The sequence below is a fragment of the Centroberyx affinis genome, unplaced genomic scaffold, assembly GCF_046629955.1.
Source record: "Centroberyx affinis isolate AG114_WGS23_722 - 3 ecotype Tasmania unplaced genomic scaffold, CSIRO-AGI_Caff_v1 ptg000269l_1, whole genome shotgun sequence".
Lineage (NCBI taxonomy): Eukaryota > Metazoa > Chordata > Actinopteri > Beryciformes > Berycidae > Centroberyx > Centroberyx affinis.
The window spans coordinates 193,775-265,863 of NW_027278949.1; the positions used below are offsets into that span (position 1 = coordinate 193,775).

General features: G+C 40.7%; 2 protein-coding genes across 2 annotated transcripts; one reads left to right on the forward strand and one right to left on the reverse strand.

The window, feature by feature from the left end:
* The first annotated feature begins 351 nt into the window (after positions 1 to 351).
* LOC139667655 (endonuclease domain-containing 1 protein-like) lies at positions 352 to 2,974 on the forward strand. The gene is made up of 2 exons (XM_071547143.1): positions 352 to 651; positions 2,420 to 2,974. The coding sequence occupies exons 1-2, from the start codon at positions 352 to 354 to the stop codon at positions 2,924 to 2,926; spliced, it is 807 nt and encodes a 268-aa protein (XP_071403244.1). The 3' UTR covers positions 2,927 to 2,974.
* Positions 2,975 to 5,268: 2,294 nt separating this feature from the next.
* Positions 5,269 to 37,593, reverse strand: LOC139667666 (calsequestrin-1-like). Its single transcript, XM_071547154.1, has 11 exons — positions 37,202 to 37,593; positions 12,989 to 13,082; positions 10,618 to 10,718; positions 9,291 to 9,402; positions 9,050 to 9,123; positions 8,449 to 8,579; positions 8,309 to 8,354; positions 7,572 to 7,626; positions 7,244 to 7,344; positions 6,722 to 6,796; positions 5,269 to 6,148 (listed from the first exon to the last, which is right to left on the reverse strand). The coding sequence occupies exons 1-11, from the start codon at positions 37,436 to 37,438 to the stop codon at positions 5,870 to 5,872; spliced, it is 1,305 nt and encodes a 434-aa protein (XP_071403255.1). The 5' UTR covers positions 37,439 to 37,593; the 3' UTR covers positions 5,269 to 5,869.
* Between the last annotated feature and the right edge of the window lie 34,496 nt (positions 37,594 to 72,089).

Here is a 72,089-nt window from a genome sequence, read left to right on the forward strand (position 1 = left end):
AAGCAGATTCTGACAGTATTTATAAAAAAAAACTAGTCCTGCCACTTAATTGTTGTTAAGGGAATCGGTTTATTTATGTTTATTAAACCTTTCAGTCTGAACAAGTGTAACACTGAAGTCCAGCTGGAGGAAACTTATGCCGATGGAATGAAGAAAATAATACATTTACCAATAATTGTAAATAGGCGAGAAAAAAGTGGGAGACAATTTTCCAAGTTTTAGATTCTATTCATGTGAGCAGATATGCAAATATACAGCAGATGATACAGCACTGTGTGTCTGCACTGGATAGATATATAAACCTTAGTCAGTTCACTTACCACCACGGCTCTCTGTCCAAGCTCAGACAATATGCTCTGCATAGTTTTTCTGCTACTGTTTCCTCTGCTCTCCAAAGGAGAAGTGAGCTCGTTTACTAACCCTAACTGTCAACAGTTCTTTCTGAATGGTAACCATACAACAATCCTCACTGACTTAACAAACAACAACCGCTACCAGCAGATATGTCAGTGTCTCCTGGACCAGAACCTCCGGCCACAGTACTTCTACGCTACACTCTACGACACAGTGAACAGGATCCCAGTGTACTCTGCTTATGTGTTTCAGCATCCTTGCGTGGTCAGAAGAGACAGATGGTACATCGAGCCACAGGTATTGTTGCCTTAACTTTAGGTGTTTAATTATTTTCAGTTAAGTTAAACTATGTGTATTGATTCCAAAAGTTTTGCTCTAGAGACATGGTTAAATGTCATTAATCAATGCTGCTTTCAAACTTCAGAAGCAGGTCACTGTTTCAGCTCATTCTGCTGGGAATATCTACAAGTGAATAGTGAATTTCTTTCTTTTGGTCCACCAAAAGAATGATGTCTTTGGTTGAAAAATCTGGTGGATATCACAGTAAAAATGAAAACAATCAAGGTGTGTCTTCCATGGACATATTATTCTCATTCAGAAACGCCGCTACTGCGTTATAGCAGGGAAACTGCGAGTTTCCCTGCTATGACGACTTCTGTTGCGTAGAACCCGGAAGTGTGAAAAGGGTCTATAAGGAGCTCCACACTTAACTGTTGTCAGTGTACTCTTGAGCAAGGCACTGGAACCCAATTTTTTCCAGTCAAACTTCTCATTTTCTAACAGTAAAAAAACTGCGGTGTAGTAATGGGCATTTCCCAGATGTGAGGGTATTTATGTTAGTAACCCCCTCTGACTTCTCCACTTAGTCATCTTGCCTATACTCTAAAGTGCATTCTGTATGGTTTCTCTGTTACTGTCACAGCAGGACTTTGAAGTCTCACCTGTAGCGTATTCCTTAATTAGAGCAGGGAGGTTGGTGACGGGCAGCTCTTCCCTTTAAAAGCCTTACATCTTGTGTGTTTATGAGCTTCATTTTGTTGGGTGGGTGCACAACGTCGCTCTGTCCCACAGTGCTTTTTGTCTCTGCTGGCTGCCAAGAGGTTGACAGGAGAAGAGTCTTCGTCCCTGTGTTCTGTGTTTGTCTGTTTTGTCTGTGCGTCTTGTGTGATTGCTGGTGTGCTGTACAGGCTGGTGAGCCTGAGCTGTGGAGAGGCTGCAGGGGGCAGATTGGCAACAGCGAGGCTGTGCAGGGCTGAACTTTGACCTACCCACCGACTGTCCTGCTGTTACCCTGTGACATTACCAATACAGGTGTACTGTCTGGAAAGTTTCCTTCAAAGAGGTATACATGCATGAGAGTAAAAAGCAGAAGAAAACAAGAAAGATCGTAAATTAACTAAATGTCTTCATAGCAGTCGTTGAAGCATGGCTACCTGTGTTTTAAGGAACTGTGAGCACGGCTGGAACACGTCTTTAACAGTGTTGGGTGGTAACGCGTTACTCAGTAATGCGTTACAGTAATGTGATTACTTTTTTCGGTAACAAGTTGTGTAAGGGATTACAATTTCAAATTCAGTAATTACATTACAGTTTGGCTACTAATTCCAGTAACGCTCTGTTACTGCGTTACTTAAGCCTGAACCCCTGTCAACCTTTTCTGTTCTCTCTTTTGAAAATTTTGAAGGTTTTTTTTCTCCCCAGATCCCTGTTTGTTTTTTTCCTCACGTGTATCCTGAGGACATGCGGGAACCGGTTTACATTGGCTACTACCTAAAAAGGCAAAACATCGTTTCAATAAAACGTTTTTTTTGTTTTTTTTGGGGGGGGGGGGGGAGTTATGTAACGAGTAATGTAACTAATTACTTTTCCTGTAGAGTAATAACTAATGTAATGTGATTGCTTTTTAAAGAAGTTATAAGTAAAGAGTAATATATTAAATTTTCCAAGTAACTTGCCCAACACTGGTCTTTAACCAATCAGATTGGTTTGCTGAAACTACCCCACTGTATAATAAGGTTTAAAAACACACTATATCTGATATCATTGTTTCTTGTAATGTTCACAGCTGGATGGTGGAACCATCCCTTGCATTAATCAATCGACAAGTGTCCCCCTTGGCCAACGAGGTCAGCACCAGGCTCTGAACAGAGACTACGACGGCTCCGGCTATGACAAGGGTCACCTCTACCCGGTGTCCCATACCAACTCTCAACTTGCCATGTTTGCCACCTCCACCCTGACCAACGCTGCCCCTCAGGACAGCAGCTTCAACCGTAACAAGTGGATGAGGCATGAGGGCAATCTGACTAGGATCCTGCAGAATTGCAACCGGGCCTATGTAGTCACTGGTGTGATTCCTGGAAATCAACAGATTGGAGGACGTGTTAGGGTGGCTCAGTTTTATTGGAATGCTTACTGTTGCCTTAATCCTAATGGGAACCGCTCTAACGGTTTCATTGGGCCTGATCAAAATGGAAGAGTGGAGAATCTGCAGTCTGTCAGAGCTCTAGAGACTAGATTGCGGGGTCACTATAATGTTCCAACATTCACTGTGTTCCCTGGGAGATGCTGATGCAGAAATTCTCAATAAGATGAAATACAGTAAAGAAATTCAATGTTACTGATGTATGGTTGTGACTTGAATTATCTGAGTGGGAAGAACCTCTGCTGTCTTTCATTTTAAAATAAAGCAAGAAGGTTCTGGGTTCAATTCCCAACCCTTTCTGTGTGAAGTTTGTTCTCCCTGTGTTCATGTGGATTTCCCATGGGTGCGCTGATTTTCTCTCACATTCCAAAGACATTGCAAGTCAGGTGGATCGGAGACTCTAAATCTCCCATAGGTATGAATGTGAGTGATTGTCTATCTGTGTTCGCCCTGTGATAGGTGGTCTAATAAATAGTGATCATTTATTTTATTTATTTATTTTTTTTAGAAATTATGCTATATATATACTCCCTACAAAGCTTATGATATTTCTGGTTCAAATTCATTACTTAAAATGCTAACAAATTCAAATGACAGAGGGGGTTATTCATGGCAGGGTTGGCGTGATGTCATGAGGTAAGAACGTCACAGAAGAGCATTTCCTGGTTCATAACAGGGAAGGGTTCTGGGACGTCTTGGTGACTCAGTGGTCTAAGGCCCAAACCACATAACAGCAACATCCTGGGTTCAAATCTGGTTCAAGACCTTTGTCTCATTTCATTCCTCTCTCTTTCCTGTCTGTCTCCACTTTCAACTGTACCAAAAGCAAGAAATGCCCCAAAAAGAGAAAAATATTTTATTTTATTTTTTTTATTCTGTTTGATAGTATCTCCATTAAACAAGCCACAGATAGCTTCCACAATTTTGCTTTCAAAATAAAAGCACATGTATGAGTTCTTTCTAGGAAAAAAAAAAAATCACTGAAAGCTGGCAAAAGCATATCAAAGTATTCTGGCTTTAACCAGAAGTGGAGCTGTTACATAGGTCTATATAAAATATGATATATAATGAAATGCTGTTGTTTACTGACAAATTATACCAGGGGCAGCCATTATGAACTTGACCACTTTAAGGTTAAATAAAATTGAATATCTGTAGTTTAGCTTGGAGTACAGGTTAACCCATTTTTGAGCTGAATGCCTTTCCCAGCTAATGTAACAGCAGAGGTAACTAATTGAGACTTTTTGTTAATTCCATAACCAACTGATGCTGTTGTGTCTGCGTCTTATGGTGGTAATTGCATCACCTAGTCGTGAAAGTTAATTACAATAAGAACAAACCCAATGAGTCAGCAAAAGCTGAACGACACTTTGTATGATAGGAATAATTTCCATGTTCTTGATTTATTAATTTACCTACCGTAGATAAAGATGCAGGTTATGATAGTTTTAATCTCCCAATTAAAAACTGGGCAGTTGACCCAGTATTGTTATATCATTAGTGTTTCAGAGTTAGATTCTGTGTTAATTGAACTAGTTTCAGTCACAGTTTTCTAATCCTTATTGATGAACATATGTAATTTTTTGGAGTTATACAAAGTAAGTCATACAAAGTGAAAATAAAGAATATATTGAAGAGGAATCTGTAGCATACAGTGGATGTTATTTTCCAAAATGTCCTGTGCACCCCAACATAGATCCTGGCTGTGTGTGTCTGCTTGACACAGCTGCTGACTGTGTTCCTGGAGGCAGTATGAGGCCAGCTGTTCACTAATTGATAGGTAAATTGAATTGATATGTAATAAATGACTTTCATTGGGCAAAACCTTGTGGTTTCAGGATAGCTGACATTGTCAGCAGTCACAAATGTAATGTGAAGTTACACATCAATGCAGAATTTTTACAGTAATTGATTTATGTTTTGATATCGAGTAAGAGTTGCTCTAATCGCACGCTGCGTTCACACTGCGAACAACATAAGCAACAAGTCACTTGAAATTCATTGACTTCCTCTAGAGCTTGTTGACCTGGAAAATATGTGGGAAAAAGATGGCCATGGCTGAACTTTTCACATCAGCAGCAAATCAGATGCTTCCTTGTTTCCCTACGGATGTGATTTTAGTGATACATTTTTTTTTTCCTGAACAATGAAAATTAACACTACTTACTTTACCCAGGTGATGTTAATTTATTAAAATTGACATGAGAGTTAATGGTGTCATTGATTAACCAGTCCATTGTATTAGAATTATCGAATTAACAATATTACAATTCATGGTATAATTTGCTGAAATTTGAGTAGTATAAACCTGCAGGCTGCCAACTGACAGCATTTTCTATTAAATTACTGTACTGTGCACACACACACACACACACACACACACACACACACACACACACACACACATACACACAAAGAGTGATGTTTCATATAGAAATGACAACAAACAACATCATTTGTTTTAAAATAGTTTTCTCTTATTATTCTTTAATATCAGAGCAGAAACAATCAAATTATTTTGTGATTTTTGTGTGGACTCCAGGATCTTAATCGCTTTCCAAGATTTTCATAATCTTAAGACTATCCAGTGAGGTTAAGTTTGTTCTCCTTAAAAAATAGTACAATAAATCGTTTGTTTCTTCTCTTAATCCAGTAGAAAACATGTCGCTGAAACAGAATTACAGTAAATTGGAGGAAAGGAGAGAGGGGTGATCCCTGTTCTGTGATGCTAGATAGACAATGTGAGGGAAGTTTCACTCAGTTAGCCTCCTTACTCACATTCCCCCCAGAGGTGAGACAAACATTTGAACACTGTGACAAAGGACATACAGCACACGTACATTTTGAACCACAACTCCTTTTTACAGAGACACAAATCCTCTTCTGCTTCTTTGAAAATCTCCTATCCTGACTGAAATTAAAAGCTTCCCATCGGGCCATGTTACTTGTCCCTCAAAGGCTTTGAGGAAACCATACAGGAAGCAAACAGGAACTGACACAAAGTGTGTTTGCTGCAAGATGTTAGAAAAAATTGGTGCTTTTTGCCATTACTGGCTAAAGCAAAGTGAACCGAAAGATGGTGATGAACATTTATTCATCATCGTCATCGTCATCGTCATCGTCATCGTCGTCGTCGTCGTCATCGTCGTCATCATCATCATCATCATCGCCATCATCATCATCGTCGTCATCTTCGTCATCGTCATCATCATCCTCGTCATCGTCATCATCGTCATCATCATCGTCTTCTTCATCATCATCATCATCTGGGTCGATCTTTCCAGACAGCACGTCGTCAATCCACTGCTCCAGCTCATCAGCTGTGGGCATGTCATCCTGGTCGTCCATTTCCATCCACACGCTGTCGGCCTGCAGGGGGAGACACAGACACACTCATAGAAATCTTCAATATGAAGACATAACGATTTCCAAGAATGCAGGCATTTGGACAATTCATAGCTTGAATGCTAGGTACACAAAGGGCGTGTAAGGCCGTGATCAGATGGGAGGCTTTGTTCTCATGCTGGAATGCAAAGTGAAGCTATGAGCATCGCTGCTAACAGAGAAACTCAGAGATCAAAGGGCACAAGGAGCGTGAGCTCATTCTTGTGGAACACAAAGTTTGAGCAGAACTTGCAAGCTGTCTAATTAGCATTAGCTAGCTAACCTGATGTAACATTGTTGACAAAACAATGTTATCCCAGAGAGAATAGAGAAGACAAAGTTTTATCATTTTATCCAAGACCTCCACCGTGATAGTGCACCTGTCAAGGGCTATTTTCACATTAACGTAAAGCACGTTCAAAAGAGCATCCTATGTGATCACAGCCTAAGCTTTGATCAGATGGGAGACTCATCAGCCTCTGCGAAAAGTATCACCAGTTCTCTGTTTTATAAAGTAGCATATTGCAAGGCATGCTGGGTATGAGAAAGAGGGCTTACATCCTCTACATCAACCACACCAATCTGGGGAGAAGAGAGGTCGATATGGAAGGTTTTCTCCCAGTAGGGCACCAGCTGGAAGTGGCAGACACAGACAGGGGGAACAGGAGAAGGAATTAGGCTTCTATAAGAACTATGCATGAACTTGATCATTCAGAGCAATATATTCTTATATAATAATTAAATTAATAATGATAGAATATTTTATGTAGTGCTTTTCAAGATTCTAAGACACTTATAATCAATAAGAAAATAATCTTTAAGTAAAATTATTAAAAATAGTAACAGTAAAATGATAAATAGCATAACACAAAATAATAAACCTCATAACATAATATCAATAAAAAATAACATCAAAAAGCATTAAGCGCAGAAAATATTTTGTAAAATACAATAATGTAACACACTCAGAATGCAGCTAGACAAGTCAGTCAGAAATGGATGAAAAAATATAAATTAAAAGTGTAAAATGTTGTATTTAATATGCTGACTAGCTGGTATATTCAGTGGGAATATTCATACCAGGGGGAAATTGTCAGGGTCAATCCAGATGATGCTGAGGTTAGGGTTGTTAGTGTTCTCACGAGCCACCTCCTTCAGGATTTCCAGGAACTCAAAACCATCTAGGTGAAAGGTCAAAGGTCAGGTAGGTTGGTTAGCCAGGTACCTGATGGTATTATCTCACAATAACGAGATTGTTAGAAATCTTCAGCATCACTTCCAGTTAAGCATTATTTGGGCAATATTTCTACAATAAGTGTAATAAGAACATAAATATAATGTAATTTCACCTGTATTGATTTTGCATCTGCATTGTCATCATTACTAGTAATTTAACATGGAAATTTACCTGGGTCATCCTCCTCGGCAAAGGCAACAATGTGCTCTCCATCAATGTCATCCTCCTGAGAAAACAAGAGGGAGGGATGAAACAAGGGTGTCCGTTACTCCTCTCTAGATTGACTAACTGAAAAGACAAGTTTCACAGGCAATGATTAATGCTGTTTAGGGCTGCCTTTTTAAAATTATAGAGGAATTTCCAGCGATGGGAAGTAACAAATTAAAAGTCCTTACTGTATGTTACTGTACTAAAATAAGATTTTTAAGTATGTGTACTTTACTCAAGTTTTTCTTTCACTTAAGACTTTTTTACTTTCACTACATTTAAAAAGAAAAATCTATACTTTCTCCTCTACTACATTTTCACTCTCGGGAAAACATCAACAGATTAATTTTTTTGCATCAGACAGCTTCCATCTCGGAAGCAGCTGATCAAGTTCCAAATGTGATTGGCTGCTTGTACACCAAAGCGACACCAAAAATGAGTTAACGTTGGTGATTTGAGCTGCTGACTCTTTCATCTGTGATTCAGAGAAACGCTCAACAGAGAACCAGCTTAGTTCATTAGAAATTACTTTTTTAGACGACTACTTTGACTTTTATACTTTAAGTAAATTTAAGACCTTTCATACTTTGACTTGAGTAAAGTAAATTTGAAATGGTACTTCAACTTTTATTTTTAGATGAGTATTTGCTCTTTTACTTGAGTAAGAAATTTGTGTACTTTCACAATTTCACACTTCTTACCCAGATCTCATACATGCTGTGAGGCTCAAGCTTCCTCAGGGTAGGCCTGAAAATGAAAACAACAGAAAATCATATGATTACATTGATTATATTCCCATGACATTTCATCCCATATTATTTTTTCATGTCCTGGCTCTCACCTGTCATTCTCTTCGATGTAGTCAACAAGTTCAGCCTCGATGTAGGGCTTTCCTGGAATGGTGACGGGCTCCTCCATGAAAGGCTCATAGAAATCAACTTCATTCATCTTCAGCTTCAGCTTCTTGGCAATCTGAAATGAGATTGAGGGAACGTAGGATTAGATGGTTATGAAAAAATACAGTAAATGAAAAATTTGCCATTCAGTATTTGGATAAGTAGTATCATAGAAAATATGAATTACTATTTGCGCTCTGCTTTTTCATTGAAAGGACCAATACACCAACAACATACACTCATTAGATTTTATTTTTCACAACAGACTGATTGTGTTTCACCAAAACACAGACATACACTCTACGTGATTTCCTGACGTCAGATTAACAAACAATTCTGTGACATTTAATTAGTGTTCGTGCAAATCACTGATATTATTACTATTAAACAAAATTTATTCTGTCTCCCTTGATAGTCAAGCATGTTCTTAATGAACCCAAGGACGCACACACATATACTGTACATAAACACACAGACAAATACACACAAATACACACACACACACACACACACACACACACACACACACATTTATTTAGTTTATACCTTGGGGTCGAATGTGGCAAAGAATTTGATGAAGGGATGGAACTCCTCAGCAGCATCGTCATACTCAATGTAATCTGGTCGGAGGGACAAAAAGGAATTTAGAAAACTTTTTAGAAAATGTAGAAATATTTTACAACTGATAACAGTCAGGAATACAGCACAGAAACATGAATAAATTAATTGTTTTTATGAATACACTGGACAGTTTTCAGAAAGCTGATGATTTTGAGGTTCCACCTACGAGGAGATTTCTCGCTCTTGAAGTAGCCCACCAGCTTGATGACCTCGTCGATGTTGTGGAAACCTTTCAGCTCACGCTCATTGTCAATGATCTCCACAGGGTCCTCAATCACCTGAGGAGATTGATTGAGAGTAAATATGAGAAATTAAAGAATAATTCAATTGTAGTGAAAATCACACTGCAAAAGATGTCTATCGTAACAAGTCATTTTGCAAAAAAAACATTTTTCAGCCTTAAAATCATATTTGAAACAAGTGAAAAATTCTGCCAAATCAGAATAAGAAAGATCACTACTGTCACAAAAATGACACTTGATTGATTTCTTGAAAAGTTAATTTGCGTTTGAAACAAGTTAAATGATCTCACCGCATTGGCAGAGTGATTTTAAGGGCGTTTTCACACCTAGTTAGTTTACAGCAAATATTTCAAACCCTGGAGTGGTTTCCTCTTCAGTTCAGTTTGTTTGGGAACATGAGAACACAGCAATCGCACTGAGGTGTGAACAAAATAATCTGACTGACACCTTGTTCAGAGGTCGGTCTTGGTACATTTCCAAGCTAAGCCTGCAGTTTGTTTGGAGTGAGAACATGATCCGACCCAACTACAGGAATCACTGTGCATCAGTTGAGTTTGATAATAAAAATGGATACTAAAACGCAGATGATGCTGATGCTCCAAGTTTGATTACTCAATAAGAAAGTCCTTTCTCACACTAATTTTCTTACCAGTGAAGTCACAGCTCCCATGTGGCTTTTTATGATAAATTATGGTTATCTTGAAATCTCATGTGAAACATAACTGAACCAATGTGTAAATCCAACATATATACCAACTTGTCCCCTGATTCGGACTATAAGTTTGAACACTCCTTAAGACTCGATACTAGATAAAATAACTTGTAGGATGGATGTTGTTTTTACAGGTATCATGCAATCAATTCAGATAACATAAATAATATAATATAATAATATAAACAACGTGTCATGGATCAACTGTGATTAGTAGTGCTTTCCTTCTTCTCACTTCTGACTTGGAGTTGATACTGGCAGTGCACACACCGCCAGCACCTTGAGAAACCTATCTCTGGAAGCACATTTTTTTTCTCTTCTACTTTGACCAATATTGACCATAGTCACCTCATTTTCATGATTTTTGGTGTGGAAATGTTGAACAACACCCATCAGCAGCCAAGGACATACTTTGTGCTGCTCTATGTCGCATCTATTACAGCTATATTATTTGGCTGTACGCCTATATACTGTAGTAAATAGCTATCAATGTGGCTGCTAATGGTGTTAAAGCTTTGGCAAGATCATAAATTACTTACATCATAGAGGAACTCAACCAGGGTGTCAGCAGCCAGCTCTCCATCGTATTCAATGATCTCATTGTCAGCAAAGATATAGATGCTCTCTACCTCATCCAGACCTGAAAGAAAATAACAATACTATGGAGTGTTTTCACAATAATCTTGGGATTTAATTGGGAGGATTGTTACACACGTCATTGCATGCGAGCGTTAGCTTGTTGTTGTGCCCTAAATGTAGACAAACTGCAGTGATGGAAAAATATGAGATGCCTTGAAAGTGCTTATCAGCTCATCTCTATTGTCCTATTAAAAATGGTTGCCATTGATAATGCTCTGTGGATGATAGTAAATCCTAAGTATGTTTCAGCATAGTAAGTCTCAGATATATTTTACTCGATGCCTGTTCTGAGATTTTTTGATGGCAAACACAGTAGGTGTCTGTTTTAAAATGACTGTGTTATCAAGTATGGCAGATCACAAGAATGCCGCAACTTGCCTTGCAGTAATATGACATGTAACTACTGCAGATAAGTGAGAAAAAAAAAACTTTTTTTTATTCTCCATAATCTCCATGTAGACCATAACTTGTTTGCTTTATTTGCTGCCGTTAGTATCCACAGAACAAGTATAATGAATGTATTTTTGCTTACATATTTACAGATGTGAATTGTTGTATAGCACACCTATGTCTGTACAAAGTTAATAAGTTACTCAAATTTCAATAAAATCACAGAATAGTTTTCCTCCTTTCCTCCTTACTTCTACAGATGTGATAAACCATAGAACAGGTAGATATTAAGGGTAAAAGTATCCATAAATACAGTTGATAAAGAGTATATTACAACGGCTTCAGTTTCATCCTGCTGCATATGATATATTGCAATGGCTATGAAGTATTTACACAGGTCAAGATAAAGTTTTATCACAGAGCTTTCTACTCTTGGTTTCCTTCAAGAAGGACCGTAGTCACAATATTGGTGTATTACTCAACAAAAAAAGTGTGGCAGAGTATTAAGAAATATGGTAACAGTATTAACTATGCAGCTATATGATGTACAGCATTTTTATACCCACAGTACATGCCTGCATGTTTGCACACACACACACACACACACACACACACACACACACACATACACATGCACAATGACGTTTCACTTCAAAAAAACGTCCATCTTAACAAGTCATTTAGTCTCATTTAGTCTCTGCCAGTGAGGTGAGATAACTGCACAGGTTTCCAATGCAGTTTCACTTCTTTAAGGAAGTTTCTAGAAATGAGTTTCAGTGTCTTGAAACAAGACAGACTAAGGCAGATTTTCAGGCAGATCAGATTTTTTCACTTATTTTAAGAAAATTACTATTTGAGGACTCAATAATAGACTGAATGACTGGGATGGAGATTTCTAAGATGGAGATTTTTTGCAGTCTGCTCCTCATTTGACTTTTGGGGTTGGGTCTCACCACTCATATACTTAAGTGTTGCGTAGCTTGTGTTGTTCTTCCAAACCAACAGTGGTCTCTCTGCTCAACACTTGAGGGCAGGATTGCTTCATTTATTCTCCATGCATTTTGGTCAGCCTCAGATACTGTCTGCATTTACTCCTTACATTAAGTTTGAATCCCGTATTTCATTTACTTCAATGTGGCCTGTATGCCCCACCCACCCAAAAGCTGACAGAAGGCCTCCAAAGTGAGATAGCCTCCATTCGAAAGATATTGCAATCTCTCTGACAAAGGAACTGCTGACATGAAAGTAAAATAATTGAATATTAGTGAAGTTACTGGCTATTTTGATCCTTAGCATGACATTTGGAGGGTGATTAATTAATTAATTAATTTAATCATTCATTCATTCATTCATTCATTGAGCAGTGAATATCAAGTAAACCTGGAAGGTTTTAGCCAAAATGTAGACTGTATTCAAACTTGTTATATAGCATTTTGGAATGAAACCCTACACAAATGCTAAATGAATACATTTGGTGGTTTTTTAGCTAAATGGCTAAAAAATCAGAATACATAACTGAACAGATAAGAAATACTGAAATATATGTGCAGGTGTAAAACAAAACAAAACAAAAAAAACACATGTCTGACCCCAGAAATCTCTCCAGGCTGATCTCTATGATGAGACTAATAGAAGCAGTTATGGCTCTATCACAACTTTCACCTCAATAACAAGATAACTGTACAATCTGCAGTAGTTTGTGAATGAGTTATGAGTTTTAGAAAAGTGATGGGGTTTGGAGGAGGGAGAAGATTTACAGAACCAAAGATTATCTTTTCTACATCTATCAAAATTGAAAAATAAAAGGATGTCTGCATTTACTGATGACAAGTAGGCCGTGTTTTGATCAACAAGGTCTTTGTCAGTGACCAGCAGGCTTACCCAGCTTCTTGGCAACAGCCATGTCCTTCTTCTCATCCACCAGGCCGAATCCAATGTCCTCATCATCAAGATCATCCAGAACCTGGGCTGCAAGCTGGAGAGAGAGCGAGAGTGAGAGAGAGAGTGAGAGAGAGAGAGAGAGGTGGTGGGGTGTTGGGAGCAGAGGAGTGAGTGGGAGAAAAACAGAGAGAAAGGGAGTGAGTGAGAGACATATTTATCATATGTATGTATCATATGAGAACTGTTTGTATCCCTGACTCATCTTAGCATTGTATGTAGCATTACTAATTCCACCACAAGCAATTCACTTCTCTGTACTTCCATGATAGACGTTCCCTGATCTCTCAACTGCATGAGAAAACATATTTCCAGCGTAATTCACATGAGCAAAACTCTTTGCCATTTCATCTCAAGCCCTTAAAAGCAAAAGCTTTAGTTTGCTGCCTTGCACTTTCTAAATCTGAGTGAAACTGAAGCCAACAATCGGCAGCCCTCATAGCCAATGTGAGAGGAGCGCGGACAGCAGGGTTTCCAGAAGAAGAACAAGAGGGGCAGAACTTGAGCCAACTATGTCAAGGGAAAGAGACGCTGCAACAGGTGTGGTGGAAAGGAGAGGGGCTCACACTTTGCAAAAGTAAAGCAGCTACATGCACGCACATACATATTTGCGCATAGATGTACACAGACATGTACACACACTCAAGCACACACAGGTGCTCTTCTTGCTTTCTTTCTCTCTCTCTCTCTCTCTCAACACACACTGACATTTCTGTTCAGTTGTATAAACAACTCTAATCGTAAATTAGTTCCCATGTTATCCATTTTTATTGGTTTATCCCCCCATTTAGCTCCAGCAGAATAAGGAAATATGATTGCCCCTTTAATTGGTGAGGTTACACGTCATATACACAGAGCCAAAAGCGCCATCTAGTGGCTTACAAAAGTACAAAGCAGCACTGCCACGGTTAGCAATCGTTATAAAATGGACAGCATTGATAAGCGGCCAAGTGCCCCAAAGCACCAGAGCAAATAGCTAGATGTGCTTTATTCCTATTCAGCAGAGAATGCTTGGAGAGAAACCGTTTGACACATGCATCCCTTTGGTCTCTTAATGATTGGACCAAGGCCCAGTTTTTCCCCTGAGCTGTTTAGGAAAGTTGGTCCATTTACCTTCCAACACTTAATCAAGATAATCACCATCTAACAGCTAATGGAAGAGGTTCCATTCAGGCCAAGATCTCTTTTACTTTAAGATTTTGGATGGATGGATGGATGGATGGATGGATAGACAGATGAACGGACATGTTAAAGTTTGATTAATAGATTAGATGAAAGCTTCATTCAAATGCTTCTTTTCCCCCTTACCCGTCTCTGCCATGATTAAGTCAGCTTGCTATGCCACACAAAGGTGCAGTCCACATATAAAGTCATATTGGCACGGCCCAAGCTGCAGCTGCTGGATTTCGAAAGCAGCTCCGTCTCCAGTGGACTGCGATGTCTGCTGGTTCTTCTAATTTTGTGATTTTAAACTAAACCGATCGCCCATTCTAATGCAATCAAGGCGAGGAAGAGAAGAACCAGCAGATACTGCAGCGGCAGAAGAATTGGAGTTTTGCAGCCCAGCTTTAGAGAGACAGAAGGCAGACCTGAACATACCTGATAGACAATTGCTACTTGACTTGTGAGCAACTGCAAGAAGAGGTAACGCTTTAGGGCATAGCACAACAGAGTCACAGCCTCCGGTTACATAACAAATCGGTGGCCTTTATTTTGCAGGACAGGAAACAAAATAAGTAACAGGTCCAAACATCCAGGATGAGAACGTGTAAAACGTCTGCAAAAACAAAGTACATGAAAATGAGCATACTTAGTGTGCATCAGTGATTGAATGATTACATTATTGAATTATTTAACCACCAGAAGCAGAGGAGTGCAGCGTTAGAGAGGAATCCATCTTCCACACTATATGACTTTTAAAACACATTTATTTTCGATTGATCAGTAGACATCTACGTATCGAGGAGCATTCCTTCATCATCAAACCTCGCCATTCATCTCTACATAATGATTAAGTACAAGGTGTATCTGCTTTCAGCAACATAGTGTTTGTATGACCAGTTAGTTCAACAATACTGTACATCTTAGCTATACATTTTTGAATGCGAACAAATGCTCTTACCTGGAGTAACTTACACTAACTGCAGACACAAAAATAAGTGAAAGTTTAGTAGAGCATATTAATAGTATAGCATATTAATGCAGAAGGGATTGGTAGGGTGGATTACACAAGGCCAAGGATGCTGCATTGCACTGAAGATTACCAAATTGACTGACAGTTTGCATTTTCAAGAGTGTCATTTTCACATGTGTGACTTGAACCGAAACTATTCCCCAAAATGCGCATACCCCTCCCCGTTGCCACAGCGCATGGCCATATCAGTAACACAGGGGTATTTATAAGAGAGGTGAAGCTGTGGGTGCCTGTGGTGGGGTGGGGAGCCACGCAGGGAGGACCACAGCTATATAAGGGCTTGTGAGAAAGCATGTTGAGGAGCAGAAAAGAAGGCTGAGGTTCGTTACATATAAATGGGTGTGGAAAGGGGAGGAGAGAGAAGGGGCAGGGCTGCGTAATGGAAGAAGACACCCGATACTCAAGCTTAACACTTACTCAGATCTGTCCGGACATCCATCATCATTTTCGGTTTCAACCGGACTTGGGACGTCTCGCTCGTCTTCTCTCATTCCTCTCTCTTTCTCAGGATCACTCTCCCTCTTTCTCTGGCTCTCTGTCTCAATCTGGAAACTTTGTTGTGTCTTAAAGCAATATTCCACTTAACATGGGGGTTATTCAGCACTTGACCGCCATGAAAACCAGAATATAATCTACTCACCAAGATCGGATGCAACTGGACGAGTTTGTAGCATTCCGATTTTTACTTCCCATTCATTTGAATAAGGCCACGGAAATAGCCTGAAAACTTAAATTTAACAACGTTGGTGAACAGATTCAACAGCAGTCCTGGGTCTGTCCTCATTTTGCATTTCTATTCTTGGTTTACACTAAAATTAGTATTTAAAAATAAAAGTAGATCCGGTCTTCCAAACAGGAATGATCTCTCCTAAATGGTATCCCTCCGCTATGTGCTCTTCTATCAATAAAAATGATATTCGGCAAAATTATGTTCTAAAATGTTGGACCCACAGTCAGTTGAAAATCACAGTAGCGGGATCTGTTGTTGATGAACAAGTTAAATGTTTTCAGGCTATTTTTGTGGCTTGTTCAAATGAATGGGAAGTAAAAATCTGAATGCTACAAACTCGTCCAGCTGCATCTGATCTTGGTGAGTATTTTATATTCAGGTTTTCTCCTGACACCGCTTCAGCCCTCTTCTCTCTTCTCTCACCCTCGCTCCGTCCCCCTGGCTACCGCCCGACCCGCCCAGACTGAGTGCAGGAGCCAAGTGAGAGGCTGGCAGCGTAACGTCTTGGCTCCGTCTCCCGATGCCCAGTCACCGTCAGCTTGTCAGGTGACACAAGATGAGGGCATAGTGCAACAGTGAGGTGTCAGAAAACGTGCCCCGCGTTCCCCCCGCTGCCTTGGCTGGGGCACCGAAGGATGAGCAAGGACAGGCGGACGGGTTCGCAGGGGAACGGGGGTCACATTTCTTGTAATATAGCCGCCCTGTAAAGGTGATTCTACTTACGCCTCTGATTCTACCCTCATATACTTACTCTATACTTCTTTAAAGTAGTTGCTTCCACTTACCACTGGGACCCCAATTCAGACCTGAGTACCATATAGGCCAGTCAGTAGACACTTTCATCCAAAATGCCTTAGTGGATACATTTTTGCACCGGTGGACTCAGTAGGGCAGTGCCATGCTGCACCAATCTGGATTCTGCTTTTGATTCATTTCCTATATGTTGTATTGAATGGTGATGGAAGCTCAGTTTGACTTTGACTTGACCCCATTTAATGGGGGAAATAAGCAAGATTTTTACTGCCACACACCACAAAATGACCATAATATACTGTATCTGCGGAAGGGTTGATAGAGTTATTGATCAATACCAGTGTCTAAATGATTTCTTCTCCAGGTGCTGAGATTTCTGGCTTTCAAAACTCACTTCCCGGCCCAAACTCTCTGTTTTGGAACAAAAACTCCCCGGCCACTGCGATATCAAGACCCTCCCAATCTCCTCCCCACCTACTCACATTTTCAACTGTGCAACAAAGGAGGACGGTGCTACCAGTGAGCGGCTTGTATCACAAGACATTTCAGCTAGAAAGGCTAAAAAGCCTGGTTCTCAAGCAAAATAAGTCAATAACAAAGCAGTTATTGACTTATTTTGCAGATATGTTACCTCTTCACTAGACATTTCTGTTAAATCTCTGCTCTAGCTCACTTATTTGTCTTTGTTGTGAAAATGTGAGTTTATTGTTTGTGTCAATTACAGGTAAGTTCTATTGATGTAATTCCTACTGGTAGCCTATAGAAGTCGATAAAGATCATTGTCACTTAATGCCCCTGTGAATAGACTCTGGATATATCAGCATGCATCAGTGCCGGCAGATCTGAAGCTTTATTGCAGAAGAGATGGCACATTACTGTAAACGGGCCTGATCTTCATCTATCCATCCACCCATCCCCCTTCTGTTTTCATTCATCCTTCCACAGCCGATCCTGGGACTTTCAGAGAAGGCTGAATAAACCTTGTTCATGAAAAATAACTTATTGTGCTGTTTCCTGCTCTATCCTGGGTCTAAATCTACACATATGACTGACTGGGACTGTGTTTGGGTTTAGTTGTTCCCAAGTAGCCCTTGTTTTTTGTTTTTTTGCTAAGTGAATGACTGAGCATTCGATGACTCACACATCTGTGTGTGTGCGTCACCTTCTGATGTAAGTCACTCTCAGAGAGAGCTCATGGGACATGCACACACACACACACACACACACACACTGTAGATTCTTCTTAACAGCAGCATCAGTGTCTGTGTCCAAAATCAAATCATTCCTAACAAGGAAAGTGTGTGTATGTGCATGTGTGTTTGCATACATGCACATGTACACACTTAAACATGTTTCTACTCTCAGTAATACACCACAGTGCTTATGCCATAAATACTACTAATGACCGAAATAAAAGGTAGACCTAACAAGTCGACTCACAGCCTTTAGGCAGGAATGTAGCACAATAAAAAAAAGCAACAAAAAGACAATGTCATCTTAAAATCTTTCTCAAACTTTCTCAAACGTTTAACGTGCTACCCAACAAATTTGCTGAATCTGTGAAATGCATCGCACCACCTTGGAGGAACATTAGCAGGTTTTCAAAGCAGCATGATTTCCCATCTTCCTATATGAGCGAGTATCCTGGGATCCGTGCAGAACGAGAAGCCCCAGGTTCAGCCTGCTTTCCCCACAGCTAGACAGTAAATTAGTAATGGCTGCTGTAACACATCAGGACGTTCTACACCAAGCTGTTACATAACACTGCGCCGGGGTGGTCATGAAAGATTCAGATACAACAGCATATAAAACACACACTACGAGCCGCCACCAGCTAGTGGAACAACACTGTTTGGAAGGAGGACATCCGTGAGTTTGCACAGAAACATAAAAGCCACTGTCCTATTTTAGAAAACATGTTTTTACAGTCTGTCAGTCTAAATGAAAAAGTCACTCCTTGTTTCTTTAGGCTAAAAATTTACTATTTTCACCTTTTTCATAAATGCAGCATTATCACATGGGAAAAATGATGGAATTCATGGAATGTTTTTAGAAATCCCACAGGCACACAAGCTGATTCGCTATGATGGACTGTGAGGGCAGAAGTGTCTGCAACCATCTGTGAATGACTCACTTTGACAGTAATAAGCCGTGTTGGAAACGTGTCACATAACAAACTCAACTCACAAACTCAGCATCCCTCCTGCATTTGTGAAGCTTGTTTTGGACAAGTATGAAAGGCTGCAGTTGTTCGCTAAAGCAAACTTTAAAAATCACAAACCAAAGCTGTTTTGAGGCTGCATCTTTAGCCTTTTTATGTCGACTTGACAAGAGACACGCAGCAGCAGCCAGCTGAAGTGTTTCCATGTTCAAAGAAACAGTTTCATTTCAACAAGACATAATCTACAAATCAAAAAGGTGACATTTACTCTTTGCTTATGACAGATTACAGTTTTTGTTACACAAACATTTCTCAGAAGCAGAGGCAGAAGGCAGAAATAATGTCATTGGATGAAGTAAACCTCAAAGAACAACAACAACAGTGTTTCTGGCGAAGTAACATTAGACTTAAGTCCAGTGAAAAAGGCAAGAGCTATATTATGAAGCCTAGCACTCTTCTACTAACTGAAAATGCAATCTAGCAAGTTATCTAGGTTAGTTAGCATAGCTGACCTTCCAAGTTCATACTAGCCATACTAGCTAATGGCTATCCAGGTAAGCTAGTTAGCTAGCTGCTGGCCTTCCAATATCATGAATGCCATGGTCATGAATGAATAAAAATTTTTAAAAAAATTTGGTGCAAATTATATTTTTTGTATATATATATTTGTATTTTGACAAATACTGAGGTTTAACTCCAACCAATCAGATTGTTTCTGCCTCCAGAGCAGCTCTGCCTATTTTTATATGTATACCTAGAACATGAAAGGGAAACTCATAATGGAATAATACTGAAGTTAGCAGTTATCTTAAAGCCTTTGCCGACAGTATGAAGTTGCAACACGTTATATTATCATCTGCATTTGTGAAATATTGAGCAATGGAGAAATGGATCTATAGCAATTTGGAATGAAAACCTTCAAATGTTCATGTTGTGTTTTCATACTATAGCCTACATAGTCCACATACTGTAAGATGTATACATATATAAGAAATCACCTTTATGGGAGATGGGGAGACAATGGGATTACTATATTACTACCATTAACAGGGTGAATGAGAAAAAGTGTTCCCTTACTAATTGACGTTAAGTACTCACAGACACTGTCCTTTTAACACTCTACCTCCTGTCCAGGTTCACCGCTCGGTGAGACGAGCATGTGAGTGGGGATTTCAACGTCACAAAATTCACTTAAATTTTTCATGAGGCACTTTGATCCCCTGCATTTCCTTGACATTTTCCTCCCATGAATAAGTGATATGAATACATCCTTCAATATAGACAAGGGAGGAGGAGAGGAGGAGAAAAAAAGCAAAGAACATTGAGGGAAAGAATGAAAAAAAAATGTAGGCTACATATGTTGTGTGGATGGAGAGAGAGAGAGAGAGAGAGAGAGAGAGAGAGAGAGAGCACCAGGTCATTCATAAATGATTATGTACAGCATGAAAGTACCCTTTATGTTATACAATAACACATCACCTGTGACTGCATTTGTGATCCATAATAACCTTAAAGTAATAAGCCGTGCCATTTTCATATTAAAACGTTTCTGCTTTGCTACTCTCTATTGCCGATTGATGTAGTACAATCGTGATTCAACCTATACCCAGTTCATGAGTTCCAGCAGCAGCAACAGCGGTTTGTTTGGAAGAAACAGAAGAAGAACTGGGTAGTTAGACGTCGCAGTACTGTAACACACTGTTTGATTGACAGGTGATCTCTGGGAAGTGCCGTGCAGAAACACCACAGCAACGAGCGCAACAAAGATGGAGACAAAATAATAACAAAAACAAAAATCTTGTGGATTACCAATTAGAATGTTCCAATAAATATCTTACATTGACCTGAGGAAGACATTGCTGTTGAAACGTTGGCTTAAATAAAAATTACATATTTTTTGCATCGAGGCCATGACTGTGCAGCAACTCTTCTTTCCAATAAATTGTTTAAAAAATGCTTGTTATAGGTACAACAATACTTTTCAACATTTGCACCTCAAAAACAACGTCTTCGCTTCCGCTTTCCGAAACCATTTATGTGCGCGCTGTAGGTAAGCCATCACAAACAACAATGGGGATCTAGTCTCCAAAATATTCAAAAGGGTTTTAGAAATTGAAAATCTACCTCACTATGTCATGGAGTAGGCTCAGAGCAACACAGCACTCAACGGTCCTAGAAGGCAAGGCAATCCTAGAAGTGGGAGGACTGACTGTGTTGGTGTGGGATTCAATAAAGAAGATTTTACATTAAGATCCTTGAATTGCACACCTGTGATGGTTTCAACTCACCTTCAGTTATCAACTCAGGAAGCAACTTCCCTCAAAATTTGAAAACTGAAAATCTTGCATGGGCTAAAAGACGTGTTTTTTTAACCAGTGTGCAAATCAATTATTGTGAATGAATGCTTTGTCACGGCTGCACCATCTTATTCTCTCCAGAGGGAGGCACACTCATTTCAAAGTAAATAGAGGAAAACAACAGTACTTTAGTTAACAACTAGCAGAAACTTTCGTTAAGAATTAGCTCACTTCTGCAGTCAAATTGTCAAGACGGGGCGGATCGATGGGGGATGAAAGCTATACATGAGTCGATCTAACAGAGTGGCATGCTGCTGCTTCACATGCTTCACATTAAAAATCTTCACATTATCGCACTTGTGAGAGTAGTAGCACCTCCCAAGAAATGACACCAACACCCAAGAGAAAGCAGCAGCCAGTATTTCCATAATCTCTGCAAATGCTGGGTGTCTTTTTATTTTACATGAATTCTTATTATTTTAATACATTATTTCTGAAATCCAAACTCCCTGACCTCCATTGTTTTTTAGGCCTTTTTTGTCCTACTCAATCAGCGTATGAGTCACTCTTTTCAAGTGGTTTTACACTGATGAAAGTCTGATGGGCTGAACTGTCTGCTGCAACTAATTTTTACACTTTTTTCTCTTTTTGAGCACTTTTTTGTTATATTTTTATCATATTTGCACCATGGTGGTTTGAGAATTAAAATCTTCAATTCTTCTAACCCTAACCCTATGAATTCCTGCTGACCCATTGCACCAACAAACTCAGAAACAGGCGCAATATCAACTTTTTCTGTTCATTTTGCATGAAATATGGGCCAAATAAATAAATTAAAACAAAATAAAATAAAAGTGCTATGCATAAAAAAAAGGGGAGAGGACAAAGAATGATTGCAGTCTGTTCTTGGAAGTCTGTCATCCTGCATGATTTTTAACATGAGGAGAGTCAGTGTCAGGATTGGGGTAAGTAATGGGAGGGGTGGAGTTAGGGGGGAGAGGGGGGAGCAGGGGGAGGGGGGTGTAAATTTAGCCTGACAGAAACAGCATGTGGGCCCTGCCACGCACCGCGGGAACTATTTTGGCCGGTCGTCGGGAGCTGCTGACAGGTCCCTCGCTGAGCCGGAGACTCCACGGACACGGAAGCTTCTACCTCTGCTAGCGCTCAAGAAACCTGGACAATCTGTGGTGCCAGACACACTTTAAGGGGAAATACTGCTTACATATTACCATATATCTCTATATCTTTATTTATTATACTGTATATCTTCTCATATTTTTCATAAATTATTTTAATTGCACATATTTTTTCAGATTTTCATCTTTTTCTCAATATGTTCTGCTGTTGTTATTTCTGCACACCCGGCATACATACTGTACAGTCATTTATTTTCATTTTTACTCAGAAATCCGGTAATGTGAGGTCAGTAAACGACAGACAGCCTGCTCATGTTTACCAACCCGGCCGGTCTGTGAAGCTTTATACCGAAGGAAACCAAAGACATTCGATTCGTCACTTCCATTCGGGAAAATAAGGAGAATCCACAGCATGTCAATTAGTGGGAATGAGACACCATTCTCTATTACAGCCCTACTTTGTGATTTAGGCTGATTAGTTGGGTGTATTTTTACATAAAAATCTTGCTTTAGTGCAGCTTTAATGTGCTTTCCTCGCTCACAACTGCTTAATGGAACACACTGCCGTTGATAAAGCCATTAAGTGTTTATACCTAACTACAGTAGAGTGCAGAGGTTTGTTACTGTGCTACTCTATGGGTTGCATTGGAAAATGTACACCCTCCTTTCATTTGCAGAGAGCTATTGAACATATTCAAATGCATGTGCTTCAGAAAGGGACTTGGTATGTCTACTGCAGTCCTTAAAAACTGAGGTTTGCAGCACTTGAGAATGTATGATGTGTAACTTGAATTGTGGTTTTGTATTGTATTTTGGTCAGGGTTCCCTTGCAAAAGAGATGGACATCTTAATAGGGCTCACCTGGTTAAATAAAGGAGAAATAAAATAAAAATTATTTAAGTGATTCCATTAGTGGCCACTGTGGGGGAAGATGACTTGAGAATTGCACTCCATCATGTTCACTCTGCACAATACACCTCTCCTGAATAGGCAAAAAATACACGGCATCCAAGTATCATATTGTACAGTCATATCCTAAGATCATATACATTACTCACCGCACGAACGCACAGTCATGATTGTGATTGATGAAATATATATATTTCTATTATGAGAGGCAGACAGAGAGGGAGAAAGAGAGTCAGTTGCGATGCTATATTGATTGTTGGATTCATTCCTTCACAGCACAAAGAGCACAAACGTTCTCCAAGTTATATAGCGGAAAATCTATCGAATACTTCTGTGATGATACTATTCACCAAGTGATCCACATTGTGAGAGAGCATCAGACGGCAAAATATAGTTTCCACAACAGCTGAGACCCCGGAAATCAATAGGCATAGGATTCTATTTATTAATACTATACAAACAACAGGTGGGTCCTTCAAGAGTTTTCACATGGAACAAAATGATCCGCTGGGAACGCCATTTTGGCCAGCCGCAAACAAACATCTCCAGCTCTGACACTGATGAGATGTCAGCAGAGTATTATACCGGGGACACTTTATCTAAACATAACGCCTGTCACATTTAATCACATCGTAACTGACAAATTAGTTCCCAGTTTAGTCCCCGTTTCACGCCGGATTGTGGCCGTGCAAGGAAGGCAGGAGGGGATCAACTAACTGGACAGTGGAGTCACTTGATTGAGAAAAAATGTTAAGTATTGGCACTGAAACAAGAAACAAGTATTGACTGCAGTGCTACTTGATTGAGGAAAAGCGTTGGCCAGAGAGATGGGTCTTATGATGAGGAATGGAAGCTGTACACAAATTAAGCCCAGTCCTAGAACAAAATGATTATTCTTTAAAGATCTTTATTGTACATTTTTAGGCTTAAAGTCCCCATGAAATGAACTCCCATTACTTTTACGTCCTGGAAAACAGAGTGTCTTTCATGGTGACCTCATGCTGCACCAGTAGGCGTAAATATAAATTTCCAATAAACCAATAAAACCATCAGATTTTTGAGCAATCCCGCCTCTCCGCACCCCTCCATCCAATCAAACTGCCTTTCTCTCCCTGACTCATTTTCCATTAGACTTTTGAATGATCCCTCACTGCATTAAGTAAAGTAAAGATGCCATTTCAGGGGGTCATTCAAAAGTCTAAACCAATGGAATATGAGTCAGGGAGAGAGAGGCAGTTTTATTGGATAGAAATGTATATTTACGCCTACTGGTGCAGCATGAGGTCACCATTAAAGATACTGTGTTTTCCAGGAAGTAAAAGTAGTGGGAGTTCATGAACCACATCTGTGAAAATGACTCTGAGATTGTCAAATTAAAACATGTGAGTCCTCACCGAGCCGGCTAATGGAGAGCTCCTCATAGCCAAACACAAGGGTTTGCGTATTAGAGCGTTACGCCTTTATTGGAACGGGTCACTGACTTAACACCAGTTGAGTAGGAATTCCTCTCTGCTTGTGGCACTAAAATACGCCGCCGAGGAGGAAAGGCGGCTCTTTAAAGATATTGGGACGGAGTCAAAGTTTACCCTGGAAGAAGCAAAGCTGCTCGAGCGTAATACTGAAGCAGTCAAGTGCCTGTTCTGGAGTTCATGAGGTAAGCAGGCCATTGGGACTCGGCCTGTTGGCCCCCGTCTGGTCCGGGATAACTCGAGGTAACGAGATCCTACTTACATTCTGGCTGCTGGGTGTCGATGTCTGTCGCTCAGGATCAGAGTCAATAATAGGATCGGGCTGCCTGCCTGTCAGGCTCTGCATGGGCTGGACACGCTTGGATGGACATTCAAGTTGATACTGACCCCGATTTAGAGGAATTACACTTTCTGTCCCCTGGGAAGTGCGGCGCAGGTTTATTTTGTTCGCTGTTTTACACTAGCAGCAGCGGGACTTAGAAGACCAAAAGAGCAGGACACTTTCAAAAGGGTTTTCAATAGTCACACCGACAATATGAGCCAATACCAACCGCTCCACAGAGCCTCTGTTTAGCACTGTTAGCTAAAAGAGAGGAGCGCTGTGGACATGAGGCCTCAGTAGGTTCTTGTTCTCTCAATTAAGCAAGGCCACAAATTCCAAATGTATTGGAAGCTTGCCCACATTAGCTAAAAATACCCTGATTGTATCTCTCCTTGTAAAATAGAACCACGCATGTACAAAAATTGAAGTTAGGCAGACAGATAAGACAGTGCATGTACTTATATTTGCAAATCAGGGTGAAGTAAAAGACTTACAGCACTTTTATCACGGTCAGATGAAAACCTTGTATCTCTAAAATGTCAACTTTTCAGGAACTAAGGAAAAAACCGCCTGGTTTTCAGTTTGAGCGCCATGCATTTTTTAGGTCATCCATGGGGTTTCGACCCATAGAGGAGCATGTAATTCTTTGAACAACGTTACAACATGAAAATCACCTAAGTTGGAGTTTGCAAGGTTTCCACATGACAACAGCGATATACTGTATGGGATCAAACTATTTCACCTATAATGAAAAGGAAAATATTCCACTTGTGCAGTGAGAGTGTCCAGTTTCCATCCCTCTGAGTGTGACTCTCCTGTCTGGTTTGGCTGATCCTCCGAGTGGGTTCCCTAAGCCCCAGTGATTGACAAAGCCGGTGACCTGGACCAGTGCCACCTCTTCCTCTGGCCTGCTTAGTAGTAAAGCGGTCTATCAGGGGCGAAGTCAGTTAAGGACCTAGAGCAGGAAGTATGAGCACTTGAGCAGTTTGTGAGCTTGGTTCTATCCGACTTATTTTGTAATCAAAACTCTCCACATATTCATGATATCTGAATGTTACTTTATACTTGTGTGGTGTTTTTTTTAAGCTTAAAGGGGTTAAATATTTAAAACGATAGAAAGTACATAACAGTCAAATCTTAATATGTCAGAAGGTGCACTCTACTCAGATAGAACCTTAGAAGTCCAGCTTCATTCCAAAATGAGGTTATTTACCATTTGAAAAGTGTGACACTTAATTGATTTCTGGCATGAAAATAAAGCTCACTCTGAAGTATTATTGACGTTATTAACTATCTTGAGCCCTTTACATACAGAATAGTGCCATTTTACATTAACATTTTAGAGGTAATTATCTGTGATTTCTAAATATTGAGCAATGAACATCATGTTCATCAGACTGTGTGTTTCCAAAATGGATATATAACATGTTGGAATGATTGGGATTGCTGCTTGCCTCTTTACATATTGTAAGATGTTTAAAACAGTGTTTGGAAACAGGATTGAGGGCATGTGTAAAAACCAAGACAACTTCTCTTGTGTAGAAAAATGTAGGTCTTTATTTTAATGTTTAATGCCATTAATGAGAGCTGTGGGCTGACAAAAGAGCTGCAGAACGGCAATGAATGGAGGAAACATATAATCCCATACTTAACTTCTGGTAATTAGTGAATGTTTCTGTGAATGGAGGGATTGCAAGTGCAACACAAGTCGGGATTGTTGGTGTAGTTGCTTTGAGGCAGTTTGGAGAAATGTTACATCATGCAGTTTCAATGACAGGCCCATTAACTGGACTGAATTAACCACAGAATCCACAAGTATTTAAGATATGCTCTACATTATTCTATATAATCAAGCCCTTGAGTCCCTTCATTGATGAATTGGGAGCCTGAGCTGACTCACCTGCTCTCTCTGTTTACTTAGTCCTGCAAGCTAATTTAAACCTTAACTACATAAGCGGTTTCATTGGATAGAAAGTGCTTTACTTACTTTCTACCCATTTTGGGGGGAAAAGTGTTATCTGAGATTCATCTGAATGAATCAATTCATTAATTTTGAGATGATTCTGTCCTCAAAAACATGTTTTGTAAGCAAAGGTCTTATGATGGCATTACCTTAGTAGTAATGCATAAGTGTAAGAATAGGTGACATTTTTGTTAAATGTTGGCTATCTCATTTTGGAAGGAAACTCTTCATATGCTGTTGTGTTGTAATACTGGACTTCAGACTATAATCAGTCAAGGTTCAGTTCTGTTTTTTGTGCCAGAGGAATGCAAAACAGTGAAGACATTTTTGGAAATCAAGGTGACTCAGCAGGCAATAGTACATTCAGATCCAGCTTATGATCAGCTGTATTGTACATATAATCCCCGCTCTCTCTCTATGTTTTCCTGGCTTCCCTCCTTTGATACTATCTGCTAAAGCACATCTGCCAATAAATAAAAAAAGAACCATAGAATTTATTCTCCTGCTGAAAAGAGGAGGAGCTGAAGAGTTGTCTTTGTTAGTGGTTGCCACGGCGACAGCCTGACCTTTTCCCAGATCTCTCAGTAGATGGAGGGAGATTAGAGAAGACAATGCAGAAGCCTCCTTCACACCCTGAAGGTTGTCAGTGCATTAGAAATGATTCCATAATACCATGTGTTGGCTCGCCGTGTGCACACCTGTCTCACCTATCTCAATCATGAGCCTTATTTCATGCTAATAGAAGTATAGAATACTTTCATGGCACTACAGCTCTGACCATTGCTCTCTTCACTAAGCGTTGCTTGTGATCCAGGAATTGAAGCGTTTTCTGCTGTTGCACTCATTGTAAGTCACTCTGCACAAGAGCATCAGCTAAATGTAAAAAATGAGACTGTAAAATGTTCCCTTTCATAATACATTGGGTATTTGCTACTGCACAGAATTTCAGAAATTGCTATGAGAGGCATTTAAAAAAAAATTGACGTTGTACTTATTCAACCTCATATTCAGACTTGGCACATGGACAACATCACCAAAGTGATAAGCCAAGAAAATCTAACTTCTACCATGACATCGACATAAAGTTGCAACCCTGCAGCAGCAGTGAATAAGGTCCAGTGTGTAAAGTGTATCAAAAGTTATCATGCGAGTTCTGAGTATGATCGATTATGTTAAAGGTCCCCTATGATTATTCAAATTATTATTCAAATTTCCCTCTATTTCAGCACATACAGTATATGTTCAAAGATATTTAAAAAATACACTGTTCAAATTTGATTTTGTTTGTTTGTGATTGCATTGTTATATTTCAGACTAACTCCAGGAAACGCATCACAGCTGGACTTGGTCATGATTGGCTCCCCTCACTAATATATTACTGAAATATACTGAAATATATTAGCTGCAGTCTGTCCAATCAGGACAGATTGCAGAATCTGAACTGGAAAGCCTCCACTGGGTTAGGGTTAGCTGGTGTTGTCAACCAATCAGGATCCAGTATTGTGACTGTTCTGCCTGTCAGGGCTTAATTTTCTAATTCATTCAGTAAATAAAATAAAAAAATACCCTTTTAACTAAATTACATACAGAGCCATAGTATATATGAAAACACAATAACATGAAACAAATCATAAAAACTGAACAATATGGGACCTTTAAGATGATGTTTCTGCTTTAATAATGTTATGTCAGAATTCAGGGTAGAGGTCATGCTTTAACACGATGTTATGCACTGTACTGTCTATATTACATTATGATATGTACTGAACAACACACTGCAGCAGCTGCAGCGTTGCATTATTTTCATCCAAGTTGTATATCGTGTGTCTATGTGAGTTGTGGATAGGAGAGAATGACATTAAGGAAGGGGTGAATAAGGCGTGGCCACTGCTATCAGTTCATTTATTGAAATACCACAGTATATAGGGCACTATAGCGGGGTGTGTGTGTGTGTGTGTGTGTGTGTGTGTGTGTGTGTGTGTGTGTGTGTGTGTGTGTGTATGGGGTGGGGGGGGGGGGGGGGTGCTATGTTGGTAAAGAGGGTGCTGAGTAAAAGAACACTGCAATCTGAGCTGTGTGCAGTGCAGTGATTGATGTGTGTGGGCATTTACAGTATGCCGAAGGTCAGAGTTCAAACCTAGTTGACTGAATGGGACACTGCCAGAGAGAGAGAGAGAGAGAGAGAGAGAGAGAATGCAGACGCACCAGAAAGAGGCTGATCAATTTTAAAAATGATCAAAATTAGATGAGGACTTCCCCTAGACTGTTAGGTCTCATGGCCAAATCGAGAGGTGGACTTTGATATTTTAAGACAGATTTGTGGTGTGGCTTTAGCTGTGTGTTATTATCATGCATAGTGTGGGGTCAAATTGCTATTTATTCATGGGTTTCCTATGCTAACAAACTCCTATTTTTACCTGAAAGAATATCTCCATTTAATATAGAACCCAATTGTTGTAAAAAAATACTGTCATTCTCTTTTTTTTAATGGTATTTTGAAACCTTAGTATATGATGTATAGTATGTATATGGTGTGGTAAACAATGTATATGAAGTATGTACAGTCTCATATGTACGTCGCTTTGGATAAGAGCGTCTGCCAAATGGGAAAATGTACAGTATACGTATAACACAGTATAGGATGTATATGATGTGTATGTACATGTATGATGTAGTATGGTATATGACATGTATATGATGGTATGTAAAGCCCTTTGAGACTTAATGGTGACAAAGGGCTGTATAAAAAAATGAACAAAACAAAAAACAAACAAAAAAAACCTTGGGAAATAGTGCTCTAAAGTGGTAAAGTTTAGTAAGAACTGCAGGTTTGCCACATGGGGAGTCAATTAGAGACCAACTTACTTTAATGATTTATCTTTTAAAGTTTTCATGATTCAAGCAGGAAAACTGGAACAAACATGAACAAGCATCAGGTGCTTTTCTAAAGGGGTGAAGGATAAATTCGTGCCTCCGAGAGAGTGGAAATATCACAAATTAAAGCTCACTTATTTCTTACAGTTACTTATCTAAGGGAGGGATCCACTGCACCAAGTAATCATCTCAAAACACACCACAGTTTATCGACATAAGAGGTGTCTATTTGAGGGAGCAGTTGTAATGTCTTCTTTCTCTGTTTCTTTGTCTGCCCATGGTTTTAAGGCCAAGGATCACAATAGAAATACGTCTTTGACAATTTGTAATGAAAAAAACTAAAAAATAAATTGAGATGCCTGTAAGCAGTGTCTGAAATTAACTTTTTATTCTCACCTGCCAGGTCTGGTACACTAAAAAATGAACCTGCTAAGAATAATTTTTACTGGCCTAAATAATTAATATAAATCTTTTATAAAAATCTCTCACCCTACCCATTTTCAAGGCTCTTTCATGTACAGAAGCAGTTACTGTTTGTTAATTTAAAACTTGCTCACTCACAGAATGGAACCTGAAAATGTCCATGGAGTTATCACTTTGTCACCTTCAAATCACTCTTGGGCTATTAATCCCAGGGTAATATATCACAAATTATAGGCAATAAAAATTTGACTGCCACTGGGAATGCTGTTGTAACCTGCACAGCAACTTGTCTCTTCAACACTTAAAACATGAGGAAAGTTACAAAAAAAGTAACAAAAAGTTATAATCTTTTCACTCTATTGATTCAACATTCAACTTCTTGTAGTCATCATTTACAGTCAAAACCCAGATTCAGGCTCCAGCACACATTTACTGCCCCACAGATTCAAGTTGTAGTTATGCAAACATTTTTCAGAAGCAGAGCTGCTCTACCGGCAGAAACAATCTCATTGGTTGAGATAAACCTCAGTGGGCGGAGCCAAAGATCCACAGCTGTTCGGTGCAAAAGTTAGCTAACTGGGAAATTTCAATGGGAAAGAAGGAACTTGGGCCAAAATGTAAAAAACAAAATATAAATGCTTCTATTTTCCCTTCATTCATGACCACGGCATTCATGATGTTACTAGCTATAGGCTAGTATGGCTAGTTTGTACTTAGAGGGTCAGCTGGGCTAATTAGCTAACCTAAATAACAGTATTGCAGCATTTCATCTAACTATTGTTCCTTAGCCAGAAAAACTGTTCTTGCTTGTATCACTTTAACTTTTATCTGCAACTGTACCTCCTCTCTCTCCCTCATTCTCTCTCCGTCTCTCCTTCACATACACACAAACACACTCCCACACAAAGCCCAAAAATACATATTTTATATAAACCAGTCACTCCATTTTGATCGCCTGTACGCACAGCAACATCAACATCGACTTCACAACTCGTCCAGGGAGGCTTCACCAGCAGGGGTTAACCAAAGCAGTTGTGCAGTCAAGGGTAAATGCAGTTATAGATGCTATGCCAGTAGGTATAATATGATAATCCCACTTATCAGCCTAGTTACCATTGAAATATATTATATAGTCAGAGTGACCAACCCCTGACCACCAGGGCTGTTTGATTCCATACATTTTAGAATCAACTCCAATTCCGATTCCAAGTATTGGGAATCGATGGAGTCGATTTTTTCTTGATTATCGATTCCAAAAACTAAAAACATAGGGGGTGCAAGCAGATATTGTAAAATAAACAGTGCAATATTAATATTAAAAGCCCGTCTTTTGTCACAATATTTGACATCTTACTTTGTTTTCATCTTTCTCTAAACTAAAATACGGCCACACCACCGATGTGTGTGGTGTAGAATTAGGCATTTTCTTACTACAGTCAGTCCAATACCTGGTCTAAACTCTCTCTCTCTCTCGCTCTCTCAATCTGTTGCCGGGCGAACTTGAGCCGCTCTGGGGTTCACTCATTTCCTCACATTTTTCTGTACTGTGTGGAATGCCTAGAATTGAAGAATCGATCCACGACATAGGGGAGGCAAACCTCCTAAGCTCCCACTGCTGTGAGGACATTCTTCGTTTTATTTTCCAGAGACAGACTGAAGATGACTCCAGCTGGGGTCAGAGGTGACATATAAGACATATTTTAGCTGTGACAGGGTAACTCTTTCCAGCGCACAACCTTTTTGAGTGGAAGATGCTGAGTTTGTTGGTGATCTGTATCACGGTGTCGCTTGTGTGTGTGTGTGTGTGTGTGTGTGTGCGTGTGTGTCCATCTGACCAGGGTTTTCGTTTTCAGGGGATGAATACGGGGGTCATGCTACCTCTCTTAACTGTCAGGATTTCTGGTGTGTCTGCATTTTCTCTCTCTCTCTCTCTCTCTCTCTCTCTCCCTCTCCCTCTCTTTCTCTCCCTCCCTCTCTCAACTTGGCACTTAAACAAGTTCAAGAGTAGACGTAACTAATTGCATTTACTCCTGTTACTGCAATTGAATAGCTTTTTTGTGTACTTGTACTTTTTTGAGTCAGTAATTTTACTCCTACTTATGTATGTTTTTGCTGAAGTATTCAACCCCAGCTACATTTTAAATCACATCCATTACAGACTTCAAATTTTGTGGCTGTCCATATAAGCAACAGAAACTGGACCAACGTGAATTGGCCAGTTGTGGAGCCTTTCACAGTGAAAGTTGAGTCACCAAAGAAGAGAAGAGGAATCTGGCTTTACTTCATTTGCGCACTTTATTTTGTAATTTCTAATTATTCCAATTAAAAAGAATCAAGCTTAACTCTGACTTCTCGTCCTTTTAGAATCACATGGAAAAGATCACAGCTAACAACGTTCTCTTTTCTAAAAAGTGACTCAGTAACTTTTACTCTGATTACATTTCAAATTAGCTACTTTTTACTTTTATTTAAGTATATTTTTACACCGGTCATTTTACCTCTACTTAAGTCAAATTTCAGCATGGTGACAGTACTTCTACTTGAGTAGGATGTTTAAAACTCTTTCCACCCATAAACAAGTTAGTCATGATTTGCACATCACATGTCAACATAAGCATTCGTATGTGCTTGTCCATATTGGAGACACTACCAGAGCTCATGCAATGCCCCATATATAACATAACCTACCTAACATATGCTAAAAGGTGGATGCTTTCATGCACCATGAGTAAATATATTTCCAGTATGGGTGGACCCAAAGGGAACTGTATGCTTAACTCTAACTATTGTTAGGTCTATGCAATACCTATGGAGTTATACATGACCAACCATCATCACAGGATGCAAAACAAGCAATGGCAATGATCCTGATTGTGTGTTTGATGTTTAATGTTTAATGTTCAGGCTGAAAAATACAACTAAGATTCTTCATCACTCCATGATCTAGTTATAGCAGCGCCTAGAGAGATATTCTGTAGACTAATTTGTTAAATCAGACTCATTCTGCTTCTATTCATAGCCCGAGCATCAAAGGGGAAGCTGTGGTCTCATAAGATGGAACAAGACATTAAATTACTCTTTCCTGTGCGCCGGAGAGCATCAGTGAAAAAACTAGAGGAACTAAAATATCCCCAAATTATCAGCTGTGGAACGTGTCATGGGAAAGATTTTCAGTGTACAGTCACACAACCTGAAACCAAGCTGTGATTGTATTGTAATTAAGACACAGACAAATCAATTCTGTCAGTGTCTACAATTATGTTTCTACCAAATGAATTGAAAATGAATACATCTGTTTACCCAAACTCCTCTACCATCACACACACTCTCACACAAACACACACACAGTCTTGGCTTTAACAAAGGCAATTAAGATTTGATTCCCTCAGCCCTGCAACTTAATAATTCATATTTCCTGATACATGAGTGGTAATGGCCAGCTATTTTCAGCATCCCCTCTGAGCACCTCAAGAGCTCATTCCTGATTGGCTGAATGGCCAAGACTGGCAGGAAGTCAGCTGTGTGACAGTCCAAGGGGGAACCTGCTCCAGTCAGTATCTCTTTCTCGAGCCAGCCTGCTCAGCTTTGACGGCCAATGGATCACATGCGAAGACTCGGGTGATTGACTGTGATCGACAGGTCGCTGATTACGGGCCAATAGCAGGCGGCGCTGCGGCTCTGTGGACAACCTGCAGCCTCGCATTGGCTGCTCCGGCTCCAAAAAATGTCAACATGGCTGCGATCGTAAGCCCAATCTTTTGGCTTCAAAACGGCCCTTCAGAAACCTATGGGTGACATCACACTCACTAAATTCCTCTTTTTTTTTTTTTAAAGTATATGTTAGTAACACAACAGAACAGAGCAGAGCAGAGTGGGGTGTGTTGTGTTGCTGAGCAGCCTGGGAAAGCTGTCAGAGCAGTAATGGAGGTGAGATATGGCCCTCAACTCTCTGTCTCTCCCTGGAGGGCTTTTAGCCTCTTGCTAAGCATGCAGCGCTGTCCCAGGCTATTTACAGAGGTGACTTATGCAGGCTGGTGTAAGGCACACTGCCTCTGTAAGAGGACACTGCTGCCCTGAGAGGCAGAGAAACACTCTGGCTGGCTGTGGGGCCGAGGTGGCCGCTTGTGAGCTGGCTGGTCAGAAGGAGGTTTTTTTTTTTACATTTATTTATCCAATGAGAGCATGCTTGGTCTTTATCTATTGTTGGCCACTGAGCAGCTCCACTAGAGCAGGAGTGCCTTGCTCAAAGGCAAGGAGGAGGCACTCATTTACTTTCCCCACCATGACTTTCCAACTTAGTCCTAGTATTTGAATTGGTGGCTTTCTGGTCACAAGCCTGCTTCTCTATCTACTGCTGCTCTCAGGCTAGCTGGCAGGTGGATTGATAATGTGATGCAAGATATCTGTAAAGAGGAAATCAATCAGTACAACTCTGCAAAGCATGTGAGCGCACATGGGAGCCACACTGAGAAGATGAAAAGCAGTGATGTTTCTGCCCCTTGATTAGTGTAGATCCCTTGGTACGATGTCTGTGCAAAATGTGAGAGAAACACCACAAGTTAGACATTTAAATAGTGTGGTGGAAAGTGAGGGTGGGCTAACCTTTACCAAAGTTTTACTTGCCTAAACCTAAACCTTTGAGGCTGTGTTGGTTAGTGGGTTTGGGATCGAACTTGGTCTAATAGGATTAGGCACCAAATCCCCGGGTTTAGATGAAAAATTCAGATAATGTAAAGTAAGTGGTCAGTCACAGAAAAAGCACTTTGGATAACAATGTCCATCAAATGGCATATGTTCTGTTATGTATATTATATGGACTTTAAAATGCTTTCCTGTGATTGTCAATTCTTCGTAACAGTCAAAATGAAAAGAACTGTGCTCAGGCTGAGAAGTTCTTGGAAGCTTTTAGAAATACAGTTGGGTGCGTGAGGTACAATGTTGTGTGTGTGTGTGTGTGTGTGTGTGTGTGTGTTTGTGTGTGTGTGTGTGTTAGGTGAGGAAAGGCAGACAAATTGGTTGTGTGGTGATGTGATAATCTGAACCTGACTCTACCCAGTTGCTGAGAGCAGCAGTTTTGCAGATTGTCCCTTTCTCACACAACACTTTCTCTCTGTCTCTCTGCCTGTTTCTCTCTCTCTCTCTCTCTCTCTCTCTCTCTCTCTCACACACACACACACACACACACACACACACACACAAACAAAGCATACCTGACGTATGTAAAATCCATTACAAATCAGTAACCAACATTCCCATTTCTTTCACTGCCTTGTTGTGTGACTGTGGCCAAAGAAGAGCTGTAACCTACAGATAAATCCAATATAAGAAACTCTGTTAGTTTGATGCATGACCATTAATCACTAAAATATGCCTAGTAATCTCAATAGATCCATATCCATAGAGTCTTTCCCTTTGGCAAACTACTGGCCCATTAGAAAGATCTGCTGCTTAATTTTATCTCTGGAAAATAGCATATTTCAATATTGTATTAATTGAGGATCATTGATATCTGAATTGAGAGGAGAATGAGAATCGGAGAGTGAGAAGCATGATATACCAGAGACAATCCAAGGCTTGTTTCTCAGGAGCAGAATTTCAAAAGTAGAGAAAATAGTCAAATTGTCACACTGATTTTAAATAAAACTCATCTTAGTCTAGGAGAAGTAAATGAGAGGAAGAGGAGATCTGATTTAGGATATTGCTTTCCTCTGGGGAATTGCATTTGAAGTTTGTTTCAAAATGAGATATCTACCATTTGGAGAGAAAAAAATGACACCTTCTATTGCAAAATGGTTGGTAGCACAAAATTAGATTACTTAATGGTACAATTATAGAGGACAGTAGCTGAAATTAAGCCCTTAGTCGACAAAATGATAACACTTTACCAGATTAGATCCTCATTTTTACAGATACTGAACAATGAATATGAGGTAAGGATTTATTTTTCCAAGATGGATAGCGTTTTGGAAAAGAAGTCAGCAAGTCTGCAAAAGCAGATCGCACGTATCTGAGCTCCCTGCTGCTGCCTCCCATTGTGCACGCCGTGATTTAGTTTTGCAAAAACTTTAGGGTCAATATCACTAATTTCATCTTCAGAATATATGATTTCTAATGCCCTAGTACAGTTTGTATTAGTGCTGCAGAGGATTGCCAAAGATGACAAAGGTGATCGAAAGACAATGTAAATGTTCAATCAGTTTCCATTCTTTGTCCATGGAGCAGTTCCAGGCCATGCATCAGTCTGACAACACAATTTATAATGCTAGTTCCTTTATTTCTACTTTTGGGAGAGAAATGTTCAGATTCATTAGTATTGATTGGGCTGTCGTCGGCCATAAGTGTTAAGCATATGAATTCATAAACAGGATGGCAATCCCCTCTAATGAAAGCATTATCTCCAGTTCTGGGACAATTTTTATTATTATTAACTCTGAAATCCTTTCATTTTTACTTTAGGTTGATACCTTGGGTGGGTTGTGTTCTTTTGGGGCAATGTGTCTGGTTCCATTGTGTCAAGACGAGCTCAATCAATCACAGATAAGATAGTAGTCCCTTATCAATTCCTCCCCCCATCCTCTTCCTCCTACGCCCACATCCCCCCATCCCGCCTCCTCCCACGGTCAGTATCTATCCAGTCATACTTGGCAGGACGCCACACTGGAAGCGTCCATGAATCCCCCAATTCGACCTTACCCAATAATCTGCACCTGTTTTTTCTGATTTCCTCCTTGGCTTCACCTGTCATACAGCTGTAACTCCACTCGGCTGAAACCCTAACTGCAGAATTCATGACTGCATCCAGGATTCCCCCTCTGGAGCCAAGTCCTCCATCTGAAACCCCTTCCTTCCCTCCCTTCCTCCCACCATGACCCTTCCCCCAACCGGGGCACAGATCCATCCGGTGTCATGCTTGGCAGAGACCCACCTCCAAGGCCAGCTCCTCTATCTGAAACTGCTTCATGGCACTGCGGTTCCCATCCACATTTTTGTGGTAGTAGATCACCATCACATCGTACTTCTTCATGACGGACTTGTAGTTCTTGCCGCTCAGGTGGTGCACGCGGTCTTTACCGTCATACTCGGGAACTTGCAAGCCCATCTCCCCCCAGGACAGGGTCCCCAAAGAGAGGAAGACCCCCAGGAACACCCAGCCCCACTTCATGGTGATCGTCGCCTGGTGGTCACAACACCGCCTCTTCTCAGAGCCTTAACAGGTGAACTGCCGGTCGGTGGGGTAGAAAGGGAAAAAATATACAACACGAAAATCTTAAGGTTCCTAATGAGAGTTGGTCCGCAGCAGGGAGAATTAGGAACAAAGTCCACTTCCTATCCCCACCGGCTAGAGAAGAGCAGGTCGGACAGTGAAGCCCTCCCTTTTAAAAAAGAACTACACGTGGGTCTGCCGACGCCACTGGTCGAGCGAGGGGGGCGGGGCAATTTGAGGACATGAGTCAGTATGTGAGGGGGCACAACACGGGTGCTTGAGCCGTGCCCAAGCCGGAGGGGCTGCCAAAAAAGTTGGAATGACAGTGGGAGGGAAGGGGGGGAGGGGGTGGTCAGAAAAATAGCAAATGGGTGGTAACATGGGAGGAGCTATCTTTAGGTCACACGGCCACCTGTTTGAAGCTGTGGCTGCAAAAAGAGACAGTGATCAAGATCAAGGGAGCGAATGCAAGAGCAAGAGTTCGAGCAAAGTGGGAGATAAGGCGTTGGGGCCGGGGGTGGAGGGGGGTGAAGAAAGTTAGGAAGGAGGGGTTTGAGGGCGAGAGACACCAGCTAGTGTCATGGAGGGTTGAAGGTATCGATGGATGCACGATGAGAGCGGGAGGAAAGGAGGGTGCCAAGATTCCATTCCCATATTAAGTTTTGTGGAGGAGACCGGCCCTCGCTAAAAATAAGGCCTCTGTGGAACAACACTGTGGACAAGATGGCTGCCATGGAGTCCACGCAGAGGGTCAGAGTGTAGAGTTGCTCTGTAGGTGCAGATCAAGCGGCCAGAACCACGGGTGAATTTTGAAGCCAATAAGGAAGTGGCTGCAGGTGGCAATTCCTCTAACGCCTGCAAGAGGCCGGCTCCAAAAGGACTCGGCCCAACTCCACGCAAGTCAACGGGACCACAACCCAACTTCTGCTAAAATTATATATACAGTATATAAGTGGTTCTGGTATCAGTAGCAAATTTTTCTTCTTCTAATGTGTGTCCTTATGGGGATTTTTAAAAATAATTGTGTCATTAACAGGATATAATGGATTAAAACGGGGTTGTCAATCACTGGACAAGCCAATCTCCAGGCTTCAAAACAACCCTTCAGAAACCTATGGGTGATGTCACACTCACTACGTCCATCCTTTTTTACAGTCTATGGTACAGATGAGTAGGGCACATTTTCCTTGCATTTAAAATCCCATTACTTCTTTGAAAATGGTGTATCTTTAATGATGACCTCATCATGTACCAGAAGGCGTACATTTCAAAATTCTAACCAATATAACGACTGCAGATTTTTTAACAATCCTGCCACTCCGCCCCTCCCATCAAATCAAACTGCCTTTCTCTCCCTGACTGATACCCCATTGGTTTACACCTTTGAGTGATCCCTCCTCACATTATGTCCCGCCCCAACATCCTGTTTCAACAGGAAATACGTCATATTACAGAAGCGAGATGCTCTCAAAATGCCATTTCATTGAGACTTTAACTTGTCCTGATGTTAGCCATATCAACTTTTACATGCAGATGCTGTAGCCGTAGCATGCTAGCATGCTTACTGCTGCACTCTGGGTCCATCCCAAAGAGGAACTGTTTGGAAAATGCAAGTTTTGCTCTCAGCTGTTGTAAGTTATCATAATGGTCTGGTAGATGGCGAGAGACATTAGAATTTTGTTTGAAATTTACCAATTTGGTCCCTCTGTATAACCGTATAACTATGATTAATGTCTGTCATTTGCAGAATGAATGCAAGATGGGAGACTTCTTCAGTGACTACCTGTATTTGGGAGCAAAATGGCAACATAAACATTGTTATGCTAATAGGCATGAAGTTTGCTGTTTCCTGATGGACTGTCTGTATCCAGAATTTATTTGTACAACATACTATATTAAGCTGAGAAGCCGGGGGAAGAATAAAACTTGTCTCCAAGCAGGTCAGAGGCATCAGGAAGCCACTGGCTCAGTAGATTAGAGTAATCAATTACAATAAAGAAACAAAACTGACAGATACACGGGCAATATTGTCCAAAGATCATCATTGTTGTGATGCATCTTGGGAATGACACGACACTCCCTGGCTTCACATCAATAAATTATCAAGTTACATGGCAGTTTCCAGTGTTTGAATGGAGAGAGAGAGAGAGAGAGAGAGAGAGAGAGAGAGAGAGAGAGGATATATGTGCATTGGTGCATGGCGGCTGTCCTGTGGAATGGCTGACACGACAGTGTCATGTATGTCATGTTCTGCTGCGTGTGTATGCATGCTGTCCATAGATACACATGCATGTTGGAGTATATTTAGGAAGACTTCATCATCAGCAGAGGTGAGAGAGAGAGAGAGAGGGCAAAGAAGGGAAGAGGGGAGAGAAAGAGAGTTAAGATAAAGAAGATACAGACCTAAAGTGTATGTGAGAGAGAGATACCAGAAGGTGCAGAAGAAAAGAAGAGAGAGAAAGGTTATTATTGATTATTATTATGATTGATTACTGTTATGATTATTATTGTTCCCGTTTGATGTACTGTGATTTAAATGATTTAGCAACACATATGTATGTCATACTAATAAAGCTCACTGAATTGAAAGAGTGAGTGAGAGAGACAAAGAGAGAGAGAGAGAGATGCACATATTGACACAATGTATGATATGACACATACTGTAACACTGTATCCTAACAGTCATGCCAATGAAGCATATTTGAATTGAATTGAGAGATAGAGAGATACCAGAGGGTACAGAGGGAAAGGAGAGAGAGAGAGAGAGATGTCAGGAGGTAAAGTGAGGAGCGGCGGCAGAGAGAGACAGTGTGAGAGCAGAGCCAGCTATTAGTTTACAAAGAGAAAGAGGAGAAGCTGGTTATTAATAACAGTGTGTAACGTGATCCCGCCTCTCCTCTCCCCCTCTCCTCTCCTCATCTCCTCCCTTTTCCTCTCCTCTCCTCCCTTCTCCTCTCCTCTCCTCATCTCCTCTCCTCGTCTCCGCCCTTCTCCTCTCCTCTCCTCCTCTGTCCTCTCCTCCCCCCCTCTCTCCACCCCTCTCCTCTCCTCCTCCCCTCTCCTTTCCTCTCCACACTTCTCCTCTCCTCTCCTGTCCTCTCCTCTCTCCCTCTCCTCTCCCGCTCTCTCCACCCCTTTCCTCCTCCCCTCCTCTCCTTTCCTCTCCTCTCCTCCCCTTTCCCCTCCTGTCGTCTTCTCTCCTCCCTTCTCCTCTCCTTTTCCCCTCCCTCCTCTCCCCCCCTCTCCTCTCCCCTCCTGTCGTCTTCTCTCCTGCTCTCCTCCCTTCTCCTCTCCTTTTCCCCTCTCTCTCTCCCCCCCCTCCCCTCTCCTCTCCTCTCCTCTCCTCTGCTCTCCCCTCCCCTCCTCCGGCCCATATGGCGGCTCAGACAGTGTGTGCCTGTTCAGATGCCAGTGTGAGGAGTGGCGGTCCGGGGCGAGCGGCGGCGACAGGTCCGGCAGCATCACGATATCATAACGCTTTCAGATGTAAACAAATTCACAGGGCCGCCGGTGGGGGCATGTGGAATGTAAAATGAACGTTGGGATTCACCCCTTGCGGTTGCTAACTTGAGTGTCGGCGTTTGCTCTGTAGACGTTTTTGAACTGCCTCAGTCGAGAGTGTTAGTGTGATAGTTTCATTCAAAAGGTTAAAGACCCAGCTCTTTAGCGAATACCTCCTTTCATAAAAAAAATAAATAAAAAAAATAAAAAAATAAATAAATTGATGCACTCTATGCATTACCTCATAGCACTGCCTTGTAGCACTCCCTCGTAGCACCTATGTCCTGTTGGACCAGAACTTCGCTTGTTGCACTGTCTCGTAGCACCTTTGTCCTGTTGGACCAGAACTTAGCTCTATAGTACTTACTCTCGTTGTTCTCTCCTATCTAGAAACTTGCTTGTGTTGTATGCAAATCTCATGTGTAAGTCGCTTTGGATAAAAGCGTCTGCCAAATGTGAAATTGTAATTGTAATTGTAATTGTCAAAAGTCTAAACCAATGGCATGTGAGTCAGGGTTGGTTGGAATTTATATTTACGCCTACTGGTGCAGCATGAGGTCACCAGGAAAGATACTCTGTTTTTCACAAAGTAAAACTAATGAGGAGTTAATTTCATGGGGACTTTAAAGAACTTTTTGGGGTTAAATAGTTTAAAAGATACAACGTACGTAACAGTTTTGCCAGCTGGTATGTCAAATCTCTGATGCTCCGTATCTCCGAACTGCACTCGAATCCAGATAGAGCATTATAATTCCAAGCTCATGAAGTATAGACATTGTGTTTTATCTTTTATTATTAAAAATGTACATTTCCAAAACCACATAAACAATTATATGCGGTATTTACAAAAGGACACATGTGACAACATTCAGAAGCTTGCACCATTCCTGAAGGCAAGGTGAAAACAAATGAACCAAAGAATAGTAGTAGAGTTGTAGAAATCTCACATTATACTGCATGCTTGCTGCAGTACAAAAAATAATTTTGTTTTTCTTTTCAGTCATCATAAGGTGCAAAAATGGTCTGGCAAGTGGTTGTTTTAAAGATTAGAGGTTTGTGTTACAATATGCTTATTAAACTCTATATAAAACATTTGAGAAATAGGATAGTAGGCAGCAGTGGCTGTTGCAGTACGAGCGGAGGACAGTTACAAGATAGATGCAGGATTACATACACAACAAAATCATCAGTTAAAGTCATCATTAATTTAAGCGTTAGAGTGTAAAAATCAACACATGCCAGTGTTAATATGAGTCCAATGAACAGTTATGACACTGGAAGGTTTCACATCTGCTACATTCAACATTCACTATCTGTCTAATCACCAGGAATGCTGATGCTTAACACAGTGATGTCAGATTGTCTGTGCGGCTCATTGATATTCATTCATGCATAATGAGTGGTGTGTATGTGTGTGTGCATGCGCATGTGTACATTTGCACTACCAGTGAAAAGTTTGGACACACCAGATTGAATGTACTATGTTTTTCATTCTCTTAAAGCCATTTTTGATCTAAAGGCTTCTGCTTAAATGCTGGAAATTAGTTTCTTAGACAAATATAAATAGTGAAGTTGATCCTATGTATGAATTTCTTTCCAAAGCCTTTGCCTTTCCATCAAGGCAAAGGGCGGCTACTTTAAAAAATCTAAAATATAAGATAGTTTTGATTTGTTTAACACTTTTTTGGCCACTTCCATTTGTGTTATTTCATAGTTTTGATGTATTTGCTGTTATTCTAAAATGTGGAAAATAGTAAAAAAATAAAGAAAAATATGGTGTGTCCAAACTTTTGACTGGTAGTGTATGTATCTATGTAAGTGTGACCTCCCAACTGTTGCACCTCTGAGGTAAACAGCACCCTCCACTGGCAGTTGCAATACTGGCACCCAAGGGCCCTGAACAGGTGGCAACACTGCCTCACTGCTTACACTTTCACAAGTCCATCTTCCACTTCTCCTTTCACCCTCCTTTCACTTCAACTCGGAGAAGATGAATGATAACAAGCGTCCATATTATGTGCCGAGGTCATTAAACTGTGTGCGTGTGTGTGTGTGTGTGTGTGTGTGTGTGTGTGTGTGTGTGTGTGTGTGTGTGTGTGTGCTGTTGCCACGGTGACTGGGAGGTTAACTCCATCAACTCAACAGTCACTTCATCAGGCGAGAAAGGCAACACGCACAACATGGCATGAATGTGGAGACAGCCAATCACATTACCAGTAGAGGAATCGACGAGGGTTAAATTGAATGTAATTGAAGCAAATTAAGGCGATCAATCAATGAAGACGGATTAACTGCTTGTGGTGACATCTATATCCTTGAAAACAAAGCTCACGTCCCACAGTTCAGTGAAGCTTGCCTGTAATTTTTCAGTCTCTGAATATGTGTAATGAACAGACACAGGCCGTTTTCTCCTGCACTTTTTTTATTTTTAAAAACGTGCCACTGCGAGAAAGAAAGACCCTCTTAATCAGCGAAGCGATCCATTATCCATTATATCTCGAGTCATTACTGCTCTCTCTCCCCCCGACGGCAATGACTGAATCGCGGACAAGATGGAGACCTCCGTGTCTCCGCCGGGGCGACGAAAGGCCCACATGTTGTGCGTCACCTCCTCCGCCGTAGCAGAGGGTGAGAATGTGACACGTCGAACTCGGGGTGCTAATGAGATCTAACGCTCTATCACAGGGAGACGGAGGGGGGAGAAGGGGGGGGGGGGGGGGGGGGTGTAATACGAAAAAGAGAAAATTGGGTGAGAGCGGGAGCGGGGTGGAGAAGAGAGGAAAAATCCCAGAGGACGAGGAAATGAAGGGAGAATGGGATGCGAGGCAGATATATAGGAAGAGAAAGTAAATAAGGAGCGTAGGATATAGAGGAAATTGTGGCCCGTGTGACTAATAACTACGCAGTGATTAATAAGTATAATAAGCGCAGAGTAATTACGCTCTCTGGAGATAAATGGGCCGCGCTCTGAGACTCTACAGGACAGCGGAAAACACTCACACACACACACACACACACACACACACACATACACACACACACACACTAACACATACACACACACACACAAACTGTCAAACAGTACTTACCAATCATCATGCTTACTGAGCTGTCATACTGCTGTTTTTATGGTATAATTAATTACATACTTTTTCCACTTTTTTTTTAAATCTTTTTTTCTGCCTTTATGTCTTTATTCCTTAGCTTTTCGACATTTCACCCTGTTTCTTTTCCGTGTCTTTTTCTGTCATTTACTTTACTTTTCTACTTTTTTCCCTTTATTTATCAGTATTATTTTCATGTATTTATTTGTTAATATTGTTTTGTTTTGTTTTTTAACTCTCGTTTGGGTTTTGTTACTGAGTTGCTGTTATTACATTATAATTATGTACGATGTTTGTTTTGTTAATGGAGCCACTCCATAAGCCCCTCGGGGTTTCTTTGGTCCTCCTTGCACATGCTCTTCATGATTTTTTGATCACTTGTTGTGTGTTTGCTTTCGTTAGTATATATTATGGGTATTTTGTGTGAACTACACTTTTGTTCTAAATAAAATTGAAATAAATAAATAAACAATGCAGCTGTAAATATCAAATATATGCACCAGAAAAGTCCATATGTACAAGAGAATACTTTTTTGTCTCTATTTTTGTCCTATGCCTCAGAAGACGTAGTCTAGCCGTCCTTTACACGGCTAATTGACATACAGTATAATTGCTCAGCGGGAACCGAACGTTCAGAACAGAGTGAGCACTTGAGCACTGCGCTCCACTGCAATTTCACTTGTACTTTCACTAATCAACCTGCTGTAAAATCTACTTGCTGGACTGAGAAAATAAAAGCAACCATGCTGGCACTTGTCGTTCCAAAGAAAAAAGAGACAATTTAGAAAAACGTCGCCTATTCTTCTGATTACACCTGTTCTGTGATTGATAGCATGCACACTGTTACAACAAATTGTGGTACGGAACTTTTTAATAGGTAGTTGTCAGCTGAGGTCCTTGGTTGGCATAATTATTCAACTTTAAAGCTGCACAAGCCAACTTTGCACGTCAGTGGTTCCAAATGGCAGCAAGAGGAAACCGTTCGAACTTCAATACCCAGAAAATATGTAACATGATGTCAGCAAACGTCCCACAGCTCAGTTTTGTAATTTCCGCTTAATTTTCGATTTCCTGTGGGTGAAGAAGTGTCCGTACCTGACACCAGCTGGGCAAAAATAGTGAATCTACAGCGTCCCAGTTAGTGTGGATGGGAGTCTCTTCTCTGTTGCAGCCTCACTTAGTGCTTTGGGCTGATAAGACGGGTGTAATTTTACATCAAAAGTGTAGCTTTAACAGAGTGGATTTTAGAATGATTGAATAATGACCTAAAGGATTTTTTTTTTCTCCCCAAATAGATATCACTGCTGTCATGGGAAAACATGACTCCACTTTTTTTTTTTTTTTTTTTTTTTGCCTACTTGAACTGAAGGTTTCTACAAGTCTGTTTTTCTGAATTTCTGAAAAGTTGCGACATAAAATGTTTTGATCCAACAGCAGCAGCATGTAGAGTTTTGGAGAACTCCGTGCCGGCCGCGCCCCCCCGCTGCTCGCTCCCCCTCCGTCCCACGCCCACGGTCCGTATGTTGGCATAAACGTTGCTAAGCATCACCCTGCAAGGCTGGCACTTCCCCCGGTTCACACACACACACACGCACACAAACACACACACACACACACACACAGTGAACACAAGACTCGTGAGCACAGACCGATGAATACAGGCAAACAAACACACGCATTCACAACTGTGTGTGCTTCAGTACATGCGGACACACACAGGCACGCACACGGACACACACACACACACACACACACACACACACTAAGGCACGCACAAGTAAAACAATACATAAGAACAGGCCCACAATCATACAAAGGGGCAAAAAAACAGACACAGAAACAACACTGGAAGCACAATGCATACATATTCACATGCAGAAATACTTACACACACACTCTCTCAACCGCAGACACACACACACACACACATACTCTCTCTCTTGGTAAAGTGATGGGTTGGCACTGTGTACCAGCTGAAACACAGGGCAGCCTCTTAGCTCTGGTGTCCAAGCAACCAGAGAGGGCAGAGAAGAGTGTACACACACACACACACACACACACAGGCAAAGACAGACGTATGTTTCTTTGACGTGCAATTTTACATTATTAACAGTTAAGTCTTTGAAATTTCCACATGTCCGTGAAAAGGGCATGTGCCACTGCCACGAGTGAGACGATCCTTCGACTGTCAAGAGTCACGCACAAATAAAATGACTGGAATTTACTTGGGTGCAGTTAAACCTGCAATAAGCGATATCAGACCTCATAACCAATCCTGAATCTAATGTGTGCTGTGTGGAGATTTCATTGAGATATAATGATATAAACCAATATCCACACAGCAGCAGCTGTGTTGCTGTTTTCACCTCTTTTCTAAAGCTTGTTGTCCATTCAGCAGCTTTTCACTTTTTTTAAACTAGCTTGTTTCCTCCCTCGCTGTTTAAAAGCGCCGCTCTCCCCCTCCCGTTCCTGAAAAAAATTCTCGTAATGGCGGAATCGATGAAACGAGCGAGTAAACTTGTAGTAAACTTGTTAAAACTAGTAAACTTGCTACCTCCCTCTTCACTTGTCATTGTGGGACATGTAACCTTCAGCGGGAGAAAGATCTGTCAAAGAGAGACTGGCAACTGGTGACACTTCTCTGTAGGTAAGTTTAGCTTAGCTGTTAGCCTTCGTCCTTCAAGGCCTCTGTAGTGCGGTGACTTTGCTGTGTTTTATTTACAAATGTGTTGTGGTTTCTGTCGCCCTCTGGTGGTTGGAAAATCACTTATTGCAGCTTTAAAACGTAAAACCAGCAGACACCACCATGCATTAAAGACCCCATGACATGGCATCTTTACCTCCTCGATTTGATGCATTTGCTGTTGAAACAGGATGTTGAGGCGGGACATAATGCAGTGAGGGATCATTCAAAAGTCTAAACCAATGGAATATGAGTCAGGGAGAGAAAGGCTGTTTCATTGTCCAGGTGTGTCCGGGTATGAAATAGAGCAATTTTACAATACCTTTGCATTGCATATTGGTAAATAAATGCTCAATTTGTGCTACTAAGATTTGTTTTTACTTCTTTCCCACTGCTGGAAACTGGCAGCAGGCCTTGCAGATGGAGCACGGTGCTGTTTTTTTCCCTCTCTGTCTTCCAGCCCTCGCCTGTTGAGTTGTTTTATTTTTTTGTCGAGGCGGTGGTTTGTGTGAGGTCGGCATTTTCTCCTACGGCTGCCTGCATGGAGCCAACATTTTCTACAGGCTGCGTACTCTTGTTTTCTTTACCAAAAAAAACGCTTCATTTTAGTAGCTGGGTGAAAGGGTGAAATGCAAAAAAGGGTTTGCCTAATTAGCAATTCTTTTTTACCCTTTCATTGTTCATTGTACATGTATTTTGTGAACATTCACGGGCATTTGTCCCCCTATTGCCCTTGTTCATTTCTACTACTTCTGCCATACATGTCCATGTCAATACTACGACAACATTTAGGCGCTGTCAGAAACTATCGATATGAAGCGTCCTCTGACAGTTGGCTGATGACTGGAGGATGGGATGTTGCTTAGTAACCGAAAACCTGACAGACTGACTGATCAAGCCTCAAACCGAACAGTTGGTGTGTGTAGGATGGGCATACCAAGTAAGTGTGCGTGTGTGTGTGTATATTGAGCTTAATAAAATTGCTCCCTCCACATTTTTGAACCAAGGACCTGGAGAGAGACAGAGGGAAAGAGAGAGAGAGAGAGAGAGACAGAGAGAGAGGGAAAATGAGAAGGAGTGAGTCAAGGGGTTTACCCTGTTTACGATCAAAATGTGTGTGTACAATCAAGAGATTGAAGCAGATGGTGATTCAGTCAAGAGCACACAGTCGGCCAGAGCCCCATCTATTACCTCCTTTCTGAACAGATTTTTTGTTTTTTGTTTTTTTTGCTCATAGCATCTTTTGCCCAATCGACTTGTCTGTTCAAAAATATTTTATCCATGTTCTGTCAGTCAGATCTCACCCAAACAGCTCAGAAACATTTCAGATTAATATTCAGGTGGCTCTAAACTACCCTTACGAAAAAAAGGTCCCATGTGAAATCAAAGCAGGTGTTTTGCATGTGAAATGAATTTTTCACACATTAAAGAAACATTGTCACATCTTGTTAACGGCAGGTGACTACTTGTGAAAAAAAAAAACACATTTCACCTGTGAATTGAAAGTACAAACTGTCACATGTGACGTTGGAAGACAACTTGTGAAAAAAACTTGTTGACGTGACGTGAAAACGCACACATGCTTTGAATTCACATGTGTATTTTCACATGGGACTTTTTTGTCAGGGTAGATCGGATTCAGTTAGTCTCACCCACAATTTGCAAGGATATTTTCTAGATTGTGAGAAGCCTGCCATTGCCTAGTTTTCTAGATTTACAACAATCTTTCTCATGCTCTCTCAGATGAACGTTGAGACTCTTTTCCACCTCTAAATCTCACAGTTTCTCACAGTTTATTTCGGTTCATGTGTGAACCAAAATAAAGGGAACTCCGCACTCTCAAAAAGATATCTCGATTGATTTATTTTACATGTTTCAAACAAAAAAACCTGCAGCTTGGCAGACTGAGACGACAGCGTTTCGCCCGTAGGCTTCGTCAGGTCATTCAGGTTCACGTGTGGAAAAACATCTAAATCCACATTCAAACCTTTGGTCTTTTCAAAAACCAGTTAAATAGATGCACCCCCTTATCTAACTGTACCATTTCACCTTCTGTCTCCACACAACTGAACAATGCAGCAGCCATTTTGTGCTGCGGTTAATGAGCTGGAATCAATACCTCAGCAGGGCTCCGAGCAACAGTTAACGCAGCAACCTTGTTAGGTCCTTAATTGGAAATTGTAATTGTGTCCTGGCTAACAGGCCTTGTGGGGAGAGTTTAATTCAGAAACTGCTGGTAATTGATACCAATCAGCATCATACGGGTGTCTCACCCAGACCTGGTCCAACCCAGCAGGGAAAAGTTGGAAGCGCTGACGCAGATTCCACAGAAAACCGGGTGGAAAATGACTCAGCACCAGGGCAAAGATTTAGACCAGTGATGTGAATCTCCAGCAGGGGAGCAATCATTTATTTCTGTTGTCTTTCTTTCCATGTAACCATAACTGTATTTGTCTTTGAGCGTTACAGAAGGTGGATTCTGTGTCTCTTGGGTTTGTGTTTGGGACTGGAGGAGTAACTGGCTGACTAAGCGGAGAGACATGCGTTGTTGTCGTTCTTGCGTAACTCCATGCCGCGCTTCACGTAACTAATCTAACGCCCCAAAGTATGATTCCAAAACAAAAGAACAAGAGGACAGAGGACAGATAAAAATCCCCGAAGTTCACTTGCCGGGCGAGGATGCTTCAGATGGTAAAACTGCCGACAAGAACGAATAGGAAGCCCCAAGATTCATTGCGAGAACGACGCATCATGTCCAAAACAGGTGGGAAAATGAGCAGATGTGCGTCAGTCACACAGCCCGTCTCGAGCTTTAAGACACATTCGGTCTTCTCACTTTCTTGAGACGTTCGTTCTCTCCGAGGCAACCTGCTGGGAAGATCGTTCTCCACAAGAAAGCGGGTATCGACTCGGCGTTCTTGTGTTTAATATTCACTTAAGGTCAGGATGTGTCGGTCTGAGCTCCATCTCCTGCCTTTCCCAATCCTTATTTTTATGCTTAAATAACGTCCAAGTCATTTAAATCTCATATTCAGCCTTCAAATCGTATTTTTCTAAAACCGAGAGAACAATTCTGCCAGTGAGGAGAGATAACTTCACTTGTTTCCAATGCAGCTTCACTTGTTTCAGGAATTTTCTAGAAATGAGTGTCAGTCTGTTGAAACCAGTCAGTATAATAAAAGGCAGATCACTGTGCTACTGTCAAGAAAATGACACTTGATTCTACAAAACACTTGAAACAAGTTGATTTGCATCGGAAACAAGTGAAATTATCTCACCCTATCGGCAGATTTTTTCACTTGTTTTAAGAAAATTACGACTTTTGGACTCAATAATGGACTGAATGACTTGTTAACATGTAGATTTTCTTTGCAGTGTGATTTGCACCTTAAAAAACATTCTTTCGTTCATTCATGCTCACCGCAGCACCGGGGAATGTCATCAGGATGCAATAAAACAAACCTCACTGCTTAATGGCCAAGGAGTCATGACTGCCTGCAACATCAGGACACATTTAGACTTGTAGACTTGGCTGCAGTATCTGTGGGACAGGAGAGGGCCGAAGCCAAACCCTGCATGACTCAAACTGGGAACTTGTGTGTTTGTCTCTTGAGCATAAAATTTAACATAAAAACAAGGAATGACCTGTCGCCAGAATGTTTTATCAAACTGACGACAATTAATGTTTCAAGTTCAGCCAAACCTCTGTGTTTAGTTGGAGCATTATATGTCACTAGGTTATGTAATAAAACACATTTTAGGAGCAGCAAAGCAGTTAAGTGGATATTCTTTCTTTTTAATGGTGACTTTTGCTTTCATCCATCTCAGAATTGTTATTTTAACAGGGTTACAACAAAAGTTGGTAACGTGGAGAGAAAAAAAAAAAGATATTCTATCTTTTTAAAGGTGACTTTTGCTTTCATCCGTCTCCTGTAAAATATATTTTATTATTTTAACAGGATTATCAACAAAAACTGGTAATGTGGAGAAGAAAAAAAAAAGGGGAGTAGTTTGCCAGGAATTTTATTTTCTTTTTTTCCATTTTTAAACAGACAGTTCGCACTTAGTTGAAAGAAAAAGGGATTAAGTTGTCACCCTCTCAGTTTACCTGCAATATATTTTCTATTTGTCCCAATAAGCCAACATTATATACTGTATATACAATCAACTATATTCATCCACTGGCCAAGAGTAGGAGGCTTTTGTGAAGGAATGTTTGAATGTGCATGAAACCTCTCCTTTCCTCTTCCTATTTGGCCGGGAGGAAACTGAATGGAACAGTGAGTTTATAACCAATGGATCAATTGTCAAATGTTATATTGGAAGCAGATCATAGGAACTTTCCTCTTGATGGAAATCAAACCCCGCCCGACCTTCTGGTGTTACCCAAACATCACCAGTGCAAGCAGAATTTACTTCTACTAATGTGTTGTCCTGTTGTTCCTTTGTGTTGTATATCCATTTAATGTGTATTGTTTAAACACTTTCATCGTTTTTTTTCCTTAATTATTACTACTATTATATATATACTACGAGTCAAAAGTTTGGACACATTTTTCTTTATTTTTACTATTTTCCACATTTTAGAATAATAGTAAAGACATCAAAACTATGAAATAACACAAATGGAATTATGCAGTGACCAAAAAAGTGTTAAACAAATAAAAACTATCTTATATTTTAGATTCTTTAAAGTAGCCACACTATGCCTTGATGGAAAGGCAAAGAAATTCATACATGGGTATCAACTTCACTATTTATATTTGTCTAAGAAACACATTTCCAGCATTTAAGCAGAAACCGTTAGAGCTTTAAGAGAATGAAAAACATAGAACATTCAATCAGGTGTGTCCAAACTTTTGACTGGTAGTGTATATTTTATTATGTGTTATGATTTAATCAGGCAGTCTAAGTCTGTCTCTTTCCCTTGCTGGTGAGTGTTATCTCGTTGCTTAGTGCGGTTTGTCATTAACACTCTGAGTCGCTAGTCTCCTGTGTTTATAATGGGCTCTTCAATTGATGCCCTGAGCTGCTGGTCTCTACTTAGTGCTGTTTGTGATTAGTGCTCAGTCTCTAATTGCTGCTGTCGGATCAGTGTCATCTTGGGAGAGGACACAGGGAGGGAGGGAGGGAGGGAAGGAGAGAAGGTGGGGGGGGGGGGGGGTTTGACAGCAGGAGAAAAAAAAATATGGGGAAAAATATCTATAAGGGAGGAATGAAAAAAGAGAGTGAGACAGGAGGTGAGCGATGGCTGCGGGGAGGAGTGATGGCAGAGTGATAGATGGGAGAGACACTGGCAGAAAGACAAGGTTGAAGGGAAGGAGAGGCAGTGGAGTGAGAGAAAGATGCGGCTCTGCAGTGTTTTTGACAAAATGTGTTTTTTTTTCCCATTAAATAAACTGACCAAGGGAATCCTAAGGGGAAGCTATGATGCTTTATTGATGCCATCTGTTAAATTCACTTTGATCTCAAAAAGGGGAGATTTAGATGAAGAGAAGGCGGGTTAAAGGATAAGGCTGGTGTTTTTTAATGTATTGCTTACCGTCAACAAATCCTATGAAAATAACAAAATCAGCAATGATTTTGTTTTGCCAACAAGTCTCGTCCATGTTGCCAGTGCCCAATGAAGCCATGTCCCGGCACCCATAGAACTCCATTGTATTATAAAAACGATTAAAAACACGTCAAAGAGCCATGCCTTTGCTCTGGGCAGCATATTTCATCATCGCGATGTAAACACAAAGAATTTGGACACTTTCTGCTGCAGGGTGAGTTTAGCTTTAGAGTGTACAGTAGAGCCAAAACCAGGGGGAGAAAGGAAGAGCAGCAGAGTGAGAGATTGGACCGAGCAGAGTGCAATGACTCTGCATTTTCATTGTTTCTCTTTCCATTGACTCATCCCTCCAATAAGCACAGCATTCACAGTGAGAGAACTCACTGTGAACCTCTCTCTCTATCTGTCTTCTCTCTTCCATTCTTCCCTTTCTCTTTCTCCCTCTCTTTCTGTCTTCCATTCACGCTTCCTCTCTTTCTTTTCTTTTTCTTTTCTTCCTTCCTTCCCTCCCTCCCTCCTTCCTTTCTCCCCAGCTGAATCCTCAGACTTGTTTTGTTTTGGATCACTTCCTCTCTGTAGCTCTTTCTTCTGCCTTCCACTAAACGAGCTGGTCTTGTGATAGGAAACAACAACTTCCCTATTAAAGTCTCTACTGGAAAACACACACGCATACGCACAGTACACACACACACACACACACACACACACACATACAAGCATACACATACATACATGCACATGCATACAGAGGTACAAACAAACACACAGATTAACATAAATACACAGGTTTACAAGGTCAAACAAAAAAACAGATTTATGGTGTGTGTGTGTGTGTGTGTGTGTGTGTGTGTGTGTGTGTGTGTGTGTGTGCATCCTGGGGATGTGGCAGTGCCTGTCCTCATTGACAAACAGGATCCTGCTCTAGCACAAAGCCATTGAAGCAATGTGAAGGCTTACACTCACACACGCACGACTGTATACACACACGCACACACACACACACGCACACACATTTCTCAAACACAAGATCCTATAAAAAAATGTCATCAGATCCATATTATTGACTGCATACCAACAACTTGAACAGTGTTTCATGCAAAAACCATATGGGCCAAATTACTGCTTTGTTTGAGTGTTAAAATTATTCAATTCGAAGCCAAGTCTCTATACACATACACATAAGTCATTGTAGTTTCTTATATCAGAGACTTTGTCATGAGTTTTCACTTGTTATCAACTTTTCTTCCTCATGTTTAATGACATAAGATAAGATACTTTATTGATCCCCTTGGGGAAATTCAGGAATAATATATTACAATGGATGTTGTGGATACAAAACACCGAAGGAACAGACCGGTTTCACCGTTTGATGATGTATTATATGGACTGTATTGAATGTTATATTATCATAAATAATCCAGCTAGAATCTATCTCTATTGTTATATAATCATACTCAGTAGGGCGGAGAAACAGAGTTGACAGTGTGTTAATAGGCTCTTCAGTATCAGATGAAAGTATTTCACCAAACACTGGAAAGCTTCATGTTTAAATATTGGCATTTATTAAGAATACAATGAAATGAACAATGCTTTTTTGCTATCATTCTTAATGAGGTTGGCTTATCAACAGTCAGTAGGAAACAGACCATATTGACCAGAGTCATGTGACTTTACATACACAACTTCACAAATTTAATATCTTCAGGAAAGCAACGGAAAGCATCTGCATGTGCTGATGATGCACATGTATTTCCATGTATTTTCACTGGGTCCTTGTTGAAGCCGATGGCCTGTAAGTTTCTGCTCTTGTTGTTTTTCACTGCAGTAAGATTGCTTTTTCCATTTCACATTTCTCTACAGTTCAAATTTAATGTGGAAGCATTTTGTGAGCTAGTACTGCAGCTGTTACCGTATAGACCTTACGAAATGTGTTTTAGCAGTAACATTAGTTGTTAAGTTAGTAGTAAGTAGTAGTGAGCTATTATTGGTGATTTGATTGGATTTCTCAGTTATATTTTCAGGTTGGTTTTCAAAACTTGACAATGTGGGTTAGCGTTAGGGTTCGCCACGTTGGTTTTGTAGTATCTAGACAGCTTGTTTGGTTGAAGTCGAGAAAGTGCAAACGTTTGTTGGATTTTGTAGCTTGAAGATCATAAGCAAATTTGGCAAACATGTAACTAGGGTTAGTTTTCAGCTGTTTAAACATTACTGCATTTACCACAAGATCTCTATGAGGTGTTACTGGAACATTTTAGCTCTGCGATGGACTGGTGACCTGTGAGGGATTTCTCCTGCTTTCTACCCAATGTACAGTGAGCTGGGACAGACTGCAGCCCCCTGTAACACTGACAAGGATCAAGCAGCTGGAGAAAACGAATGAATGAATGAACATTTTAACACAATATATCAATACCGGTTGCAGAATCAGAACAATGGAAAGTGTCACACAGGTTGTTGAGAAACTTTTTGAGAAATTAATCCTTCTTAATAGAGAAATGCTTCAGACTCTACTGTGTTTTATGACTATGCTCATTCTCAAGACAAAGTTGATATATGGTCTGCCTCTTTTTTGCTAAGTGGCTTCAGGCATTTCCATAAATCCCAGCATGCCACTGAACGCATCGCCTCCCAGGCAACCAAACAGCATCAATAAATACGGTATCTCCACATTACCCACTGAGAGCTATATGAATATGTGATGTTAAGTACGCTGTTTTTTTTCCCTTCCTTTTCTCTCTCTGTTCTTTGGTAAACAAAGTATGGGTACATGGTGTTTTGTTTATCCCCAACTTTGTCTAAAATTTAATTCCAAAACTAGAAAACAACATACTTCAAAAAGAAAGCTTAACCATAAGCATAGTCCCACATGAGATATGGTTACTCTATGTACATGGAGACGTTTGAAGCCATAAAAACACAATCATTCTGGCCTGTATTTGATTTGTAGATAATGCATGAAACCGCAGAAGCCATGAAGAAAAACAAAACAAATGCTTTGCTTCTGTTTTTGAGTTTTACAATGATGAAATGATGTCTTTGTCTGTAGGCCTATATCTGTGTCTGTATCTGTGTCAGTCCTAATAGCTTTTTCTGTTGCTCCAATGCAAATGCCTGTGCGCTTATTTGCATACATTGAAAACAATATGCCTATTGTTTTAGTGAAACCAGCTGGTGATCGGGTTACATTTAGCTGGCTGCAGGTAGGGGGAATTTAGACTGTTGCTGTGTCTTGTTGAGCGATTGGTTTGAACATAATTATATTCAACAACAAGCACAAGCTGAAACAAAAGACTTTTCCTGCTTCAGAATATGAATATAGATAGACTTTCACAAAAATGTTTTTCTTTGATCAGAGAGGTTCCTGCTTCTAATAATTACAGTCTTAAACAAAATAATAATAATCATCTTTATTTATATAGCACTTTTCAAAACAAAGTTACAAAGTGCTGCACAAACAAAATAAAATCGCAAAGTGCTTCACAATCAAGAGAGATAAAAGAACAAAGAAAAGAACAATAGATCAGTTAAAAGTAATAAAAGAAAATATATAATAATAAGAATAAAACACTAAAAGCAAAAAGGTATAAATAGATCCAGCCATAGGGATAACAACAAATGGAATGAAATAACAGGCAAGGCAATAGGATTAAGAAATGAATAGAGGTCAAAGGTTATAAAAAGGCCTTATGATAAAAGTAAGTTTTAAAAAGAGATTTAAAAGATGATAAAATGAACAACTTGCAGTATCCTACTTTCTCCTTCATATAACATTAGTGCGACAACCGATAAATCGTGCTTCTCTATGTCTCTCTATATCATTCTAATGATGGTTTTATGATTCTACACTCAAAGGCAGGAAATGTGTGTGTGTGTGTGTGTGTGTGTGCGTTTATGTGCGTGTGTGTACTCCCATTCGCCTGTGTTTCATGCTAAATTATGACAACTCAATTGAATTGGCCACAGGTGAACTCCAACCAAGCTGTAAAAAAAAAAAAACGTCTCAAGGACATTCAAGGGACTTTGGATGCAACATAACTCAAGTTGGAGAGTCACTGCAAAAGGGGTTGAATACTAAACAATTAAGCTTTTTATTTTTAATTAATTAGTAAAAAAAAACAAAAAAAAAACGGTAAATTTTTAAAAAAATCCACTAGAACATTATGGGTTTTTGTGTGTAGATCAGTGACAAAAATCTTAATTTAATCAATTTTCAGTTGAGGCTGTAACATTGTAAAATGTGACCTAAAACAAGGGGGTTAAATAAGGCGTGTGTGTGTGTGTGTGCGTGCATGTGTGTGTGTTTAAAGGGGGAGTTCATCATTGGCTCGGGGTCACAAATTCAACAACAAAAGTCTAATTCATGTCCAGAGATCCAGAGATGGGCCTCATCATAGGTTACGGACCAGCAACAAAATCATGACTCTGTTTCTGACGTGGAGTGAAGTCACAGACTGGAAGTCTTAATGTCATGAGACTCACAACAAAGTTCAGGAAATTTCCAAACCATGAAATCCTACCCCGAGTGACTCATTTCAAACTCATGCAGTAAGTAAGTCCATCCCAGACCAAAGTCCAACAGCAAATGAAACTTCTGGCTATAGTGACAAAGTTGTACAGTTGTACTTATACAGCTTCAGACATAACACACACACACACACACACCTGAGGTATGTCTCAGTGGCTTCATGTGTGGTTTTGGGCCCTTCAAGTCTCCAGCACTGCACCTGTGAGCGCGGCACGTCCGGGGTTTAGGTTACACTTAAAGACTTTTCAACAACAGTTAAAACAGCTGTGCGTTTTGCTGTGCCTCCCACACACACACACACACACACCTGCATTTCTCAAGACTTCCATGGATATGAAATGGCAGGACGAATAGGCCTACTTTAATAATGAAGAAAAAAGCCACCCTAAAACACTTTAACACTTAAAAAAAAAACAGCTTTTGGTGATGTATTTAGCATTCCTGGATCTACTTTGTTGTTTGCTGGTGTGTTTTTCTTATTCCAACATATAACTGGACAAACATAGACAATATGACGTCACATTGAGATATTAGCAACTAAAATGGAGTTTAATAGGAGGACATTTTTAAGCTATCGAAAACATCAACGGTAAACATAAAGGTTTTGGTGTCAGTCCATCAATCATACAGTGAGAAATTCATCGCAGAAGAGGCAGAGAGAGCAATTTCTCCACAGACAGGAGCCTCAATAGACCAGAATGCAGAGACATGCTGTGTTTTGAGTAAAACTCGCTTTTTCTCGACTGGAAACTATAGCTATGACTCTCTCCATGTACACCCATGATCAACAGCTGAACGGGACAAGTTCAGGCATGTTCTCTGGAGGCTGGTGAAAGGCATTTTGGGAAATGTAGGCAATCAGTAATTGAAGTAGAAGTAGATGAGGCAGGTTGGGGGAAAGTGGGTTCACCAAAAAGGTAAATTACAACATTTAAGCACAAAATAACTCCTGGAATGCATTGAACATCACAGATTGATGATACATAAGAGTATAAGAGTATCTTCCTTTAAAATATGAGATGATATGATATGATGATATGACATTATCTTTCCTTTAAATCCTCAGACTGAGATCACTCTGGATACAGGTATATTTAGTGCTACAGGAAACACACATACTATCAAAAAGTAAACTACTATCATTTTTTGAGATTCTTTATGCGTGGTTCTTAAAGTACACGAACCCCCAGGAGTGCTTGAAGAGATTCAAAATGAGGAATAGTTTCATTTCACTGTTATTTCACTCTCTAGATGTTAGCACAGTAAAAATAAATTAGGTTTCACTGCTCCTTCCCCTTTTACAGTATAGACAGTTCTGCACTTCTGCACTAAATCATAACTAACAAGCAAAAAAACTTTTCAGATTGGGTTTGTTGGCACAAAATCGTATCAATCATTTTCTAAAAAATGTATCTATTTGGAGGTCTTTCACATGAAAAAGTGTAGGAATCCTTGCTATATTATATATATTTTATTCCTAGAAGTAGAAAGTGGTGCACTCTTTGTACTTTGGGAATAAATGGATCTATTTCTTGTCTGCAATCTCTAAATTTCATTTTTGACTGTGCATGTGCATATTTTCTACCTCTTATTATACTTGACTCACTTAAATCACTAATATTCCCATGATACTCCTATAGGGACTTCTACTGTGTCCGGTGGAGTTTATAGTGATAGTGAGTCATATTTAATGGTATTTTATCCTATATTCCCATTTTATTCTTACAGTATTTTTATAGGGACCTCTGTTGCTGTGATATTTGTTGGATTGGACCATTTCATATTTATTATAGGACTACTACAGTGTTTTTTTTTTCATGAGGGCAGAGGAGAGAAAGTGATGGACAGTTTAAGTTCATTTGAGAGATCAACAGCCAGCAGCATAGCTCATGTTGGCAGAGTGTCACAGCTGAAAGAATGGAGTTGGGGGGAGTTGAGGAGGTGATGGTGTTGTGATGGAGAAAGAGAAAAGGGGGAGGGATTTGCGGACCGGATAGCGCGGTGACATCAGCTTCGAAAAATGTGTGTGTGTGTGTGTGTGTGTGTGCGCGCCAGTGTCTGAGAAGCAGCGGAATCAGAGGAGAGGATTTAAAGAAAGAGGTCTCACTCCGCTCCCATTTCCGAGGACCACAAATGTCACTGCATATCAGAGCAGGGGAAAAACAGAACCAGAGTTGACTCTTGATGGAAAAGTTGTGATTCGGACTAAATTATGGACAAGCCAAAAGTGCTGTCATGATCCTGAGATAAAATGTAGGGCCTATGTTTTTGAGACGAGCAATTTTTGAGAAAAACAATGCAATGGTAACAGCATTATTTGTGCGTATGCCATATTGGCATAAGGCAAAATTGCAGGAGAGTGCATGTGTGTAAGGATTAAAATAGCCTAATAATCTAATCTAAATGTCCATTTTGCTGTTAGCGCCTTCATTTCATGCAAAACACCAAAGAAATGATCGCTTATCACCAAAGGAGTCGCCAAAATCAAGAAAAACAAGAATTTTGCGGATTGTCACTTTAATGCGCACTCTCGCAGACCGGTGTGTTTCCCTGGTGATGTGTCCATGTTGTTTAAATTACAGGGGATTGTGGGAGACGTGCTTAAAGAGTAACTATAAACTTCAAATCTACATCTGTGTAAAGCCTGACAGGTAAAGGTAAAGTTGACATGAAAAGGTAAAAAGTATGTTACTGAACTTGCCATCTGCTATTGGCTGATCTATGGTGCTCTTTAGAGTACAACAGGTGGTGGTGGTGATATCACCAGGCACCAAAGACCAGCCAATAGCAGATGGCCAATTCAGTAGCATGCTCTTTACCATTAGATGTCAGGCTTTACACAGCTTTGGGTTTGGGGTTTTGTGACTCTTTATGAAATGACGATAGGACGAATGGTTTGTACTAAGATCATTATGAGGCAACTAGGTGGGTTGGTTTAGATAGGCTACTTTCATTCTTTGAAATACCTAATAATGTTTATAATACATTAATCCATAATGTTTTTTTAAGAAATGTGATATGATTAAAAGCCACAACAAAACAATCCACAAAAACTGAAAAGATTTTGTTATTTTCTTCTGGTGGGTTTGGCACAGTTTTTGCTATGGAGTGATTCCTGACTTTAGATAGACGATCTTTGTCGGAATCAGACAGCCGCGCTTAACTGGGACCGAGAGAGAGAGAGAGAGAGAGAGAGAGAGAGAGAGAGAGAGAGAGGAAAAGGCGTTTCCACGTTTTCACGACCCGGCGAGACAGTGGACGGGAGAGCAGCAGACACGCAGAGAAGAAGACGAATCACGCATTAAAACGGCATTTCTACTTCTATTTCCTCTCTCTCTCTCTATTTTCTCACTGTAAACACTGACAGTTCACCCTCACCCTCGTCTCTTCCTCCTCTTATTAGTGGTCGAGTTTCCCACGCCGGTGAAATAAAACACCACATCACTGTCACATCAGCTATAAAGTGAACCACAGCCCCGAGCAGAGCGGACTTTGGCTGCGCGGCTGTCCTCCTTTAGGTCGGCTAGAAATTAAATTTGCACAGAGCTTGTTTCGGTGAGATCCAGAGGAGATTATCTCCTGCACACTCCGCATCTCTCCCCCTCTACAGCTGACTCATTTTCCTGCGCCCGGGGTGAGTACATCTCCATTTAACTCCTTTTTTTTTTTTTAATTATTATTATCTTTTGCTCTTTCATGCAAAACTGCGTGTGTTTTCCTCCAACTGTTTGTCATTCCCCTATGCTGCAACAAACCTCCGGGGTGTAGTTCATTAACCCGGCCGTGCCTGGAGTCGCTCAGCCTTCTCCATTCATGGATATGGAAGTCATCTCTCCTCGCATACCGTTACATGATGGCTGGGGGGGGGGGGAAGACTCGCCTACTTTACTGGCTGCCTATGTAGCCTAATTTTTGTTTTGCCGTCAAATATGGGAATGAAGAGATTATATGCTCATGAAGTTGAAGGATTGAGGCGTTTATGGTCCCCCTGGGGAAAAAAAAAACATTTCACATACTGTTTAAAATATGTTCAGAAATGTGTTTCAAAATGTACAAAAAATGACCCAAAAAACAGAATTTTCATGCAGTTCACATTCATTCAACATACAGTTTGGACACTGGAAATGCTTGTCGTCCTGTATCGAAATTGTGTCCAAAATATGTTGTAGCCACTCAAAATATATTCCCAAATGAATCCCAATAAACACTTAGAAATACATTTGTGGCGATTTCAGTATTTGAAACACATCTATAAGCATATTCTGAAGTATACAGGCTGTGTGAAATGTGTTTTTTTTCCCCCACAGCTTCGATTCGATTCAGCCATGAACTTGACCGTCGGTGTCAAGTTGGTGAATTTCCCATTCTCCACAGGGCATCTGAGCCTCTATTGATTAAACCGACTGGATCGGCATTACGTGTCGCTTTGGGAATTTCACCGATCCAATGTCCGTTACTTCCATTTGAAATTCTCTATAGCGATAAATCACGAGAAATTCCTATACTATTCCCATAGAGATTTACAGTGCGTCTGCGGTACCCAGGAGTGATTTTATATCCTAGTTTCTCCTATGGCACCATTATAATATCCATATAATATTACTGTAGGGACCCGCCGTGGTGTTTTTGTAGTATCTTTATCATATTTATCACTGCAGTTCTGTTTTTTCGCAAGGGTTTTGCTGTTGCTCACGCGACCGAGGCCAGACTATCTGGAATGTTCCGCCTCTCCACCAAAACCAAATGCAATTCAGTGTGAGGGAAGAGGCGATAATAAACCACCGGCGACCACCTGTGACCGTCCCGGTTGACGGTGTGTCCATCTGTGTGATGTGATATGTGTGTGTGTGTGTGTGTGTGTGTGTGTGTGTGTGTGTGTGTGTGAGAGAGAGAAAGAGAGAGAGAGAGAGAGAGAGAGAGAGAGAGAGAGAGCGGATGGAGGGGTGTGGGGTTATGAATGAATGTGTCTGACCCGTCACCGCTTTCAGTCCACATGCGCAGGATGGGTGTGTGTGTGTGTGTGTGTGTGTGTGTGTGTACTCCACTCCCTAACGACCAATACTCCTATAATGTTCCTAAAGAGACTTTTTATCTCCTACAGTAACACTATAACATAATATTCCCATATAATATTTTAGTTAATAGGGTTTATTATAGCATTACAATAGTCCTTTTTCAAAAGACCCTTAACTTAAATCAGTTTGGTACTACTTACTAAGATGTATGCTATGACTTTATGATTTAAAGATTTATGTTTATGTTGACCTAAATTGGCTGATAAACTCTTAAATGCAAATAAGATGTTAGTTAAACAGAGTTTTGGTGGGTTTACCCTCCACTACATCCTTGATATTAATGGGAACCATTGTGTAGGAAACTCCTTTTGCCCAACAAATATAATAGCAATTATGAAAATAGTGTTATGGAATACACTGTTGATTTGTCAACAACTACACATCACATAAACCTACCACTGTGCTTGGATTTTTGCTTATTCCGGCACACTTTGTGACACAGAAGTCTGTTATTCCTCGGTGTGGTTTAGGATTTCCTTTGCTTGGCATTGTTCATCCACATCCTCCTCCTCTCTTCTCCACCCTGCTAAACACTTCAGAGTGTGTGACACATGTATGACAACTGTCACTGCGTTTCCGGTGAGGCTGCATTCCAAACACATTACCCCCTGCAGTATGCATGTTCACAGGCAGGTTCCCAATAGAATAGAACAGAATAGAATAGAATAGAATAGAATAGAATAGAATAGAATAACAGAAACCTAAACTCAGCTAGTTGCAGCAATACAGTGGGATGTTGCACTTCTGACATGCATGCACTGAGGACAAGATGAGTGTGTGTGTGCGTTTGTCTGTGTGTGTGTGTGTGTGTGTGTATGCAGCCTTGACTCAGCTTTTTGGGAGCTGCTCTGCTCTCCTCTCCTCTCCTCTCCTCTCCTCTCCTCTCCAGTGTGATATCCATCGATCTCTGGGCTCAGAGGGAGGGAAAAGTGGGCACCGCAGCAGAAATGTGCTTCCTCCCTCTGGTTCACTTCCTGTGTGTGTCTGCGGTGTCGGCTGTCCCGCCACCGGGGAGGGGGGGGGGGGGGGGTGGATGTTTGTGGTTGACTGTTTGCAGCCACCGAGTCAAACACAGTTTTCGGGAAGATCAGTGTTAAACCGGTGGAATTCGAAACTTCCAAAACAAAAGCAAAACAAGACGTTTTTGACCGAAGTGGGCACTTTTGAGTCCGTTTTTTTGCGACCGACTCCCTCATCAGCAATCTGTTTGTTGGCACACATTCCGACTTTATACACAAGTTATGAAACATTACACATACTGTAGAAGAGAACAGGACAGAAAGAAAACAGAGCAGCCAGAATAGGATAGATGTAACTTTATCATTTAATGGTATCCTCAAGAAATAACTCTAAACATCTTCACTTTTCCTAAGAATTTAAAAAGGATGTGTCACTTTAAATGCATCGGTTTGTCTATGTCTGATTACTTTTCAATACGACATCAAGTTAAAGCTGTACTAAGGAAAGATATTTATGCAAAAATACACCCGTCTTATCAGCCTAAATCACAAAGTGGGGCTGCAGTAGAGAAGAGTGTCCCATCTCCACTAATTGAGACGCTGTAGATTCATTCTGTTCACCCAAATTAAATTCTGGTGTCAGGTACGGTCACTTCTCCTCCCACAGAAAGTGCCGAATCCAAACGTGAGAGTGAAATCCAAACTGTCTCCTGAACAGCAGTGAGCAGAGAAAGCTTGGACCCACCAACGTTAGATCTTCTCCTCTCTCGTCTCTTTGCTTTCCTTTGGTATAAAGCATCACAGACCGGCCGGGTTGGTAAACATGAGCGAGCTGTGGGACATTCACTGACCTCACCGGACAGGAATTCTGGGTATTGAAGTTCAAACAGTCTTCAAAGAATTACCACTCACTGCTTTCAGAAGTCGCCAGTGTGCAAAGTTGCCTTGTGCAGCTGTGATAGCAATCAGGGTTCGACCGATACGGGTATTTGAAGACCGATACTGATATAGATATGTTTTGCCGACATCTTATATTTTTTGCCTAGATTTAATGTCTCTAAATTTGACCAGTTCATGCTTGAAAATAACAAGTGTTCAGTGTTTCCCTCAGAGTTTTATTCTGAAACAGCATTCAGACCATCATGGGACACTAAAACTCTCCACTGAAACCCAGACTAATGAAATTCTTTTTAAGGTCTGCTCTTTAAGGCAGGGGGAACCAACACAGCTTTTCAACGGTAGGTCTGGTCTACATTAGTGTAGGTCTGGTATACATTAGTGTCTTTAAATGAAGAATTTATTTATTTATTTAACAATTAGATGGAAAAACAATTTGTACAGAAAATGAAATTCCTTGCAGGTTTTCCAGACTGTTTTCATGTAGCTGTGGTCAGAGAGGAACCTCCATTATACCCGCAGTGGACGACACTGACTGGCTGATATCTGATATTTAATAAAAGGCCAATATCGCCTATCGGTCTAGACCTAATAGCAAGTTGACGCTGCATACGGGCGAACTAACATCACATTACACTGAAAAGGAACAGAAAGGTGGGTGGTCTAAAGTCGGCAGTCAGATGAGATGAAAACGACTCGTCTTCTTCAACTGTCAGTCTGAGCGGATCCTTTCCCGTGGCGGCAGATCGGCTGACCGGCCTCCCGGGGCGAAGGAGGGAAGAGAGACGTCAGTGGATCCCTGCCCTTTGTTTCCCGTCTCCCCCCCCCCCCCCCCCCGCCCCCCCGCTGCGTGTTTATTTACTTTCACGTGCGCTGGGCTCACAGGAAGCTATGTGTTACAGCGGGGTCAGTGTCATTACGCTCGGTTACATCACCGCCTGTAATCTGCGCTGCAGCTGTTTGCTCGCAGCGTCCCGCGCCGCCTTTCTATTCTCGGGAACCCATTTACAGATTACACTGTTGTAGCGGATGCCACTACCTAAATCAACTTGATAACCCCCCCCCCCCCCCCCCGCAGTGTTTTTACTGACTGTGCTTTGCATCAGGTTCCCTTTGAAAAAACAAGTACGTAAGTGTGTCGTCCCTCACGGATGATGCAGGCGCCCCTTGAGCCAATCAGTAACAAGTAAACAAACGTTGCAGTTGTAGCGACCCCCCCCCCCCCCCGCTTTGACCAATCAGTGCTATTCTAAAAATCCCAGAATGGAGCAACGAGACACTTCATTCCCTTTAGTTTCGTGAAAATCCGAGATATTGTGCGTGACAAACAGACAATGACGACCACAATGGAATTAAGTATTTTTGACTTTATTGTGTGCTAAATTCCTGACAGTTCTACTATATGTGTGTGGTTCTATCAACCTCATAATCTGTCAATTAAAATCAATCAATCCATCAAAACAAACACTGTAGCGCCCTCCTTAGGCCGGTCAGTGTAATTTTGAAAATGCGGCAACGGAGCGATGACAGGGATCATTCCCCGAAGTTTTGTCAAAATCCACTTTGACCTCCACAGCTAGAAAATTGATAACGATAGATAGATAGATAGATAGATAGATAGATAGATAGATAGATAGATAGATATAAGGTAGTTGTGGTACAATAAATCCCAATATTATGAAACATGTATCTAGAAACGAGCCACTGTCAGATCATAAGAGGCACAGGAACTGATACTGGGAATAGGACAAAGTGGGACTGGGCCAAGAGTGAACCCAGCACCCAGAGCCAAGGCTCCCACCCACACTGCTATAAAAATGTCTATGGCAAACACTGTGTATTGTGTTGTACTCAAACAGTGAACTGGACACCCGGCACTGGGCTAACGGGAAGTGATGTCTTAAAGGGGAAGTCAGCAGTTACATCACTGGTTACAGTCTGCTGTCTGGTCAAATGTTTGTCCCTAACCCAGATTTTTCATTTTCATTACAGATTATCCCATTCAGAGGGTTCTGCCCTCTAAATCCACCTACCAGCCCACAGTGTGAATATGTACTTATTGTAGTTGGCAAGCCCATTAGCTCTATTTTTACGTGGAAACTTGCATCCAAAACCAAATATGTGATACTTGAAGAGGAAATAAGCAACAAGCCAGATGCAATATAAGCAATATTATCACACAGAACCCAGAGGAGTGAAATCGTTACACATATAGTAATACATTTACTCTATATCTAAGGCACATGCAATGATATATTTTAGATTTCCCCACTGTACGGCACGTGCAGGCTTCAATCCATGACTTTCCTCTCTGGGTTTTCATGAGGAGCTCAGCCATGTAGAGTCGAGCCAGCCGACGGTGAAGAGGTTAAATTAAGCCTCTCCCTCTGCAACTGCAGCCACATGGACACAGAAACCCAGATTTAATCCCTCCAGCAACTGCTTGGTAGGTTGGTTGCTTGGTTGCTGTGCTACAAGTGACGCCTACACCAGCAAAAAAGATACTTTTTTTAAATGCCTGCTTTCAGTTTCGTTGCTGTTTACATGTTTCATTTGTATCAGTGGTAGTCGCTGTATTTGCATCTACTCCTTTCATTTTGAGCACTGCAGAATTTCCTTTTTAGGGGTGGAGCAATGCATCAGCAGAGTAGTGAGCATGTAAAAGACCTTTGCATGATTATATTCTAAACTGGAGTGTTTCTACTGATTGGATGGATGGATGGATGGGTGGATGGATGGGTGGATGGACAGAAGGAGAGAGAGAGAAGGGTGTTGCCTGCGTCAACACAGCTGTGTGAGTTTCATAAGCCCAATCTGTCTGACTGGCAGTGTTTCACAGTGGCCAGAATAATGGGTGGAATGAGCCAGTAAACACACACACACACAGATGTGCCTAAACAGGCAGGCAGAAGCACACACACACACACACACACATACACACACCGTGCCGATGGACTGAAGTACACACATGCACAAACACGTGGATATGCGCGCACACACACACTAACTCTCTTTTTGTCTCTCTCTGCAACCCCACACACACCGTTACAGTGCTGCACACACACATACAAACACACACTGACTCCATCTCTCTTTCTCTCTCACTCACACACACACACATACACACATGCAAACGCACACACAGTGTCAATCAGTCCGTTCCCCTCGGACCATGTGCATAATCTACTGTGCCGCTGTAGTCCAAATGAAACGCCTCAATGGGTCTGATTGGATTTGATATGAGTTGATTCGATTGAAGCGGGGGGGGGGGGCTACACAGTTATGCAGTGTGTGTGTGTGTGTGTGTGCGTGTGTGTGTGTGTGTGTCACCTCTCAAGTGTTGACTCCTCTATTTTTCTGTCTGTCTGTCTCTCTCTCTCTCATATCAGTGTTTGCCATCAAACTGACTGTGAGAAAGTCCATGCATCCAAGTGTTTCCGCTCTTGTTTTTATGTGTGGACTTGCGTGTGTATGTGTGTGTGTGTGTGTGTGTGTGTTTGATCGAGCCAGACTCTCTTGGCCACCTCCTGAGTGCCATCACATGCTTTGATCCGTATCTCGACAGAGTTCAAGTTGAGCCGAAAACATCATGAGGTTGAATGTAGTCAGCTGCTCAGGAAAACCCCCTGAGTCCCTGCAGTGCCGGGAAGCTGATTGATCTCTCATTTGATATATCAGAGTCTATACAGATTGTTTAGGCAAAAAGTTGCACTCCTTACACTCTACACCCACACAGACGTGCACACACGCACTCCAAAGTAGGGCAAATACAACTCCTGCAGAAGTTGTTGAAGTTGGATTTTGCATGGTGTGTGTATGTGTGTCAAGGTTGTTATCATAAACTAAAATTAAGCGGAAAACTAGGTTGGTGTAAACTGAAATAACAAAAACTAGACTTAAAAAAAAAAATCTTGTCTACTTGTAAAACTAACAAAAAAAGTATATTTATTACAGTAACTTTTATTATTATAACAGTAACTATTATTATTTTTAGTTTTTTTGTGTTTATGTGCACGGTAAAAATGAGTGCATTTTGGGCAAAGAATTCTGAAGTTTAAGTTAGATGAGGATGTATTGAAAAATGAATTCAAATAATGATTTATTGTTTGTATTACACAGTACTTGTTGCAAACATATATAAAATATAAATATAAAGAACCCACACTGAAAATTAACTAAACCTAAACAGAAATTGAAACAAAAAGTGGACACTGCATAAAAAACTAATGAAAAATCCAAAACCATAATAGCCCTGGTGCGTATGTGTGTGTGTGTGTGTGTGTGTGAGTGTGTGAGAGAGAGAGAGAGAGAAACAGCCAATTTTCTGGTTGTTTTTTGTTTTTGTCATTCGACAGACGAGGATTCAGCCTGTGGCACGGTGGAGAATCTGGCACTGCCTGTTGGGGGGTCTGGTGTGTTTGTGCCTCTTCATCTGCTCTTTGGATGATGACGGAGCTTTGAGTCTGTGTGTGTGTGTGTGTGTGTGTGTGTGTGTGTGTGTGTGTGTGTGTGTGTGTGTGTGTATACGTGCATGTATGTGTGTGTGTGTGTGATGAAGAAGCTCAGGGCGTGGGTGGAAAGTATGGGTCTATAACAGTTGCTCTGATGAGCCATGAGTGCCTTGATGAGACACTTTGTGTTGTGGAGGTGATTCAGAGCCGCAGTTTTTTTTATGGCGCCCTGAATTAGACATGAAGAAGACCAAATGTTGCCCTCACTCCATGAAAGACTGTTTGAGCTAGTTTGATGGTAGATTTCTGGTCAGTGCACCCATAGAGTCTTTCCTTGACTCTATGTTCTTCTTTTTAAAGCTGCAAGTAGAAGTTTTGCTGAAATTCCCCTCAGACCAAGCTGAAGCCTGTTTATTATGTGTTTCCTGATTGATATCTTTTTTTTTTTCTCCATACTGCGATCTCCACTATGAGTATCCATCCATGTCATCTGTGTCTCGGAAAGCAATTGTCCTTCCTGGACTCATCAGTTGAAGCCCAGAACGTGTCTTTGCCTGCCTTAATGTTGTTACCTCCATCTCCTCTTCTAGCTGTGTGTGTGTGTGTGTGTGTGTGTGTGTGTGTGTTCAGTTTTCTGTGTGTGTGTTTATGTACAGTATATGTGTATGTGTGGTTGTATGTGAGCTATGTCGAATCAGCCTCAGGAAATCAGGTTAACCTCCCTGCCGCAGAGATGAAAAATTCACAGAACACACACACACACACACACACACACACGTGTACCTTCACTACGCTTCACCTCAAACTGATGAAATGTGATGCAGGCGTCAACCTTGCTCTCTGTATGTTGTTTATGTAACCCTCTGGGGACGTACCTACCTAATGCTGGAGGTACTGCAGCTCGCACTAATGCATTGTGCCGCTACACAAACGCCGACTAGAAGCTTTTTACGTAATGGCTATTCACAGAATTTGTGGAGAAACTAAATCTGGGATGGGCAACAAGCGGCCCGCGGGCCACATCTGGCCTCAGCGTTGCATTGGTTAAATCTGGACCTACATACATCTGTTTCTGTCTCATCTGTAATGAATATTCAAAGTATTAGGAACACCCTCCCGATGTTACACCATCTTTTGCACAATCCATGTTAAAGTCGTCTCAAGTCTTAAAAATCCCACTTTAGCCTGCCTCCTTTTCATCTACATCTCTGCCTACTACTCTCTACTTATCTACTGTGAATGAAGTGGATTTAATAGGTGAAATCATTAAGAGATCATAGCTTTCACCCTTATTCACCTGGTCAGTCTTTTTCATGGTATTCCCCTTAGGATATATTTGCAATAATAAGCACTAACCTGTATCAACCACCATTCAGGGACACCTATAAACCTTCACATGTGGCGCATTTGGTATCATTGGAAATAGGGCTGGGCAATATATCGATATTATATCGATATTGTGATATGAGACTAGATATCGTCTTAGATTTTGGATATCGTAATATTGTGATATGGCATAAGTGTTGTCTTTTCCTGATTTTAAAGGCTGCATTACAGTAAAGTGATGTCATTTTCTGAACTTACCAGACTGTTCTAGCTGTTCTATTATTTGCCTTTACCCACTTAGTCATTATATCCATATTACTGATGATTATTTATCAAAAATCTCATTGTGTAAATATTTTGTGAAAGCACCAATAGTCATCCCTACAATATTGTCTCAATATCGATATCGAGGTATTAGGTCAAATCGTATCGTCATATCGTGATATTTGATTTTGTCCATATTTTGTATATATTGCCCAGCCCTAATTGGAAAGATTAACTTCCCATGAACAGGAAAATGCACATACTGTAAATCTAGCCATTATGAACATCACAGTTTTTACTTTTTAAACAAAAGGCTCTACAAGTTAAGATTACCAGGCATGTTAAAGCTGTGGTGCTTGGTAAAGATGTGGCCCTTGACAGTATATGAGATGCCTATCCTGTACATGAAAGGTAGAGAAGTTTGTCAGGAAGATTAAAGATGACGCTGACAGTGGAAAGATCTAACATTTAGGAGAGCAGCACCTACTGTATCAGTGGGGCGAAACTGGAACCCAAAGGAAACAGTTCAGCAGGTGCAGTGGGTGCTCAGGTATTGGGATGTTGTAGAGCAGGTGCAACAAGGGAGGGGAGGCTTAAGGAGACAATGTACTTACAACAAAGTCGAATTTGCCCGAAATAGAAACACGATTGAACATGGTGCCGCATACAGATTTCTGTGTAGTCACTGGCTTTGTTCGGATTTGATTTGTTCATTTATTCACACTCCATGTCAGCGGGGGGCACATGAAGATTAAAGAGGCAGCCGTAACCAATGGAAACCGGAAATAGCAGGGACCAAATCTCAGAGAACGAGAACGACGGCGACGACTGCGGTGAAAGAGCAGCTGAGGGAATATGAGGGTTTAGAAGCTGCTTTATTATATCTTGCACTGAAAAAAAAAAGACGAGGAGAAAAAGGAGATGTATGCTTTTCTACAAAACAACACAAGCAAATGCATGATATTTTAGACCAATTGCAGACAGTCGTGCACTGAGGTCTGCTGTGTGAAGAATTCAACTAATTCATCCAGCAAGCAAACTGTAGAGTCTCAAGCCAATGTGAGGTTTTGTTTTTTCCACAAATTCCTTTTGTCCACAAGAACCTGCCAAAATGTGTTTGCTGCAAGTAGGCTACACTGCCCGCTTGAGTCTATCGCTAACTGAGAGTAAAAGTGAATAATCTGATGAGGTAGATTTTTTTCCAAATTTAGGTTACTGTGAGTTGTAGCTTGAGAAGGGTCAGCTCAGTTAACCTAAACAAACAGTTGTTTTTTGGCTTTGTTAGCTGGCTAACTAGCCAGCAGGTAATTTAGCATGTTAATCTTAACATGTGACTACTAGCTACTACTAACGCTAGCTTCTACTAGATACATTAGCTAGTGCGCAAAAATGTGTTTACAAGAGAGTGATAGCTATGATTAGCTAGCTAACAAGGGACATTATCTAAACACAAAATTGATCATATATATTGGTGATGAAAGATAAGTCAAAAACAGACAAACAGAAGTTAACAGTGTCTGTTGAATTCCTTCACAGCTATTGTTGTCCTGCTGAGGACCTCCAGTATGGCCGCCCGAGGGTGTATTACATCACCTGCAAGCTTCTATGTTCTAGAACAGTTCAATATTTGAGCATCTCATTGGCGCATTCCAGTTGAAGTTATCTCAAGTTAGTATGTGTACTCCATCAGTGCAAAAACCCTCATAGTCATTGCAGTGTGGCAGTGTTTCTCATATTGTGTAAGTCTCTAGTTTGGACAGGTGGGGAACTAGCGAGCAGACAAGTCAATTTCACTTCAATGTTTCAGGCAAGGTAAAGCACGGAAGTTAAGTTGTTACGGGGTCGATGTGAAGGTATTGCCAGAATGAGAGGCAATATAACTTATAACAATATAACTTTAAAAGATCTCACATGGCATATGAAATCTAGTCTCACATTAGGAGGACAATAAGGATGTGTAATCTAGAAAATTGATATTTTTTATTGTATAATGGGTACTTTAATCCAAGCAATCTGACTAGCTAGCTGTACTTTAGTGTTTGCTATGCCATTTCTTTTGGTAACCAAGGAGCTAATTAGCGATCTTTATTGCTTTTCTTATTATTCTTATGCATGATTACTACTTTGGGGAAAATTTCAGTCAGTCAGTGCACATGCGATGATAAAAGCAATAATATCCTTGAGGATGTTCTTCACTGTGATTATGGGTACTTTGGTGCTGCCGATGGTACTTGTCTGTCTGCATATTGCCTCACTGTCATAAAATCACA

Coding starts and splice junctions, on each gene's coding strand:
- LOC139667666 (XM_071547154.1), bottom strand. CDS start 37,438: ATGAAGTGGGGCTGGGTGTTCCTGGGGGTCTTCCTCTCTTTGGGGACC. Junction 10,719..12,988: donor GGCTGTTGCCAAGAAGCTGG/GTAAGCCTGCTG, acceptor ATTTTCTTTCAG/GTCTGGATGAGGTAGAGAGC. Junction 7,627..8,308: donor ACAGCATGTATGAGATCTGG/GTAAGAAGTGTG, acceptor TTGTTTTCTCAG/GAGGATGACATTGATGGAGA.
- LOC139667655 (XM_071547143.1), top strand. CDS start 352: ATGCTCTGCATAGTTTTTCTGCTACTGTTTCCTCTGCTCTCCAAAGGA. Junction 652..2,419: donor GATGGTACATCGAGCCACAG/GTATTGTTGCCT, acceptor TAATGTTCACAG/CTGGATGGTGGAACCATCCC.